General features: G+C 41.7%; 1 protein-coding gene across 1 annotated transcript; it reads right to left on the bottom strand.

The window, feature by feature from the left end:
• Positions 1-14,481: 14,481 nt before the first annotated feature.
• LOC148035131 (uncharacterized) lies at positions 14,482-59,841 on the bottom strand. Its single transcript, XM_087680622.1, has 10 exons — positions 59,517-59,841; positions 58,782-58,847; positions 26,116-26,196; positions 25,925-25,978; positions 25,761-25,829; positions 16,021-16,083; positions 15,658-15,740; positions 15,502-15,567; positions 15,337-15,411; positions 14,482-15,109 (listed from the first exon to the last, which is right to left on the bottom strand). Exons 1-9 carry the CDS (start codon positions 59,781-59,783, stop codon positions 15,381-15,383), a joined length of 780 nt encoding a protein of 259 aa, XP_087536748.1. The 5' UTR covers positions 59,784-59,841; the 3' UTR covers positions 14,482-15,109; positions 15,337-15,380.
• Between the last annotated feature and the right edge of the window lie 12,248 nt (positions 59,842-72,089).

Genomic DNA, 72,089 nt, shown 5'->3' with positions numbered 1-72,089 from the left:
TATCACCATGCAGGCAAAACAGAATAGAGATAGACCAAGGCAATCCTAGTCAAAAAGTGAATTAAGAAGCTCATTTGGAATAGTGCAAGAGAAGGCATCCGCGGAGGACCAAAAGATGGATCCGTCTAAAACCATCTTCAATTTAAAAAATGGATCTACTCATCAGTCTCTCTCCACATAGGGATTCGTCCAACACAATATTCAATTTCAAAGGACAAATCCCCTCAACACTAGCAACAAAAAAGAATTCACCCCAACTTCATCTTCAATTTCAAGGGCTGGTCCACCTAGCACCAACCCTCGCACGGGCTTGTATACCAACTCAAAAAAGCCACCCGGCTATACCCATCCCTTGTACCAACCACTCCACATCAATGCCATGGGACTGGCACTAAACTAGGAGGGGGTAATGTTAGCCCTAGCTCGAGACAAAAGAAAAGTAAGTAAAATACGAAGGCAATGGAAGAAGCAAGACGAAGAACAAGCAAAGGCACAAGGATGGCCTCTAAAATCAAGCTAAAGGCAAAAGCACATTTCTAAGTGAAAGGCATCCCAAAATTTTTGTAAAAGAGTGCCATGCTCCCTCCTATGCAAATTGTAAAAGGGTAGACGTGCGTAAACTAAAGAAATAGGCCAAGTATAAGGAAATGAGAAAAAGGACCTTGCCACAATGGCCAGTCATGTAAAAAAGGGGATGGATACCCATGGGATTTTAGGGCATGTATATAAAGTTCAAAAAGTGAATTAGAGCTCATTCTTTGGTGTGTGGCAACAAGAGACTCTTCTTCTTCTCTTCTCTTCTCTTATCTTGCTTACTTGTATGTGCTTGAGAGAGGGAGTGTGAGAATGTGAGGGTGAGGGATCAAGGAGGTGAAGCTCTCCATCATCTCCTCTCTTCTTCTTCTCTTCTCTTCTCTTGTCTCGCGTGCGACTATGGAGGATGGAGCTTGGAGATGGAGGCTTGAGGATGCTTGAGCTCGCATTAAGAATCATGGAGCTATCAGTGTGCTTGAGGAAGGAGGCAACTCGTTCGGGCATCGAGGTAAGCTCACTACACTCGTAGAGAGAGAGAGAGAGCGCGTTGGCTATGTAAGAGATAGCCATTAGTGCTTGCTTGAAATGCCTGAAAGAATAAGCGGTTCGTGGGTCTTGGCGGTTGAGCTTGAGCTCGCCTCTAGACACCCATATTGGTGCGCAGATCGGACGCAGATAGCTCACGTGGTGAATCCCGAAAGGTCCCCAAGAACAAAGTACTCTACTTTTTTGCACAAAAAACCATGTAAAAGCAAGCACGACAAGAGGCAAGAGAGACAAATTGGGTTCAATCTCCCCCATGCCTTGTGTGAGCGCTTCACAAAGCATGTATTTAATGTATATTTCCAATCTTCATGCTCAATAATAGCCCAATTACAAAAATATGACAAGCTTTTAGCTTTTGAGTTTGCTTTCTACCAAAAATAGGAAAATAAAGCTAATGGACGGTGCCCATAGAGTCTGGCATGCCCAATCTCAATGTCCAAATAGAAATAACATATCCAGGCGCATAAGCGCATACAAAATAATAATAAATAATCGATGTCTCTATAGACATAACAAAATATAGGCGTGGCGCCTATCAAAATATAGTCCAAAGTCGAAAACCCGCTAGACTCCAATGCTTTCCTCCGCCACTGCTGCTATCTCTACACATCAACTGAAGCATTCACAATCGTTAGTATAGTTAATCCAAATGGCATGACTAAGAATTCGTAATGGCCAAACTGTGTCCTGAATGCAGTCTTAAATATGTCGGATCTATCTAGCCTCACCTGATGATATCCAGACTTAAGGTCAATTTTACTAAATATAGAAGATCCTTGTAGTTTGTCCATAAGGTCGTCAACTCTAGGTATAGGATACCTATTCTTTACAGTGATCTTGTTTAATGCTCGGTAGTCAATACACATACGATAAGTATTATTTTTTTTCTTGACTAAGAGCACAGGTGCACCGAATGGAGAACTGCTAGGTCGAATTAAGCCTCTATTTAGTAATTCTTCTACTTGACTCTGGATTTCTTTTTGCTCTATTTGATTGTGCCTATATGGGGCTTTGCAAGGTGGTTGTGTGCCAGGTATTAGGTCAATCTTATGGTCTTCTGGACGTGATGGAGGTAAACCTGGTGGTAGGTCTTCTGCAAAACAGTCCTTAAAATATGCAAGAAATTCCTTATGCCTAGGGTGCATATGAGTTTCTTTTGCATGCAATTCATTCACCCAAATGAGATATGATTTAGTATTCTTGCGTAGTGCACGTTTTGCTTGAGTATGCGAAAGCAGTGGAAACATATGAGATGCATGCATACCAAACAATGTAATAGATTTTCCTTGAAAATTAATATTCATTGTGTGCGTGGAATAATCTATATTGGGATTATGTTGGTGTCTCCATGGCATTCCTAGAATAATGTCGCTAGACTGTAATGGGACAACTAAGAAATTTCTTCTTTCAATATATGGACCAATTTGAATTTCTAAATCTTGAACTTCTTGTGTGCCATTGTACCTAGTGCCTAAAAATGCAGCTTTTATGCGATAGTGCGTAGGTACAGTATGCAATTTCAATTCCTTTACCAATTTTGCTGAAATAAAGTCATGGGTACTACCGTCATCATGCAAGATAGTTCTTTCTTTTCCATGCACCATACATTTCATAGTCAACAATGAATGTGAAGTAGGCATACCTGGTAAAGTGTCGGAAGTAGTAGTAGGATCATCTTCTTCTTCAGTGAAATCCGGCATATCCTCATGCTCGTCTTCATCCATAGCTCCAAGGTAGTTGATATGTGCTGATGGTTTCTTTGAATGACAATTTGCTGCGAGATGCCCTGGCTGGTGACACTTGTAGCATACGATGGGCTTGGCTTTGGTCACATTATTTGCAATGGCTGGGAGTCTGGGTATATTTGGATTTGCTTGTGGAATAGGCTTAGGATTTGGATTGACAGTGGATGGTAATGCAGGTGGTTTAGGCCAATTCTTGCGGAAAGATGGTGATGAGAAACGACCTGGATTAAATCTTCTGAAATTGGAATTGAATTGTTTAGATCCATAATTACCGTTTGCTTGGAATGGCTGTGGTCGTCGATCTCTTCCACGTAACTTATCTTCAGTGTCGTGAGCTAAGGAGATGGCGTCTTCAAGGGTAGCAGGCTTGAACATATTCACCTCAGCGTAGTAAACAGCCTCGCTAGGTTGTGAGGGTACAACTACCTCTCCCCTTGGAGAGTCTAGCTCTTCAACTAATTATCTTTTCTTTTGCCCCTCATCTGATTGCATTGGCAGTTGCTTCTGGTCAGACATTTGCTCTAGACTCTTGTCCTTGCCCCTTGGAACATGCCTCCATTGCTTCTTATCAGTGCACGTGTTGTGTTTATAGCTGTTTTTCTCTTGCTCAGGAGGTTTGGGTGACTTATCTTGGATTCCTTGCGAATGGTTTGTGCTTCAAGAGTGGCATCGATGGTACGGCGAATCAAATCTTCAGCTTGAGGTTCTTCTTTGTCAGTGGACGCTCCTTGTAGCTTTGTCAATTGCGCTTGCAAGGCTTGCCTAGCTCTTCGCTCTTCGTCCAATTGCAGCATGATAAGATCCAGCTTTTGTTCCATGGTAGGCTCGGGTAGATCGTCTTCAGCCATAGGATCATCCATATGTGGAGTAGTCATCCTGTAAAACTCAACAAACCTTTCTCACTCAAAATCAGTTAGCGGGATGAGCGTAGCTCAAATTTGGGGTTACAAGGCTATGTATTTTTGGGTATTTTCTTCTTCAATTTTCAGAAATTCTGCAATATTTCTGTCTCCGTGTGCTGAAAGTACTTCAACGAACTTGTAGATAGGTAGAACAGCTTGCTACGAACAACTTTCCAGTTCAGAGTTTTTGCATACGAACAAGTCTTCTATGAGTTTTAAGCACTAGTCAGTTCTGATTTAGTCTGACTTGCAGAGTTGCAGATTTAGCAGACTTGCAGAGTTGTGGACTTGCTGGACTTAGGCCGACTTGCAAAACTTGCAGAACTTGATTAGAGTCGACTTGCGGAACTTGACTTCAGTAGTGCGAGACCCGGAGTATATCGACTTCTCTACCCTGTGTAACTTGCAAAGTATTGTGTGACTTAAGCTTAATGAATTAAGCTTAAGCTTAATAAGCTTAATAGCTTAAGCTTATTAGGGAGAGAGTAGCGACTGAAAACGGCGCAGATCGTAGAGGTCAAGAGGAGGTGTTTGATGACGTCGCGCGAATTTCGGACAGCCTCAGATACCTCGTGGAGAATTTTTGTGGAGCTTCTTTAATTTCCTAAGTCTTTTAAGCTTGAAGACTAAGCTTTTTGAAGAAATAGATATGGCTTCTTACTGTTTTATCCACGACTTGTTCATGGAGATGAGGGAGTGGTCCTCCGCCTGCAGAGATTGGTCCTTCGCGATCTGACAGTGGAAACAGGGGTTCTTGATCGCCAGAAGTCTGCCTGTATCGACGGTTCGCGATGAGATTGACTGTAGAGGCCGTTTGTTCCTGGAGCTCCGCCTTCGCCCGAGATTGGTAGCGATTGGAAGCTCTTGATCTCTGCTCCGCTCTGATACCACTGGTGCGCAGATCGGACGCAGATAGCTCACGTGGTGAATCCCGGAAGGTCCCCAAGAACAAAGTACTCTACTTTTTTGCACAAAAAACCATGTAAAAGCAAGCACGACAAGAGGCAAGAGAGACAAATTGGGTTCAATCTCCCCCATGCCTTGTGTGAGCGCTTCACAAAGCATGTATTTAATGTATATTTCCAATCTTCATGCTCAATAATAGCCCAATTACAAAAATATGACAAGCTTTTAGCTTTTGCGTTTGCTTTCTACCAAAAATAGGAAAATAAAGCTAATGGATGGTGCCCATAGAGTCTGGCACGCCCAATCTCAATGTCCAAATAGAAATAACATATCCAGGCGCATAAGCGCATACAAAATAATAATAAATAATCGATGTCTCTATAGACATAACAAAATATAGGCGTGGCGCCTATCAAAATATAGTCCAAAGTCGAAAACCCGCTAGACTCCAATGCTTTCCTCCGCCACTGCTGCTATCTCTACACATCAACTGAAGCATTCACAATCGTTAGTAAAATAACACAATTAAACCGACAAAAGTGAATACCTAGCAGTCTTCAGCTACATAAATAAATCAACTGGTTAGAAATAAATCCTAACCTTAATTTATTACGAGTGCGCACTCTAAACTCATAAACGTTTATTAATTTAATATGCATTTTGCGGAATCACCCGCTATGGAATCACCCATGTACACACTAAATTAATGAAACGCCCGAAAAGGACAGGCGTCCCCATCAACTTCTCGCACAAAGAATCCTCTTTGCGTATGAGCCCCGGTCATCTAAGTTTACGGAATCCACCGTAAAACCTCACGGAATCCACCGTGGAATATGCCTCCTGGCATCACATATGCATGGAGCCAAACTTTTTATGAGAGTTATATATCTGCTTGCCATAAAGACAATGATCACATGAATCAAAACATGAGTAATCAAGAGGTGGAAGATATTGCAAATGAGTTCATACTTTCATTCCTTTTAGGGACATATGCCCAAGATGATGATGCCATAGAGATACATGAGGAAGATCGATCATGGCCAAGACATGATCAATAGATCCTAATACAACCAAACGGTATATGTTTCCAACTTTAACACCTCTAGCAAAAACAAGAGTACCATTAGCGATCTTCTATGTTTTAGAATCACAAAAAGATACATGGTACCTATCATCATTTAATTGTCCAACTGAGATAAGACTTTTAGACAAAGCCAGGACATGACATACATTATGAAGCATAAAAGGAGCACCAATACCAAACTACAGTCTAACATCACCACTGCCAATGACATCCAATGCAGTGTCATCTCCTAATTTAATAAAACTCGTAACAGTATAGTAGCTATAAAACCAATGATGACACAATGTATGATGGAATGAAGCCCCTGAATCAAAAAGTCAATACTGAGAGCAAGAAGATGGAGTATCAACCAATTGAGTAGCATCAAGTGATGAAGTAGCAAGTATGCAATCATTAGAAAAATACTCCAAGGCATTTATCTCCTCTATCTTCATATTGAACTTAGACACAATGTTGCGATCCATTAAAAAAAATAGCATTATCTTGTGCTTTTCCGTTGCCTTTGTCATTGCGCTTATCATTGCACATTTTATAGCATTGCGGCCTAAGGTGACCATGATGTCCACAATAATATGATATGTCAAAGAGGACTTATGACCACAGGACTTCCTCCACATTATTGCCCACAAGACTGAGCCTTGCCCCTATTAGGATGTGAGTCTCTACTACCACAATTATGATTCCCATTTCCACCATTTCTTCCTCTCACTGTAAGTGCATGAGAAGTGCAAGCTACATCAATATTTTTGCCTATTCAATTCTTTTGTAAGTAAAGCACTCTCTACATCACTACACTTAAAACCATGTTCAGGAAAATTAGCACTCATAGTAGTACGAAATGTATCCCATGACTCAAGTAGTGTGACAAGCAAGAACAAAGACTTTATGTTATCCTCAAACTAAATGCCTTGTGAGATAAGTTGGCTGAAAAATAGAATGAAACTCATTCAAATGAGTAGACATAAGGGTGCCCTCCTTTAAGTGAAGGTCCACAAGCTTATTCAACCAATACAACTAAAATACAAGATTCTGCTTGTCATAAAGACAACATATCTTCTTCCATAAATCATACGCACCACCATCAGTCGAAATAACATTGAAGTACATATGATTAGATAAAGATAGTATGATAGTAGACTTGCATAACTTATCAAGTTCATCCCAATAATATATTTCCGAAATTTTTGGCTTTATGCCCTTGGCTTTCAATGGCCTAACTCACTTCTTTTTCACCAATACTTGCCATATTTGTGTCTTCTAGTATTAAAAGTTGTTATCATTCAACTTTTCGATGTTGAAAATAACACTATCATTGGATGCATTGAAGTACCTACCATTATGTCTACAAATGAGTACAAAGTACAAGAGTATGGGTTGCCATAATCACAACAAACTACCCCAAAACTAAGCTAGAAACGAGGCCAAGAAGTGGGAAACTAAAGAGTATATAGATATCCACAAACAATAGGCACATGAGCATGGCTCAAACAAGGCATCTGCTCTCAAAGAAACTGCTCATAAACAATTTTTAGCATGGCTATTTATGAAACTATAGTAAATGACCGTACAACTATAGGAAAATGAGCAAAAGAGTAAGCTCATGCTACTAGGAATATTGGAATAGCAATCGAGATATATAATATAACTAGCAGTGCAAGACAAATATAAACTACCAAGTATTGACGAGACTATCAAGACATCCAAGGTGTTAGATACATAAATGCATATAACAATGTGTATCAAGCATGCATCCACCACTGATAACCCATTGAAAATGATAGGTACAAGGCATCCAAGCTCAAAAGCAAATCAACCCATGATCATGAAGCTATGCAATGAGCAGTAATAAACCAAGAGCATATAAAGAGTCTTCCACTGACTCAAATAACTAAGCTATGCAATTTAAATACAAATGGCTCCTACTGGAAATGAACCTAGAATGTGCAAGAGCACAACAATCTCAATACATCAAGAACATAGCATCTGGGTGCCCAAAGACATGAATTAATGCATTAGAGGGCATAAACATCTAATGAGTCTTCAACACATAATTGGGAAACCACTTAAGCAACCTCTGCAACAAAAAGCCATTGTAAGGAGTATGTAATCGAGCTCAAGAATGATGCTCAAAGCGCTCTGTAAGCATATCCCATACATGTAATCAATGGCAAGCATCCATAGAAGCACGTACAATTTCTAAGTGTCTTGTAAACATTCACATCATAAGCTTGCAACATGTAAGCTTGTTGGTTGGTTACTAGTATGATAGCAAGAAATCTTTAAGTGACTAAGCAAGGGAAGCTCTATTCAATCCAAAATATCATCCACAATGATCTAACAAGATTTCAACATGAATACATAGGTGTATAAGCATCCATAAAGCTTTACACATCAAAGAGTATACTATCCACAAGTAGTATATAGCAAGATATTGTAAACAATGAGGCAATGGCTGAGATCTCCTTCCTCAAATAGTGCTTAAAATAAAGCCAATGAAGACGAGAACAATATCCAATAGGTAGAGCAGCCCCAAGAAGAACCAATGGCTAAGAGCAACAGTAGCTACTATAGATCAAGGACACATGTCTATCCAACATGTACAAACAACACATGTTGTGCTGAGGGGGCTATTGGTGGTTATGTGGTTATTGCCTGTGTTAGGGTATTCAAAAGTGCCCACTCAATGCCCTAGAGATTCTAGAGTTAGGCTAAACAAGCCAGATGATGGAGCGACTCAATACATACCTCGAATGAATGACTTAATGGCTCCCATGGAAAGCTATAGATCAAGCTCTTCTTTGAGGGGGGCTGAAGCAAGTGATGAAGAACCTCGAATGTCTGCTCTAATACTAGTTGAAAGGTGGAGTGGAAGTGGAAGCTCAAGCGAAAAGCAAGAGCTATAGAGGTTCAAGCAAAGAAGAGAGACTAGTGTGTGGAAACTCCAATAGTCACAATGTGTGACATGCCTTCACTTATTCTATTATCATAGTAAGAATAAAGAATAAAGTGACAAAGAATGAGTGGTTGCCACCTACAATGTACAAGGTGGCTAGACACAAGCAGCCTTTAACCCCCAACATGATCCTTTAGTAGATCTTTAGTATAATTCAAACTTTTATGATTGGTGGATGCAAAAGTCTAGGATCCATCCCTTGTTGTATAAGGGCACTTCTTCAAATGAACATAAATAAGATTTACCCACAAATTACCACACACCATAAAAGAGCTACCAACATCTATCAAGTACATGATACCCCTATAATGCTAGGAAGCATTACAACCTTTATTGTCTGAGGAGAGGTAGATACAGGGTAAAATATCATTTTAGCTTAATTTTTTACTTAATCTTTCTTTAGTTTATCTTTTTTTAAATTAAGAAATTTTCTTCTTGTACTAAATAGCACCTTAAAGATAAGATTTTTTATTTTCATGTAGATGGCAAGACATAGAGTTATTCCCCCCAAAGATATCAAGAATGAAGACAAGATCATCATCATTGTGGAGTAGCATAATTCAATTTGCAACCATAGCCATGGAGCTTCATAGAGTTTAAATATTTTTAGATGAGCAATCTTGACAAGGTAATTGCGAGCAATTATAAGAAAAGAATAACTTTTGAGCAATGTGGCTTAAAGGCATATACGAGAGTGCTTAGAGGATCAATCAGATAACTAGTGCATGTCACAAATTCAATAGAACCTATGAGTCAAAGGCAAAGATTTGATTCCTCTGACTATGCATTGACAATGGATTGGCAAGCTTTGGCATCATAGTCACTCCTAGACTAGTCAAGGATACACTAGGAATTTGATAAGCACTTGACTAGAAAGCCTAAGACTATCATGTGATTACCTCAACTAGACTGTCATTCAGAGTACCAATGTTGATTATTTTTTATTCTCTTGCTAGAGCTCCAAAAGTAGTATCGAGTTGGGTAAAGCATTCTATTATTGTTAAATCACTTTTCTCCATGATTTCATCAACCATTTTGCATATCATGCGTTTAATGTAACTTGGAGTCTTGCCACCTCAAGACTTGGTTTTAGATGTACTAACTTGATGGTGTGTTTGGTTCTTAATTTCAAAATGTTTATCTAAAATTTTCTTAGGCTTGACTAGTTTGTCTTCTTTCAATGATGCAACTTTGGCCATAGGATTAGCAACCCTTGACTATTATTTCATACTTGGGCCCATAGGAGGTCGTATGGTGTGATTCTTCTTCGTGGAAGTTTTTAACTTCTTATGATGGATGAGCACTAGCAATTAGAGAGGGAATGTTGCTATTGTGGATCCTAGGTGGCGGGTTTGTAATTGCTTTGATTGGGTTGTTTCGCTTAGATTGCAAGTCATAACAATAGGCGAGGGCTGCTATTGTCTTAGATGATACACGATCAATAACTCTTTGTATTTGTACACTATTGCAAGTTTTTTGGAAATGGCCTTTTTAGAATCTACAATGTTGTTCTTGCCTTAAGGTTTTGCTACCAACTTCTTAGGCTATTCCTTCGAAACAAATTTGGGCTTAGCCTTCTATGACATTTGATGGTACACAATTATTGTGCTAGTATCCGTATGCTTTGGGAAGGGACTTGACTATCCACTATCGTGAGCTACATCACCATCTATAGTTCCTATTAAGTCTATTATATGTTTTGCACTTTGATTTAACAATCTTCGAAGGTTGGGTTTTCTTCTCTTGTATTGCATTTGGGTCTCTTTTGATTTCCACTAATACCTAACAATCTTTTTGCTCTCCTTGGATGGTTGAGACTCGCTCATGGGTTGTGACTTGTTTTGTTGCACATTGAATAATTTTTGTAAGAAGTTTATATTCCCCTTCGAAAGGTAGAGTTGGGAGTTTGTTACTTCCTTTTTCCATTAGCAAATTCCCGAGAACTAAAAGTGGAACTTATTCATGTTTTGAAAAAGGCTAACTATACATTTTTCAATAAGTCAACATTGCATTTTGGAAGAATATGGAAGGGTACATGAATGCTTTTGGTCTCCACAATCACTATGAGTTTACATCTCCCTAGCAAGGTATAAGAAGTGCCTTCATATGGATCGAGCTTCATATATGTGGAAACTTTGGTTGTCCAACTTGTCTAAAAAATAGTAAGGTAGTGTATTGAAATGGAACCCTTCTAAGATCAACTTTCAAAAATACTATAATGTTGAAAATGACATAACTATGGGTGAGAGAATCATTATCTTAAAATGCAAGCTAAATCCAAGCCTAATGCATAAGAACTAAGAAACATACAAGTTTAGTATCTCATCGTGGAGCTTACATGATGCAAGTATTGCACGTAGTTACTCATATACATATGCAAATTTCTTGTCCATCATATATTTTCATGTAGATTCAACACTTGTGAAGAAACTTAAAAGAAACAAAAGTTTTTTTTTCGATATAGGAATGCAACATTCACCAAGCTTCTTATAGCAAAGAGGACCAAGGAAGTACGAGCTCATATGTTGTGAATCAATAAATAATCTTGATCAAGTTGCTCTAAATGCATATATGGTTGCATTTATGGAATGATAGGTCTTTTTGCATGTTCTCAATTGATTAAGAAGCCAAATATTTTTGAAAATGAAGGGGAATAGAGTTAAACAAAAACAAGAGTACTCTTCTTTATTTTGGGCTTGCATGTCAATACATTATTGGAAAGCTTGGGGATGGTATATTTGATACCTAACATTTATGATTAATTATAACTTAAACACTAGGACATATGATTGGAAATAGTGACATAACTTAATTTTGGGAATTAAGAGAGAGGTGCATGGCCAAAAGCAAAAACCATTGAATTTTCATGGTACTACTTCAAATGAAATCGGTTGGGAATCACTTTATTGACTTTTTTATGCTAAGGCCCCATTTACATACCAAACTTGTGTGATTTCTTAGAGTTGTATACTTAGTATGCATTTCATTTCAATGTTATGGAGATGATTCTTTCTTCCATAATTTCAAGAATTACAATATACATCAAAAGTGGCATGGATATATGCTTTTAAAGAGATAGGTGACCATAGCTTGTATTTCATGTTTCTCTTGCAAGAGCCCTTTGTGCATCACCCCTTCCATCAAGAATATCTTATGCCAGTATTATGTCTCCCCATTTTTTTAGAATATCAAGAAACTTAAGCAAACCCTTGGTTCCTTTTTTCTAATAGAATCCACATCACATGCATTGCATTAATGTCTCTATGGACATACTAATAAAACAAAACAAATAATGTCTATCAAAGCGATTCTACTCATGTAGGGTCATGCTTCTATATATCTTTTTCCTTGTATATTTACTAGCATGTGGTATGATATTATCAACTAGATACAAAGGAAAAAGCTTTAAAAACAATCACATTAGTAAAAACTCAAGGTACTTGGTCCAAATCTAGTCTATTATCTTCCATGAAAAGATAAAGAATCTTGAATGTGGCACATGGTTATAAATCCATCCAATCTCTACTTATTTGTTGAGTATATGCATATGATGTTTCATTGCCACAATCAATATCACCTAAAATTAAAACTTTACCTCCAAAAGTTTATATTTCATACTTTCTACCTACAGAGTTCCATCTTTGTCTCTCATTGATGCATGCTTATATCACATGAGTTTGCATCAAAGAATGCACTTGCTTCTATTAGCATATATCATGTCTAGCTCCCCCACATTTCTCTTTTTATTGATGACCTCAAGTTTAGACAAGTTTTTATTTGTGATTCCATCAATAAAATGTACAAAAGATACATCATGCATAACATCAATACACATGATATCACATTTGTCCTTTGCATGCTTTTGCAAATTTAAAGGGATGAAATGCAAAGGAAAATAAAAATATGTATGTGAATAAGTGGACACAAGGATGAAGCTCAAGTATCATGAACATTGAATTCTAAGATAAAGTATGAATACAAGGGTGCAACTTTTATTAACATTAAAAACCCTAAATTTTAACTCAACCCTAACAAGTGTTTAGTGCACACACCATAAAACTCAACCCAACCACACACTAACTCAACCAATAACTACTGTTAAGGGAAAAATATATGTAATTATAAAAAGTGCCCTCCAACCTTGCTAACTATCTATACATTAGCCGCTGCCTTTTACTAGATACTTAATTAAATTTGCCAATGTGTGATGTACAAAGATAATTGTAGATTGCAAAAGGAATCAAAGGTTAACACAAAGTTTCAACCATCTCATGAGTTAGTGTTTGGAAATTGCTATTCTTCTCCACATGAGTATGTGTTAATGTCTCATATAGGCATAAAACACAAGGTTTCATGCCATAGTGATGTTCCATATTGACATATAACACAAGGCTTCATGTCATAGTAACTCTTGTATATGGCAACAAAAGCTTTGCTACCATGACAATACACTTAAGTTCATTCTTATAGTTTTGCTTGCAACAAGAGCCCAGTTGGCTCTTGAAAAATGAGATAAATAAGATCCCCCCTCATGCACAAATTCAAGAATGAATAAAACCCAACTAGAAGTTTCGATGAGAGTTCAAAGCAATGATGATCATCTTAACATCATGAACTACTTCATCTACATAATTTATATAGCTATATATAAAATAATTGTATAAAAACCCATGTAAGATTTCAAAGGAGAGTTCAACGTAGTGATGATCATATCATTTTAGCGTATAATTGAATGCTTTAAATGCAATCCATTCGTATAAACTTGGAATAACCCTTTAAATCATTTCAACGCATCAATCTATCAAAACTTAAATGATAGTGCAGCTTACACTTTATCATAGTTTGTGTGCTTATGCCTCTCTCAAAATCAGTATTATGTGAGTATTACACAAGAACTATACAACAGTTCAATAAACTTAAAATAGAAGTCGCATAAATAGAGATAAGCTTCTTAATTGACAAACACTTTTTTATGCAAATTAAAGAAAAAAGACAATCCTGCTTGCTTAGATTGGGGTATACCAACTTCCAAAGCAAAGCATGAATATACTTTAATATCGTATCAATATACCATTCTCCTTAAGTGATAATGTGATTAATAAAGGGAAAATCAAATTAAAAAGTAAAAGAAGAATTCAAATATTATTTCAAGAAGATAAGTTCAATTTATGTTTTGCTTCTTATAAGGACAAGGCGAAAATTTTGACTTAATGAGCTACAAGTTTACTACATCAAACGCTGCACAAAATTCATTAGGTTTAGCACCTAATTTTAGCTTAGGAAATAAAGCCATATCATCTCTATGCTCTAATATTGCACAAACCCTAGCTATCCAATTGGTACACTAACCATGCACTAGTGCACCCATTAGTGCATAGTGCACATGCATGGCATACAAGTGCACATGTGCATATGTGCACAGTGCACATATCCATATTGCACTCACACTTGCATTGCTCCACTACACCTATTATATGCATTGTGCATGGAGATCCATTAACCATAATCTCAATAACTTCAATTCCCCAACTCACATTGCTCCACACAAGTTTACCAATTGTTGGTTGTGTTAGACATTGAGTGTAATATAACGAGCCACATAAGAATTGAATGTAAATGGGATTTTCAACAATTTGCTTTATTATGGATGCTATTTCCATTTGCTATTATCTTGGAACGTCACTTAGATCCAAAGCTTGTCATTCACGAGTTTCACTAGTCATAAAGCCTTGTAGATATAAGCCGTTCAACTATGATAGAAATAATACCCATTTGTTATGAGTAGGTATCATTGGGTTTTGTAACTAGACTACCAACTTACGTACCTCGAAACTCCTTTAGTATGGAACATGTAAGATGGTAAGTACATGCTATGGACCACAACAATGTATGCATTATTCCTTTTGTAGAGACTAGTAGTAGAGCATGCATGATAGTTTTAGTTGCATTAAGGAGTTTTTTCCTCTTTCCAATGCAATCTTTCCTCTAAAGTAAAGCAATTTGTAATTATCTGGGTAAGTCTAACTAGCCTTGCACTTGAACTTGAGCATCAACATTAAAGACCTTTCAACCTACACAAGATTTAGATGGTTGAGTAACTATAGAGCTATTAGTCAATACGGGAGGCTTTTGATATGAATATTTAATAGTAAAGAAGGCTTGCAAAGTTTTGTGGATTCAATTGATTAATTTGTGTTTATCACTTGCATTTTCTGAGTGGCATTCTAGGTTATTTGGCAGATATAACTACGAATATTCTTACTGACAGTACAGTGTATTGATTCTGCTCCGTCAATTCTTCGATCACGAGTCTTGCGTTACTTTAAATTAAAAGCCCACAGAGAAAGACTTGCAATGCTGGATCAATTTGCTTGCGACAGTTTTCATACAGACTTCATTGTCACATAAACACTCTATTACTACTCGTTGCACCGTTCCCCTGCAACAGTTTTGAAGGTTGGTGTCATTAGTATTGCTATAAACAGATCAACCCTTTCATACACTTGACAATGTACATGTGTTAATAAGAACTTGAACCATTATATCCTGAAGATGTGGGAATTTATGTGATAAGAGACGAGCACTAATTTTACATCCCTTGGCTGTCCTAGAATTTAGAAACCATACAATCAGCAAAACAACTAGCCGGATGGATTAGAAAAATACCTTTGAGACACACACCTCATTTATCAGCAGTTAGTAGCATCTCTCTAGGGGTGCCACTTGATGCTGCACCCAATGCTATAAGAAAGACAGAGCCACAAACATTACAGTCTAATTTTACCAATCTGCTTTGCTTGAAACCATTGCAGGATCCAGTGTCAAAAGTACCTTGGTTTTTGCAGGGTGCTTACTGGTCTCTTTGATAGAACGCAATCTAAGGCATTTCTGATGTCCCTGAAACATACCAAGGCATCCAAACATTGTAATGGCCTGCAATAACAGTAAGATCCTCAAGTCTCGAGATAAACAGACAGACCACCAAACCTGCCAGTAATTGGTCGGTTATTTCCTGGCCTGGAGTCGTCAAACTGTCCATGGTAAACAAGCTCAAATGGGTGTGTTCCATCCTTCAAGACAGGAACCCTATTAGATAGTCGTTAATTCCAAAGCACAATTCCCTTTCAAAATGAGCAGCAAAAAACAATATTAAAGATTGCTCAACTGTGTATCAAGCTTAGATTGTGCTGCGGGCTTGCTTATAAGTCATCAAGGAAGACATCGATTATCCACAACAATATTTCTGGATAAGAGACTAGTTTACCCTTAAAACCCTGTTGTTCTCATTACAGAGAATGTTCATAAATAGCAAATCTCCTGCATCTAAACTAGAAATCGACAAACAACTACCTTCTTGAAAAGGAAAAAATCTGGTGTGCACGCTGCACCATATGCCTTGGCGATTTCCTGTGTCTGCAGTATGAATGTATAAAGCATGTGTTAAAACGAGAAGCCATTACTCCCATTTGACCAAAATGAGATAATTGGTAGAAAATAAGTGTGGCAAAAAGAATCAATTTACTAACCACAGACAACTGCATCAATATTCCTTTTTTGCAACATAAAGTGGTCAGGTAAAATATTCCAAAACATTCCATTGGAATTAAATGACTCAGCAGCAGGGGTGGGACTAAATCGGAAAGCTCGCAACAAGGCTATCAAACTATATGGGGAAGGAGAAACCATAGCTTGTAGAAACGGTGTTTCAGAAGTCCCAAAATAGAACAACCATACTGGACCGTTTCTTGAAAATGCGTTCCAGGCAGTCGAGTTTTGGAGGCAGAAAATTAACTCGTTTGGGTCTCTGGCTTGTTTTCGCCTTCATATTTGGTCTTTCACCTCTGCTTCATCTGCTGCATACATGCTTCTTGTGCTTGTTCTTAGTGACACTAATTGTGCTCTTTCTTCATCAAGCCTTAACACTACAAACTTTCACTATGAAACATAAGCTTCAGCCCTGAACCATCATATGTTTGAGACACCATCACGTATGTGTGTGAAGCCAGCCTTCCTCTTCGGATAGGGTGGTAAAGCCTGATCAAGCACTTAATTACAGCAAATAACAACTAAGCATAAACTAAAATGCACACATTAGCTTAACAATCTTGGACAATAGACATCCAATTGGCCCCAAAACTGGCACCCCTTTCGGTATTTCTTTAACTTTGATTGCTAATGGACAATGTACAAGTTGAGATTCCACAATCTCCTTTGCTGATCCAAAAACCCCTTCTTGTACAAACAATTAGCAAGCAATTTAGGCCAACTGCCCCTTGATTTTTACCCAAGACTTGCATCAATGGAACCATCAACTGGCCAAATGCTGCCCCTTGATTTTTACCCAAGACTTGCATCAATGGAACCATCAACTGGCCAAATGCTGCCCCAATTTACAATGGATGGGATGGCATCTAAAATCCCTAACAATTCCACAAATTTCAGGTGATGATTTCAATACACAATGCCTTCTCCTATTGGCATGGATCCCAAGGTAGTTGTCAAACCCTAATTTTTGCAAAAATTTAGGGTTTACAGCAAAAATCCTATTGCTGTCCACCAAATCTGGCTGAGAGCTGCTAAGAATGGCTGAGAAGTGCTAAGATCTTTTGAGAAATTATTCAAGAAGGTAAGAGAAAGCCAAGATGAGAGAGAGATCTAATTTTCTTTGTAAGAAAGCCCTAAAATCTGTATGCTTCTTACTCTAGCTTGCATTTAATGCAATCATCTACTGATAGGCACCTCCAAAATGTTGTCACTTGATTAACAATGCTATTGCCAACCCCTGGAAGGTGTCTCCTTGTTGTCTCCTGCTTGTTGAGGTCCCCCCAGATGGCTATCTTCTGTAGCAAATTGCTATTCTCTAATAAAAAAATGGACCAACAACTCCATCTCTCTCTCCCCTAGATTGTAAACTAACTCGATGACTGAGAACCAACCCTCAAAAACGTTTTCTCAATTTGCATGGGTATTTTCGCCAACAAGTGGTAGCCTTCTAAACCCATTTTTTAGCATTATCCATCCATTTAATTAATTTTCAAAATTAAATAAACTTTAATATTAATTTCAACCCTTCTGACCTTACTCAAAATTAAATGTGCTCATCCATAATTAAATTGGCTAGGCCATTTGCAACCTGGAGTGGTCCTCAACCTTTGTTGATCCTTAGACTGGTATTATTTAATTAATTAATACTAGTCCCTAATATCATCACTCATACTTAAGAGTGGTGTGAAAAACTCTTCGTTATCCACATATCCCTATATATATAACTGAAGCTTTTCAATGAGTGGTGTGATAGGCTCTACAAGGCCTTTACATGCCATTCCAACTTTCCCAATGGTCCCATTTCATCCTCTCTAATGCCTAGACAAGCTACCATATCAACAAAGATGAAGTTGACTCATGCACCATTATCAAAGAAAATCAATGCACGTTGATTCCTAATTTTGCCCCATGCTCTGCACAACTCAGTAGCATCATCATTGGGCTAATTACTAACAACATCGAGCACCAATCCCACTAATGTTTTGGGCTTCTTTCCCTCAGGATCTCCCTAATTTTCCAACTTGTTGCCTATTGGGACAGTTTCTTGCAATGTGACCCTCTTGTTCACAAATAAAATATGTATTTGCAACCATCAATTCCCTACCTTGTGCCAATGTTTTCAAGCCCTTTCTTTGCTGTTTTGGCCTCTTTTCAAGCTGATTTTCAGATCTGCCCCTTTTCTCAGCCTTAAACAATTTTTTATTCAGCTTCTCTCCACTCTCTAGAAAGCCCAATTCCTTCCCACGCAACAAAATATATGTTGTAGCAATAGTCGCTATGAGCTGAGACATACTAGACACAATGGATTTAATACAAAAATCCTTGATTCCTTTGGGCAATCCACAAACATATTATTTTCCACTTGCTCATAAAGAAGTGTGGGACGATAAGAAGTAACACGCAACAATGCATCCCAAAACTTCTTATTATATTGCTCCAAATTCTTACATTCCTTAGCATCTAGCTTATTCTAAGCTATCATGCTCTCCACCTCACAAGTACTTGTTAACCAATTCGATACAAATATTTGTTTAAATTGTACCCATGTTGACGGTGCTCTACCTTGCATCAAAAGAGTGGACCACCAGTACAATGCATTCCCCTTCAAAAAAGTGGCTGTCTTTTGAATCTTTGAAAACTTGGTGAAGTTTCTCCCTAAATAGGCTGCATCAAACTGTTGAATGAAAGTCAAAAGCTTTAGCCTATCTTGTGTACCACTGAAGGACTTAAACTTCACTGCTTTTCCACCCTCATCATAGCCTTTTGCTATCCCTTTAGGTGTCAAGTTGTCATATACTAGCTACGGCAAAAAGGATGCATTCATTGAATTTACATCAAAACCAACACCAAACGGAGCATTTGCATGACCAGCACTTATTCCTTGAGCCCCATAAGTATTCGGGGTACAGATACATTACCAAACATGCAACTTTGTACCCTAGGCATCAAGCCAATTCTGCCATACATAGAGTTTTGTATATTTCTAGCCACACTCGAATACATTGGGCCTTACACACCATACATTGATTGCTACATACCATAGGGATTCATGCCATACATTTCCATATGCAATCCTTATCCAACTATAGCATGAAAAATTGTGCTACCACCAAAGTATCCTCGCTACTCCATCATAGCATGCATACCCAGCTGTCCAAAATCCATTGGATTGGCACTTCCATGATGGCCTTGCATTTGCATTCCTTGCCCTGTAGATACTAACCATTTTTCTTCCATAGCATCTTTGGGAGCTTCAAATGAAGGCTTTGGCATTTCCTTTGATGCACCTTACTGTCCCGAAGGTATAGAAGATGACTTATTCTTCTTGCCCTTGTTGTCCTTCTTTAGAGCATTTAAAAATCAAGTGAATTGAAGATCCTTTTCCAATTCAGCAAAGAAATTTACTGCTATCCTCATCCGATTCTTAAATTGATCATCAAATTCCTCTTCACTTTGCTCGTCATCAGCTCATTATACCTTGAAGGCCCTACATCTTGCCCGGCAACAATATTTTCACCTTGCTATCCATGGTCTGAGCCTTGTCCGAGATTAGACATTGCATTTCCTTCATTGCCATGTGAATGTTCATACTGAGAGGCATCATCATTGCTTGATTTCATTTCACTGTATGAAGACGTATTGTTGTAATTTCTCAACTGAGAGCAAAAATCAGCACTAGCATAAAGCATTGGCTTGCAATCAGGTGCCTCAGGCCCACCAAATCAAGGGATTGAGTGGTATCCTAGCAATGGAACCATGAAACCAACCTTCCTCTTTGGATAGGGTGGTAAAACCTGATCAAGCACTTAATTACAACAATTAATGATTAAGCATAAACTGAAATGCACACATTACCTTAACAATCTTGGACAATAGACACTCGGTTGGCGTCCCTTTCAGATTTTAACTTTGATTGTTAATGGACAATGTAAAGTTGAGATTCCACAATCTCCTTCGCTGATCTAAAAGCCCCTTGCTGTACATACAATAGGCAAGTAATTTGGGCCAATTGTCCCTTGATTTTCACCTAGGACATGCACAAATGGATTCACCAACTGCCAAATGCTACCCCAATTTACAATAGTGTGGTCATAGAGGAGCTTTCAAATACAGAGGCTGATGTATTATGTGCAGTTGATTATGATGCCCTTGTATTTCACATGTAGGATATGCAGATTACCAAGGCTGATGTGATTAATGCACTCTTGTCAGTTGATAATGGTGTCACTCAAACTTGGATTGTAAACTCTGGTGCCTCTTTCCATGTAGCTTCTTGCTTGGAGTGTTTTGCTATGTTCAATGCAGGCAATTATGGAAATGTGTATCTTGGAAATAACCATGCTTGCAGCATTGATGGGATTGGCATTGTACACTTGTCTTTAGACAATGGTCAAGAGCTTCTGTTGAAAGAGTTTACTATCTGCTGGTCAGCTTGACTTACATGGCTACACCACAATGTTTGGTAGTGGTTTGTGAAAAGTGAAAAAGGGTTCCATGCTGATAGCAAAAGGAACCAAGAAGGGCACTTTGTATTGTTTGCACTGTAAAGCCTTGAATGGCAAGTTTCTTGCAATTGCTGAAATTTGCAGCCACTTGGAGTTATGGCATAAGAGATTAGGCCATATGAGCCAAAAAGGACTTGATGTCCTTACCTCTCTGAAGAGGATTGATGGAAAAGGTCTAAACTTGACTTTTGTAAGAAGTGTTAGTTTGGAAAGCAAATAAAAAATTCATTTTACTCTAGTGTCTCTCGTAAGTCCAATGTCTTGGACTTAGTGCATTCTGATGTATGTAGTATGCCTGTGAAATCGTTGGGTGATACTGCATATTTTGTCTCCTTTATTGATGACTGTTCCAAGAAGATTTGGGTATACTTGCTGGAAAAAAAAGTAAAGTATTTGTTGTTTTTAAAACTTTTCATGCATTTGTGACCACTCAAATAGGTAGAAAGCTGAAATGTCTGAGAACTGATAATGGGGGTGAGTTCACATCAACTGAATTTAAGTCCTTTTGTGACTTGCATGGTGTTAAGAGGGAGCTTACAGTCCTTCAAATGGGATGGCTGAAAGATATAATAGGACTTTATGTGAAAGAGTACAGTGCATGTTGTCCACTACTAATCTCCCTCATGAATTTTGGGGAGAGGCACTCAAAACAGTGGTTTACATTTGCAACCGCTCTCCAAACAAGTCCTTAAATAATAGCATCCCTAAGGAGGTTTGGTCTGGCAAATTGGTCTCACATGACCATTTACGCATATTAAGCTATGATGCTTTTGTGTATGTTAGGGATGAGCTGAGGAACAAACTTGACCCAAAATCCACCAAAGGCATTTTCATGGGCTATGGTGATGAGGGTGAATTTGGCTGTAGAGTGTGGTTACCTCAGTCTAAGAAAATTATTCGTAGTCATAATGTTGTGTTTAATGAGGCAAAATTGCTGAAAAATGTACTTTAGCCTCTAATGAAGATATGAAAAATGTGAAATTTTAGAGTTTGTAGCCACCTATTACTTCAGAAAATGAGCCTCATGGTGCTGTATCACAGGCTAAGACTAATGATCAACCGGTTATTTTTTAGCCAGACGATGATGGACAGGAAATAAGAGCACAAGGAGATCACGGACAGCAAGATAGGCTTGTTGATTATGAAACTGCAGGTGCTGGTAATGAAAATGAAGGTGCTATACAGCATGATGAGCATGCTGAAAATAGCTTACAACAGCCAATAAATGCTGAAAATAATATACCTTTCGATGTAGACCCAATTCCTCAAAATGTTGATCATTGGTTACACAGGTCTACATGCGTAAGAAGGCAACCACATAGGTTTGACCCCTTGCATTATGTGATGCTTACAAATGAGGGTGAGCCTCTTACATTATATGCAAATGATACTTGGGATCTTGTGTCTCTTCCCAAGGGAAGGAAGCCACTTCCAAACAAATGGGTGTACAAAGTAAAGACAGTTGATGGGAAACCCAAGTACAAGGCAAGGCTAGTTGCTAAAGGGTATGCACAAAAGGAAGAGATTGACTTCCAAGAGGTCTTTTCACCTGTTGTGAAGATGACCACTCTACGTGTGCTTTTTGCTCTCACTCTTGTATTGGACTCAGAGTTGTATCAAATGGATGTAAAAACAGCTTTCTTGCATGGTGATATTGATGAGGAAAACTACATGAAACAGCCCAAAAGCTTTGTAGTTCCTGGAAAAGAGCAAATGGTGTGTAAGCTAAAACGCAGCTTGTATGGGATGAAGCAAGCACCATGGCAGTGGTACAAAAAGTTTGACACTTTTATGCTATCTCATGAGTTTACATGCAGCCATGCAGATCATTGCTTGTACATGAAAAAGGATACAGATGGTAGCCCCATCATACTTGTTTTGTATATGGATGATATATTGCTAGCTAGGAAAAGAAAGACTAGCTTGGATGCTCTCAAAAATCAACTGAAATTAGCCTTCTCCATGAAAGATTTGGGGAATGCAGAGCATATTTTGGGCATGAGGATTCGTAGAGATAAAATGCAAAAATTGATGTTTTTATCTCAAGAAAAGTACATTGAAAAGGTACTAGACAAATTTAACATGGCTGAAGCTAAGCCTTTTGGGATACCCTTACCTCCTTACCTTAAGCTTAGCAAAGCCAACAGCCCAAAAGATGACGTGGAAGCAAATGCTATGAAAGGAGTCCCTTATGCATCAGCTTATGGCTCTCTTATGTATGCTATGGTTGCTACTCACCCAGACATTGCTCATACAGTGGAAGTTGTTAGCAGGTTTATGTCAAATCCTGGCAAAACACATTGGGAGGCTGTCAAGTGTATTCTTCGATACCTAAAGGGTACATAAAGAAAGTGTATTTGCTATGGGAAGGGTGCACTTAGTTTGCAGGGTTATTGTGATGCAGACATTGCAAGTGACTTGGGCATATTCTTTTTAGCCATGCCCTAAGGACCAATCTTGGCTGCCTGGAGCTGAATTGTAGTCAATTCCTTGAGTTTCACATGCATCAATTTTGTCTCCTAAGCCAATTTGACCTTTTGTAGAGTTAATAAGACTTTTTTCCTCATCATAGAAACTTGGATCAAGAGATGTTAGTTGAAGATCTGTTGGCACTACCTGAAACTAGCCTTCCTCTTTACAAAAGGGTGGTAAACTCTAAAATTAAAAATTAACACTTTACCCTAAAGTAAATTGAGACAAGGCCACACCCAATTGGCCCCAAAACATTGGTGCACCTTGCAGTATTTCTTATGACATTCATTCCAAACACCACTCATGCACTAAGATCACTAACTCAAATCCCCAAGAAGAGTTGGGCCTTGCCTAGAATCCAAGAGGGATCCTCTCCAATGATCCATTCTTCCTCTATAGACAGAGCCAATTCTCCAACACATTTGAATAGCAAGCCATCCTCTGTGACCAACAGCAATTTAAAAAAATCCCCTTCAGTCCTTGATCCGATTCACATTCAGGCACAAACTGGATCTTCTCTCTTACATGCAAGTCATTTTGACTTTGCATGAGAAATCTTCTTTACAAATGCTGTTATCTCTCATATTTCTAGTAAATCCCTATACTGCATGGCTGAGATTCTGAAGGCACGTTTCTCAAGACAGCTGAGAGACCCTAATTTCTACCACAATTGCCCCCCCACAAACACACACAAACAGAAGCAGAAGCAGTAGATAAGAAAGGATTCTAACATTCTCACATAGAAAATGCCCAAACAGCAGTTGCATGCATTAAACTATGAATGCTGTCCCCTGCTATGATTTAGGATTTTGTTGTTTTCTAATCCTCCAAAATCAGGTTTAGCACCTGTCAATTGCTCCAAAATGTGCATCAGCTGCTGTGTAGCCTCCCAAATCTGATCTCCACCAGCTTCTCCAACCTTCCATGGCCTAGAAACCACCCAAGAATGGGAGGGAAAGAGCTATTATCGTATATACACTAGCATGCGACCCAAAACTGACACAAACTTGACATTTGGCAAATTTCCATTTTCACTAGGGCCTTCCACATGCAAATTCGAGCTGCATAGCCATTTGGCACTGCCATCATTAAAATAACATTAAATTCTACACAACCTCAATTTTAGATTCCAAATCTCTTTGAGCCTAAAAGTGTTAAAACTTTCCACAAACCTTAGTCTAGAACATTAAACCATTTAAATCTCCAACCCCCATGACATCAAAAGTCATTTCCAAGGGGAAATTCAATGTCCCTAACCAAGATCTAACTTAGGCACCCCACTGGCACCTATCCACAACTTCTGCCAATTTCCCCCACTACCCAAACTAGGATAGCGTGTCACCGTGACACACATTCAACTTAATCTCATATGCACAACTTAAGTGTCACACCTTAAGTATCCAAGGAGCATTAAATAAAAATTTCATGTCCCGGTGACACTAACTACTGGACTCGCATTCTTGTTATGATCCCATGCATATTTGAAGGCCTTACATTGTCACTCAAAAATTGAACATAATACAACCATGGCATCTCCAAGAATCATATCCACATGTGAAAGAGTAGCTAAATGGAGAGACCATCTCTTTTGATAGTTTGTAATTCTCAAGTATGCCCTCATGATAATGCAATTCCTTCACTGTTAGTGCTGACAAGAAAGATCCCTCAAATATCATCTCCTCCTGCAAAGGACCAGAAGGCCATCCATGTCAACGCACACATTTTGAGCTTGTAAGGTCACACTTGGATCATGGATCATTGAGGATTTGAATGGTCTCACCATTTCATTTTCCTTACGATGAGAACGGTGCATTGAAGAACACCAGCTGACCTGTACACACGACAATACTCTTTGAAACTAGAGCTAATGGTATAAACTCTGAAGCAGGTGAGGAAGTGTACACACTACCCATGTGCCAAAGGCTTGAACCTGCAGAAGGAAGACAGGAGCACTAGACAATGGTAATAAGGCAGAAGTCTGATGATCTAAAAAGCATGGCTTGCTGCTGTGGCACCCTGGCTGGAGACGGCAAAAATGCAGCATTTCCAAGAAGATTTCTTGCCAGAGACATCTGCTAGAGAGTAGCTGGCTACATTGTGAACTGGCTGAAAGAGCTCCAGCTGAGAAGGGCAGAAGAACTCCGCTGATCTGCTGGCTCTGATTCAAATGTGGCCCGTGACCTGGCAGAGGCTATGAACTGGCCTTCTTACAAACCAAATGAAAAGAAGTACTGGAAAGTACTCTGAATGGAATTATCTCACATACCCAGAATATCCACATTAAAATAATATAGCCATATTTGATGCAGTAAAATACCCAATTCTAAGAGCATCCTCCAAGCATTGCAAGCACATAAATATTCACCTAAATCAGAACATCTTGCTTGCCACTGTGCAAGGCAGCAAAGAAAAACCACGATTTGATGCATCCCCATAGAAGAAATCAAAACAAGAGTGGTAGTTATGACCTCATCATACAAGTAAGGAAATGGATACAAAAGATTTAGCTTAAACCATCAGTTGCAGCATTCACATAAAAGAAATTGAAACAAGAGTGGTAGTTGTGACCTCATCATATAAGTAAGGAAATGGATACGCCAAAGATTTAGCTTCTTGAGCCATGAACTGTGGCCCATCCTGCCCATGCACCAGGAAAAAAAGAACAAAATTTGCCTCAAAACAGAATTCAACTTATCAAGTGGCCTTAAGATTGACAAATAAAAGAGAAGAACCTGAGGATGTGTCTTCACTGAGTTTGATGATATTGCGACCACAGCAAGACCTTTCTGGGACATGACATTTTAGACAGCATGCACATCTAAGGAACATGTATAAATTGGACAAAATACATGAACATAAATCTCAATGGCCAGTCTGAAGAATTAAAACACATCCAGGTCTTTGCAGGAAAATGTTCTCATACAGGATTGTATTCATTGGCTAGCCGCACAAGGTCTGCCTTCAGATGCACTACAAAGGGACAATGATTACATATAAACATGACCTGCATAGAAAAAGGAAACATTAGGGTATTTGACTTACAGCCAAACAGCACTCCTAACATGACTTGCACAGTTAACAAAATAATAGAAACCCAAAATCATGAATATTACAAATAGAATGTAACCTGAGCAATCTTCTGCCAGGGCTAATGCTTAAAGATCCTTTCTATTTCTTACATACCACCAAAAAAACTAATTAGCAGTACGACAAACCAACGAAGTACAAACTTAAGGGAAAGATGCAAATAGCCATTGTGGGCTGGTACTTCGAAGAATTCCATTATCATGCAATGCTATTTTGGAGTGTGGGCAATCACTTTTCTCTTTGGCATGTTATGAGGTCATATTATTTCAATACAGCAAGTATGAAAATTAAGTACACAGGGAATAGACTTCTATCATTATGGCACTATGTCTCTTATAGAATAACTATCTTGATGGTTGCATAAGAAGTCTGTCCTTCTCCGTCTAACGTAGAGAGGTTCAACTTTGTTGCTCCATCTTGTTCATATTCAATGAAAACCAAATATGCAAAAATATAATCTTTCATTACTAAAGAAATGGCCAAAGGTGATGCAATAGGGATAGATTCCCCTATAGGCTCTACATCAAGAATATGCTCCTTTCTCCTATTGAGTCAAAGTATCATTCTAGTGTAAGCATTCACCATGGCCCGTACTCTATGACACCATGGCATCCCCAATAAAGCATCACCCCCTCTAGAGGAATGATAAAGAGCCCCTCTAGTGCAAAAATAACTATTGAAGCTTGAGCTTCCAACTGATAGCACTTACTAGCTCTATAGGCTCTGAACAAACCATTACTAGCTTTGTAAATAGGCCCCATCTCCCCCACACAAATCCCCAATGTGGCAAACAAATTGAGAGAGATGAATTTGCCTACCAACGTAGTCGAAGAAGAACAAAGATGTTTGATCTCTAGCTTTGCCCCAAGCTTTGCACAATTCTAACTCTACTCCTTGTTGCTCACTCACAAGATTTGGTATGGGTGGCAGGTTTCTACATTCCTTCTAGTTTGTACAAATAACAATCATTCTTTGTTTCTCCATTTAATGTGCAAGAACAGGATGTAAGTCACCAAGGAGACCCAAAACCATACAAATATGAAAACTTGAAAACAGGTTCTAGACGCAAAAGATCTCAATCAAGTAGAATATAAAGTTTACATTTTGCATCTATTGAGTATAATTTTGGTGCATCCTTATCTTTAAAACCAACCCTCCCATCCCATTCTCACTAAATTGTAGCACCAACCTCTTTTCCCAATTCCTCTTCTCCACAGCCTCAAGTCTATGGATGGCACTTACCCAACTTATGAGTCAAGTGCTTCTACTTAGCTTGTTAGTGCCCCATTGCAAAACATTTTGCCCCAAGCACAATGCACTTTATAGTTAGGCAAGTGCTTTTGGTGTGTTGTGGCTGGAAACCTCCAAGCATACCATATATCGAGCTTGCAACACTATTGCCATTAAGGTTTGCTTCTTGAGTTTTATTCTCAGCTTCAGCATGTCTTGCTTGCATCCTCCAAGGTTCCTGCTAGGCTCATCTCACTAACCATACAAACCAAGATTGTACATATTATTATCGATCATGAGCTCCAAGAGATCTCCATGAAAGGAGGATGTAATGGCAATTACTCATTGAGTTTGCCACTACTAGCTCTCCAAAGTCAAATGACAAGTAGGTCACTCTTTTGTTAAACAAGCTGCCCTCTCAATACTATCATTTCATGCAGCAAGCTATTTCCTGATCCACGTTGCCAACCCTTTTATGAGTTAAGAGTGTCAAGTCCTACTATACACAATTTCAAGTCCACTCAAAAAATCCTCCTCTTCTATACAAGAGGGGGCCCTATCTTTTAACTTCAAAAGAGAAGTCAACGAGTGGCAAAAAATGTACATCCACAACTCATGATTCACAAAATAACCACAACATCCTCCATGCTTGAAGAAGAAAAAAAAATTGGGAGAAATTTGGACACCAAGAGGGAGATCACACAGCTATAGATCTTTCTTATGTTGTCTTAGCTGTGTAATGCTTTTTCATTAGGAGCCTTCTTTTTCATTCTCCTTGCATCGTTCTTCTCTATTTCTACTACTCTTGTAGTCTATAGACCCCTTTAAAAAACTCAATTTTATATAGCAAGCCTCCTTTTTTTCTATATCTTCCAAAAACCCTAAGAAGGATATGGAGAGGCTAGACAAATCCCTTATTTACAAATGCATAAGCCAACCAAAAGTCCTGTGTTGCGCTGAACACTCGAGTTGCACTAGGACAATTTAGATGCATTTAATATTTGAGTTTTGGGAATGTTTAATGGGTCGGAAGGGTGATTAGTGTTAATCTAGCCTTTATTTCTTAACACCCTCTCTCAACCCAAAAACTCGAGCTAAGAGGGACCACAAAGCATAACTCACCCAAGAGGTCTCACCCAAAGTAGGCAAGGCATAGGGCAAAGGGTGCCCATCAACTACCCAATGACTTAGCAAGACTACAAAGGCGATGGCTATCTTCCTTTGAAAGCCCAAGTTTTGGTTTTTTTTTTTTGTGGCCTTGTCTATTCCTATTCTTTTGACCTTTAATCCCTAGATTTTGTCTAGGAAAGTGAGTGTCCAATGGGGAAAGGAATAGTTACTGCACATGCTTGTCAACATGGAGAAGTACCTATCCACTTGCTGTCAGAATGCAGCGATGCGGAAGCGTAGGACAAAGACTGAGAGAGAGTGAACGCAGAGAGAAGAGAGAAAGAGAAAAGGAGACAATGTAAACGCAGAAAATCTGTAGTGTAGTATGCTGTATAAGAGTGCAGAAATATACACGGGGGCAGAGGAAATATCTGCATATATCTCCGACTTGATGACCTCGATCTCCATCAGCCCGAGCACACTCTGTCTCAGCCAACAGATCTCAAGACCAGAATCTGAAGTGAATAGATGCTAGAATGTGCCACAAACTGGCTATAAATAGCCGTGCAGTCCGACTGGACAGAACTACTGTCCGATTGCTCAGTGCTACGTGGCATCCTGCCGTACTGCTGACGTGGAGCCTACTGTACTCTGCTGTCCACCGACTGTCCAGGAAATGATTGTCTAACATCCCCTCTCAGATCCTGGACAAGTCAAAAGACTGAGGAATCTAGAATGTTGCCGAAGAAGAGCCAGGGCAGCGCCTTCGTAAACACAACCTGCAAGAACCAAATATGAAGCATTTGTACCTGTGGGATAAGAAATCCCTAAGTCAGAGGTCCCCCTCAAATACCGAAGAATCCTCGTGGCAGCCTGCCAATGCACCTGTTTGGGTTCAATCATGAACCCTGCCAAAAGACCCACAGCAAAACAAAGATCAACACGAGTGTTGAGAAGCCAAATCAAAGATCCAATCAACTGACGGTAGCGGGAAGCATCCATCACGGGAGAATCTGAGTGTGAAGTGGCCTTCCATTTCGGATCCATAGGAGTAGCAATGGGCCGACAAGTCTCCATCTCAAAAGTCACCAAGAGCTCTTGAATGTACCTCTGCTGAGAGATGAAAATCCCCCTCTGAGACTGATAAATCTCGTGACCCAAGAAAAAATGAAGAAGCCCCAAATCCGTCATCTCGAATGCCTGATGTAAAGCTGTCTTGGTCTCTCGGACCTTCTGTGCATGATCCCCTGTCAGAATCAAATCATCAATATACAACACAAACAATACACAACCAACCTCGGAAGTGTGCACATAAAGTTGCAGATCAACCTTGGAGCACCGATATCCCAACTTCGACTAAAGAAATGAGTCAATCTTCTCATTCCATGCACGTGGAGCCTGCTTGAGGCCATACAAGGCCTTCTTCAACCTGTAAACTTTCCCATCCAAGGATCCAAAGTCAAGAGGCTGCTCAACATAGATCTCCTCCTACAAGTCACCATTCAAAAAGGCTGACTTCACATCCAACTAATAGACAGGCCATCTCCTATGGCCAACCAAGGCAAGAACAGCTCGAATAGTCGGCATACGAGCAGTGGGGGCAAAAGTATCATGGAAATCAATGCCTAGGCGCTGAGCAAAACCTTTAGCAACAAGGCGAGCCTTGTGCTTGTCCAAAGAACCATCGCTAAGGTACTTGGACTTGAAGACCCACTTGACACCAATCACCCTCTTGTGAGAGGGACGAGGCACAAGAGACCAAGTGCCATTCCTCTCAATAGCCTCCAACTCGGCTTCCATGGCCTTCCGCCAATGATCAGACTGCAAAGCCTCCTTTACGGAAGTGGGCTCACGATCCTACATAACACCGGTCAGCAAACAATAGTTGGAGCAAACAAGCTCCGAAGAATGTGTCCGGTTTCTCCATGGCCTCCATGGTTCATCCTGTGGTTCCCACTCCTCAGGGACCCCCTCAATCCTTGAATCTCGGAGTGTGTCACAGGTCCAACGAGGAGGAGGCCGAACCTCTCCTCGTTGCTCTCCATCTGCTAAAGACTCAGGAACATCCACCGGCAAAAGCTCCTCGGAGGTGGCCGGTGGAAGTGAAGACTCGGAATCAGAAGAAGAATCTCCATCAAAAGGCTGTAGCTCCAAAGGAACTGTCTCGGGAGTCCAACTCTCCCCTGGATCTCCAAGAACGGGGTGCTCCTCATCCCCCTCTGTGGCCGGAACTTCCATGAACCACACATCTCGGCTCGTGTAGACATCCCGCTTGGCGGGATCAAACAGACAATAACCTTGGGACTGGGAGCTGTAACCAACAAAAACCTATCGTCTTGAAGCCGCCTCGAACTTGTCACGCTGCATCTTCGGAATGTGCACATAAGCGTCACACCCAAAGATCCTGAAATAAGAGACATCAGGCTTAGTCCCGAAGTAAGCCTCAAAAGGAGTCATCCTGTCAATGGCAAAAGTGGGAGATCAATTGAGGATGTGAACTGGGGTAGCCACAGCCTTGGCCCACAGAAACTAAGGTGTCTGTCGGTGTTCCATCATGGTGCGCGCCATCTTGATCACACTTCGGTTCTTCCGCTCCAAAATGTCATTCTCTTGGGGAGTGTTGGTGTTAGCAAACTCCTGGTAAATGCCCCTATCTGCACAAAAACGAGCAAACTCATTAGACATAAATTCACCTCCTTTGTCTGAACGCAAGGTCTTCATTCACCGGCCAGAACGATTCTCCTCAAAGAGAAGCCAATCCTTGAAGTGAGAGAAAGCCTCCAACTTCAAAGTCAAGAAATAGGCCCAAGTCATCCTGCTGTAGTCATCTACGATCAACATGACAGGGACTCGATCCTCATCGGTCCACAAAGATCCGTAGATACAAGCTCCATGGGTGAAGTAGACCGCCTAGAAGCTTTGTTGGGAATCGCATCCCGATGCAGTTTTCCACGAATGTAAGAGACACATGGCTAATGGCTCACCACTATATACGGCAATCCTCGGACAAACGACCCTCACAACGCCTTCTGAAGATACTCGTAGTTCAGGTGGCCAAACCGAGCATGCCAAAGCTCGGACTGTGTCTGAGAGGTAAGAAGAAGAGAGGTAAGAGTTGGGAAAGACTTCAACTTGTAGATGCCATCCTCCTCATACCCTGCAGAGAGAACCTTCCTCAATCCACGATCAAGGATGCGAACAGTATCACTGTCAAACTCCACCAAGAGACAAAGAGCACAAATCTTATGGACTGAAAGCAAATGATACTCCAAGCCTGGCACATGCAACACTTCGGAAGTGTGGGTACCACCATATCCATCTAGAATAAGCTGCATCTCACCCCGCGCAGCAATAGACACAGAAGAGCTGTCTCCAATGAGAATCTGCCTACACGAAGGTCGCAAATGGGCAACACCATCGGAAGAAGGAGTCATGTGCCATGAGGCACCACTATCCACAATCCACTCTGGAGCCTAGAGAGCTGTCACCGCAGCATCAGAAGTCTTCGATGTAGAGTCCTCAATGACTGCTAAGTGTAGAAAAGCAACTAATAAGGGTGCAGCCACCGCTCCAAAATCCTTCGTGTCCTTCTTCTTGGTGTCCTTCTTGTCTTTGTCGGTGCAATCCTTCTTCCAATGACCAGTCTTACCACAAGTATGGCAAGTCGATTCCTTCTCCTTGTCCTTCTTGGATTTGTTGTCCTCCTTCTTCTTCTTTTGGTCCTTCCCCTTCTTCTGAGAGGCTTGACCAACCAATGCCTCCGATTTGGAAGCATTCTGTCCCTTCAACTATTCCTCTTGGTCCAAGACCATAGAAACCAACTCTTCCCACCGAAGAGTCGACTCCCGCTCTGATGCAATAAGGGCGGAATAAAAAGTGCCAAATCGTGGCGGCAACTGGGACAGTAATGTGATTGCCATGTCTTTGGAGAAAATAGGCTTCCCCGCATTTTAAACCTGCACCTGAAGCTGCCGAAGCTTGTTGATGTGCTCCCGAAGCGAAGAAGACTTGTTCACGGACAAGGTCCGCATCTGCACCACCAAAGAAACCCTCTTCATCAGGGTCATCCGGTTGTACATCCGGTCAAGCTCCAGCCATATCTCTCGACCACCGTCATGTGCTCAATGTGAGCTATCACGACTGTAGTACAAGACAGAAACAAAAAAGATCGAATCCTGGCATTCAGTTTGTCCCAATGAGACTGGGCCTTGGTCAACTCCGTACGAGCATTGGAAGAGAGTTTGGACTCATCCCTCATCGAGGGCTTGTTAATCTCCTCCATCACCAGTTCCGCCAAATCATAAGACTCCAAAATGGCCAGCATCATCACCGCCAGATGCGGTAATTATCACCATTAAGCTTTTGATCCGATGAAAGAGCTGGTAGGACAGGCACCTTCCTGTCCATTATCGCCTGGAACTCCAAATCAGTCTCTGTAGACATGTTAACCTGCAATACCAGCACAAATGCAAAATGAGCCCCCTCTGACTGTGTAAACGCAGCCTTCTAGGGCTGGTTTCTCCACTGCCCAAACCTTCTTCACCTGCCGAAGGCGATGAAAAGTAAAATATGCAATGAAAGGCCTCAAACGCAACCTTCCTCCCCTTCGAACAGCAATAACCTGCAGCAAATTCACCGATTAGACTCCTTTCCTGCACGCCCACGCTTGCTTCAGCCTTATCCGATGCGCAGCCCTCTTGCTCGCCCTTGAATCCTAGAAACATAGCCTTGTGTCGCGCTGAAATCTCCTCTTCAGATAGGTTCAGCCCTCAGTCAGTCCATCTTCACCGCTCTGATACCATGTTAGAGTGCAGCCATGCGGAAGCGTAAAACAAAGATGAGAGAGAGTGAACACAAAGAGAAGAGAGAAAGAGAAAAGGAGACAGTGTAAACGCAGAAAATCTGCAGTGTAGTATGCTGTATAAGAGTGCAGAAATATACACGAGGGCAGAGGAAATATTTGCATATGTCTCCGACTTGATGACCTCGATCTCCGTCAGCCCGAGCACAGTCTGTCTCAGCCAACAGATCTCAAAACCAGAATCTGAAGTGAATAGATGCTGGAGTGTGCCACAAACTGGCTATAAATAGCTAGAAAAATAGAAAATAACTGCACCAGGTCGGCTGCATTAAATGCAACCGACTGCAGTAAACTGGCCGACTGTGCAGTCCGATTGGACAGAACTGTTGTCCGACTGCCCGGTGCCACGTGGCATCTTGCCGTACTGCTGACGTGTCCTCTGTGTTGACGTGGAGCCTACTGTACCTTGTTGTCCACCGACTGTCCAGGAAATGACTGCCTAACACTTGCAATGACTCAAAGATGAGGAATGAAACGGTGGGGGCAGTCGCAATCCAATGGTGACAATCTGAGATCAATGGATGTTGCTTGGGATCTCCACTCGATGGTATAAAAGGGTAAAGCATGCTGCACAATGCATGATCTTCCAATTGAGAAGGTCATAAATATGTGTCCAATTTCCAAGTGCACAACAAATATAAACACACTACATATACAAAGGAAGTATGCAAGTGCGCACATGATCATGCAACAGGGCCCACTCGAGCGATGCCTACACAAAGATCTCAAGCAACAAGTACCCTTTTACAATAACAAAGATCATGATCATGCAACAAGGTCCACTTGATTAATGCATACACAAAGATCTCATGCAACAAGTACACTTTTATAATAAATATGAGTTATCGATGCACAAATAGTACGGAAATTTAGTGAAGAGGTATACACAAATAAAAAACCAGACTCCAAGAGGACAATGGAGAAGCGGCAATCCTCCTACCAAGTTGATGCAGATAGTGGAAGAAGAGCCAAGACCCACTACCCTAATTCAATGTCGAGCGAGGAGGACCTAACACCTCTAACCTCAGAAAGGATTGAACTCCAACCAAGAGAAAACCTATAAGGAAGAATGGTAGACAAAGTGATAGCAAAGGGTACTCGAAACTCGACCTTGAGAGAGAAGCCACCAACTCCATATCCATATTGGTAAGTGTTGAGGTAGAAAATGCATTACAAACTTATTAGCACTTTAAAACAGCCCCAAAACATGTTTATTACCAACATTCCTACAAAATGCATGTGCCCCATAAGCCAAACCCTGATTTGGGAGAATCCACATCTATAAATAGGAGACTACCCTTCCACTCAGCCCTAATCTTGTCTTCCAGATTATCGGCACCTCATTCTCTACTATCTACACCCCTTCCAAGCAAATATCTCAGTTCCAATTTTCGTCCTATAGTGATGCGCCAATTTCCAATTCTCCATTAGCCTATGCTTGCTACTATCTAGTCATTGCCAACCTCTACGTTGTTGTGTTTTGCTGACGGTCATCACCAAACAGCTGCCACATCATCAGCCAGTTGTCACCTGCTCTCCAAGTTGCTATGTTTTCAGTCAGCACCCCTACCGCCCCAAATTCAATAAGGAGAGGCTAGCCTCTTGAAATCTCTAAAAATCCTTGAATTTCAATTGTTGATTTCAATCACCAGGCCTTCAATTTCCTGGCATGAGACCCAAGCTGACTAATCAGCCCTAACTTCTATTGTAAATTAGGATTTACAACAACCATAGTCACCAGAACTGTTTCCTCCAATTTCGTGTTTCAAGATTTCAAGGTTTCACTTCATATTTTGTTTCCTTAGTTACCTTGAGGTTTCAAGATTTTGAGAAATATTATTTTTAATAATTAAATTTACTATATATTATTAATATTAGAGGAAGAAAAATAGATTTCATATATAGTATTATTAGAGGAAGAAAATAAATCCATAAAACGAAAATGTTCATTCCACCTAGATCCCAAAGTCAAAAGTTAAAAGCCTAAAACCAAAACATCCATTTCACCTACTCATTTAGAAATAAGCATTCATGACTCACAAGTCAAAACATATAGGATGCATATATATAGTACATAAGGTAAAGTAAAAGTAGAGACTAATGTTCATGAGTGAAAACCTTATGGGGAGGCATTTTCACTTGAGGTGGAGACCCAAGGTGGAGGAGAAGGTGAAGTGTGTGGAAGAGGTAGAGGAAGAGACAAAGATGGAGAAAGAGGTGGAGCAAGAAGAGATGGAGGAGGAGGAGGAGGAGGAGATGCACAAGGAGAAGGAGGTGATGGGGCGAGCAAGGAAGAGGACATAGAAAAAATGCGGGTTGTAATACAAAAACAGACCATGTTTTTTTAATAAAAGAAACCTTCTAAAAACTTTTTCGTTTCACAACCCCATTTCACAAAACAAAACAAAGTCGGAAGAGATGGAGGAGCAAGTCATTAGGCATGCAATGAGGGTGGAAATAACACGAGTTGTAAAAGAAAAACAGCATGCATATTGTTTTTAATAAAAGAAACCCTTTTTAAAAAGTTTCGTTTCGCAGAATTTTTTTCATTTTGCAATGGAACAAAACGAAACATTTTGAATGTTTCAAGGTTTTGCCTTTTGCCAAGATGAAACATGTTTTTTGGTTACTATGTATTTGCAGCAAACGCACAGCTCCTCTTCACCAAGGCTTCAAAATGGAAGGGAATTTTTTAGAATGGCTGAGAATTGGCTGGAGAATGAAGGAGAATGCTGAAGAAATAGAAAGCTCAAAGATTTGTCGAGAAAACTGGCTGAAATTTATTGCTAACCTGCTGTAAATGGTTGATTAACTGCTGCCCAACCTCCACAGATGTTCAACATGCTGTCCCCTACCCTTGGGAGTACCAAATCTGTTATTGCCTGCCCCTAGGAACACTAGATCAGCTGTCACCTGCACTGAATGCCCTCCCTGAAGGCTAGAAACAGCCCCCAAACAACCATCTACAGCAAGAAACACTCTCTTCTTCCTCTCTTACCCTTCAGTCACATTGGAACGACCCTCGGCCAAACTGCAACAGCCTTTCCTCACTTATATGGGAAGGTTTTGTGAAGTGGCAGCCTTCTAATTGGTTTTTTCAGCCATTTGTCCCTGTCCAAAAAATCCAAAGTACCCATCCACAAATAAATTGGCTAGGCCATTTTGATGCCCAAGTGGTCCTATGCATTAAAAGGTCCTTGAACTTGCGTTAATTAATTATTTAAAGCCTAGTTCCTAATGTTACCACAGACATTTATTGACCAATTAAATGCCCTAATACAAATCCAACACCAAGCACAAAGTACTTGACCACTATGTTATAAGTTTTACCTTTGACTCCCACTACAAACTTAGGGTGCTTGACCCATCATTGTGACCTAATTGACTTGCACATCACATGTGCACATCATGATTAATGCCAAAGCCAAGTGCTAAGCAAAGCATTAACAATACACGTCCTTGTGACACACCTCCCCCTTGAAATCCTTGCAATCATTCCCAATTGCACAATAATGTGCCAAAAGGAAAAGATATTGCACTATAATTTCCATAAAGGCATCATAATAAAAGAACATCGGCCACTTTTTCTTAACCATGCTACTACCAAACACTTATTGAAAATTTCCAACCAACCTAACCAAAACATAATACAGAAAAAGAAGCCAAAGCTATTGCCAAAACCTAATAGGATGAATCCATTACTAACATAACAAAAATATTCTAGCTAATGGATCATAGTAAAACATAGACTCCCCATAAATCATGGTTGAATTATCAATGGCATCCAAAAAACACACTATTGTTCAACAAAGACCAACTAAATATCATTGATAAATGATGCAAATGTAGTCTCACAGCTGTGCTGAAAACTATATCCATTTGCATTAGAACTACAATGACTAGTATACTCAATAGTGATCCCATAGCAAACATACTATCAACAACAATACCTTTGATGCATGTTGAATACATCCGAGATCCACTATACACTAGAGCTTCCCATCACTAGAGGAGTGGAAGTGCTACCTCTCCCTTGAGCATTACGCAATGCTCTAAACCCCTACTATGTTGACCTTGACTGAACTTGATCTAAAGTCAGCCCTAACTAAAGTACCACAAGTGAGGATGGTCTGCCAAGTCATGGTTTGCCAAGCATCCATTTAGCATCCATTGGTGAATTGTTTTGAAACATCACCAAAGACCTTCAGGAAACTTCATCTCTGATCTTTCTTTCCTTACGAGCTAAAATCTGCTCATGTATCAAAATCTCATACATCTCCTTAACCTCAAGCTGAACTTTAGCAAACATATCCCGTGGCACATCACTATGAAAAGGCCTCAATAAGCTCACATGAAAGGCATTATGTATCCCCCAGTGTGGAGGCAATTTCAGCCTATATGCAATATCACTTATCTTTTCCAACACCTGAAAGGTCCCATAGTAACGCATGTTCAACTTTAGTTACAATCTCTCTCTAGCTTTCATCTTTTTCAACCTTACCTTTTCAAAACACAATAGTACATAATTGCCCTTTGCAAACTACAAAGCACATCTATAGCAATCAACTACCTTCTTCTGCTTCTCTTGCGATCTTTAAAGTGCCTACTTTACCTTCTAATAAAGTCACATCCATGTTCTCAACATAGCAATTAGCCTCAAAGATCTTATCCTTAGTGTGCAACATAGGAGGTTCTTTCTTGCCACCTTCCACAACCTCAAATGCAACCTTACCAATGGAAGTATCCACTATATTATTATATGCAAACTCAACCAAAGGCAAGTACTACTCCCACTATGTCTTATACTTTGATACATAGCACATCAAGAGCTCCAAGTCTTTGGAATTTTTCTCTTTGAGCTGACCAATTGTCTATGCATGGAAGGATGAAGAAAAATTCAGTGTGGTATCCATATTTTCCAATGGCCCCTTCCAAAATAAGCTGGCCATCCATGGACCTTGATCGCTTACAATTGACTCAAGCATGCCATGATACTTAAATATGTGTTGCATAGACAATTGTGCCATATGAACAGCCTTATTCTTCTTCCTAACAGCAAAGTGGGCCTGCTCACTGAACTTGCATACGATAATCCAAATTGCATTATTTCTTGTAGGAGTCCTCAAAATATAGAAGATAAAATCCATAGAAATGCTCTGCCAAAGCCTATTAAGTAGGGCTGCAACATGCCCGATACCTTTTGCCTATCATACTTCACCCTACTAACACATAATACATGTAAGAACATACAGCTCTAAATCGTGTCTCAAAACAGCTCTAAATCGTGTCTCAAAGTTGGCCAATAGAGAAGGTGCTCCATTGCCTTAACTATAACATGAATACCTTTGTGCCTTGCATAAGGAGGGGCATGACTCTCTATCATGACCTTTGGCCTCAGCTGCTTTGTGACATACAGTCGCCCATGCATCATCAAAAAGTCATCTCTAAGTACATAATGCTCATGCATCTCATGGCTGGCCATAGGAAATCATAAACATTACAAAAATCATAATCAGCAGCATACTAAGCCTTCATGGCATCCAACTTGGTGTGATAAACCATAGTGACAGCCGAAATTCGAGACTTACAAGACAGTACATCAACCACTACATTCTTTCTACCATCTATAGGCACAATCTAAAAATGAAACATAGAGAGGAAAGTTTCCCATCACATATCTTTCCCAAACAACTTAGTCTAAGTTGGAAAATAGCGCAATGTCTGATAATTTGTCTGTACAATGAAATCAGCCCCCAAGAGATAGTGGTTCCATCCTGAAAGTGCATGAATTACAACCAACAATTTGAAACCAATATTCCTTCCATAGAGAGGTAGTACTAACCTAATTTAACACTAATTATGGCAAGTATAAAATTCACATAAAAGCTGAAACATGAGCATTTACCAATCAATCTTGGACATTGGACACCATGTTGGCCTCAAAATTGGCGCCCCTTTCGGTATTTCTTTATCTTTAATTGCAATTGAATTCGATACAATGGGATTCCTTCAATCCCCTTCGCAATCCAAAAGCCCCTTGCTATCAACAATGACTAGCAAGTCTTCAAATTGATTTGCTCACGCAATTGACCTTCACGGACTCCTTGGGAAATAAAATTTGCCCCAAATTTGAATGTTGACTGGTCCCTCACATCAAACCCTAATTTCTGCTATAAATTAGAATTTACAGCAAAGAAAAGCACAGTTTCTCAACCTCCAAGGATTAGAATGCTGAGATCTTCGAAGCAAGGCTGGAAAATGGCTAGAGAATGAGAGAGAATGTTGAATAGAGAGAAAATTCAGACTTCCATTACGAGAAAATCAAAAAAATCAGCTGCTGCCCTATCTAGACAGCCATGAAAGTTGTCTCCATTGATGAAACACACTGAATATGATGCTTGTTTGGTGAAACAATCCTCAACCATACTACTTCCAAGATTGAAAGCATAACCACTAGTTGATCGTCTGTCATATGCACAACCAGCCCAATCAGCATTTTTCTGAAGGGTATGCCTAAGCAAGGCAAGGCTGATGAAAAGTGGTACATTGACTCAGGTGCCTCAAATCATATGACCCCCTACTCTCACCTATTGCTAAAGTCCTTTAGGGCATGTCACCAGCTCCCTAAGTATCTCTTACTGGCTGGAAATGGCATGTCAACTATTGTAGCAGCTTGCGCAAGGCTGAAATGACTCTCTCTCTCTCTCTCCCCCCAACCTCATATTCCCATGGATTGGCATCACCAAGTTGACCATGCATTTGCACTTGTCCCCCCACGCATACCAACTATTTTTTCTCATCGACAACTTTGGGCTCTCCCAATGGCAGCTTAGGCATTTCCTTCTGTTCTTCTAGCTATCTTGAAGCTCTAAAAGGTGTTTTCTTCTCTTTGCCTTTGCTATGCTTCTTTGGGGCATTCAAGAATCGAGAAAACTGAGGATCCTTTGTCAATTCAACAAAGAGATTTGCCGTTGTTCTCATCCGATCTCTGAACCTATCATCAAATTCTTTACCCTCTTGTTGGTCATCAACATCTTGAGGCATCGATGTCCTTGCATTTAGGTCATTTCTCACATTTTCAGCCTAATGTCCATGCTGAGAACCTTGTCCAAGATTATGCATTGCATTTTCCCCTTCACCACGCGAATGACCATGGTGAGATGCATCATCACCACTTGATCCCATATCACTGTGTGAAGACATACTTGCCATAATCAGCAACGAAGCACAATTTCAGCAATAATGCAAAGCTTCTGACTTGCAATCAAGTGCCTCAAGCTCACCAATTCGAAGGATTTGATGGTATCCTAGCAATGGAACCATGCAACCAACCTTCCTTCTATGGAGGGGTGGTACTAACCTGATTTAACACTAATTACAACAAGTATAAAATTCGCATAAAATGCTGAAATAGAAACATTTACCCATCAATCTTGGACATTGGGCACCTTGTTGGCCCCAAAACTAATGCACCTTTCAGTATTTCTTTATCTTTAATTACAATTGAATTTGAATACAATGGGATTCCTTCAATCCCCTTCGCAATCCAAAAGGCCCTTGCTGTCAATAATGACCAACAAGTCTTCAAATTGATTTGCTCCTTAATTTACTCGGGCAATTGGCCTTCATCGACTCCTTGGAAAATAAATTTGCCCCAAATTCGAATGTTGCATGGTTCCTCACTTGAATCTTGCTAAAAATTAATTCTCAGCCCTGAAAATTCAAGTCTTGAGGCATCAATCTTCTAGCACGCTTCCCAAGGTTACTATCAAACCCCAATTTCTATTGTAAAATAGGGTTTACTATAGAGAAAGGAAATTCTCGAGCTCCTAGGATTAAAATGCTGGGATCTTCAGAGCAAGGCTAGAAAACGGCTTGAGAATGAGAGAGAATGCTGAATAGAGAGAAAATTTAGACTTCCATCGTGAGAAAATCGAAGAAATCAAATGCTCCCTTGTCTAGACAACCATGAAAGTTGTCTCCATTGATGGAACACACCGAATATGATGTTTATTTGGTTGAAACAACCCTCAAACTGCTGTCACCTCTTGTTATAGTCTCTTCAAGGCATGTCACCAACTCCCAGAGGATCTCTTGCTAGCTGGAAATGGCATATCAACTGTTGTAGCAGCTATGGTAGCCTTCTTTGTGTCTCTCTCAACTTGCTCAAGGCTGAAATGACTTTCTCTCTCTCTCTCCCCCAGCCTCAAAAACGTTTTTCCCACTTGCATAGGCAAGTTTTGCTATGTGGCAACCTTCTAATCCCATTTTTCAATATTGAAGTAATTTTCAGCTTTAAATTTTTGAAAATTAATTTAATATTTTTTTTGTTGCCCAAAAAATTACATAGCTAAACATTTGATTTAAAATTAATCCAAATGTTAAGTAAAGCAAGTAAAATTCCACATCCTCATGACAAGTTCCTTCTCATAGACCTACAAATTCTTCTCTGCACCATGGCGAACACGGCTCTCATAGACCGCAACACAGCCATCCTACATCAAAATAGCCCCAATGTTGTTTCCACAAGCACCACACTACGAATGACTTTGTAAGATCGGACAATACAAGCATTGGATCAAAAGTCGTCTTTTTTTTTTAATTCTCAAAAGCTGAAATTTTCACTATTGTCCACCTAAATGGCCCCCTTTTAGCATGCAATGGAGATACTACCCAAAAAGTTGTGAATCTCATGTACATTTCTCAAATGTGGCCATGAACGCATATGGCCCAAAAAGCGGATTTTATGCAAAAATTACTCGCTTTTCTTGTAATTAATCACCAAACAATGCTTTCCCAACTCATTGAACACAATGTCCAAGTGTCTTCCATGCTCCTCCTTTCTTTGAATACCCAATCATGTCATCAAAGAATGTTTCCACTAATGCTTTATATGGTCTAAAGATCATATCCATCATACGATTGAATGTAGCTAGAGCATTCATAAGCCCAAAGGGTATGACAAGAAACTCATAAAGCCAAAAAGATAACTTAAAGGCTATCTTTGGTACATCCTCTAGCCTTATGCATGTCTAATGTTATCCACTTTTAAATCAATATAGTTGAATATGATCCCTGCAATCTTTTCATGATATCATCAATCCTAAGAATTAGAAACTAATTCTTGATCATGATCTTATTCAAGGCACAACAATCGATGCACATACACCATGAACCATCCTTCTATACCAAAAGCACAAGTGAATAAAAGGAAGATAAGCTAGGTAGAATAATCCCTTTTTCTAACAACGCATTCACCTAATTCATAATCTCTTCCTAGTGGGCAATTAGCATACATTTTCAAAAATGACACATGATTATTATCCAAACTAGGCATGTTTCCATCAATCTCGCTATCATCTATATCCTTAACAAAAGCTAAGTATACTGGAATATGATTTTTCGTCACTTTGAAGCAAATACAACTCGGATTGATTTCCCTTTTAACTTTACATCCAATACATGTGCTTTGCCCTTATACTGCAAATTGGCAACTTTGCTATGGGTATCCATCACTGCATGTATGCGATGACACCATGGAATCCCCAATAAGACATCACAACGCTCAAGTGGTGCAATGAAGAAATCTTCACTGTCCATATAACTTTGTATATGCAAGCCAAGCTTTCCAATGATGTATGTGACTAGCTCTACATGCCCCTTACATACCATGGCAATCTCTCCTATAGGCCCTATCACAAGGACATGAAAATTTAGTGTTTTGCTTGGCATTTGATTAAATGTTAATCAAATGTACTAATGTGACTAGCATATATGAGATGTAAGTTAATTATTTCACAGTCTGGATGAAACCAGCCTTCCTTCCGTGGATGGATGGTAAATCCCTAATTACAACTTAATTACAACAACAAACAATTAATGTAAATCTGAAAAATACAAATTTACCTACTGATCTTGGACAATGCACACCCGATTGGCCCCAAAATTGGCACCCCTTTCGGTTTTTCTTTAGTTTTTTGAAGAATAAACTGATTCACAATGGGATTTTCCCAATCCCTTTCGGTATTCCAACTCCCCTTGCTATGATGAATCACCAACAAGTCCTTAAACCGATTTGCCCCTTGATTCGGACAATCAATTGGCTAAAAACAGCTTCAACCCTGTTCAATCCAAGTCTTGGAGTTTTCAATTTCTGGCATGATTCTCGAGGCTGCTGCTAAACCCTAATTTCTCTGGCATATTAGGGTCTACAGCAGAGAAATCTGAAATTTCTCAATCTCCAAGGGTCCAAATGCTGAGATCTTCAGAGCAAGGCTGTGAAATGGCTGGGAGATAAAAGAGGAAGCTGTAGAGAGAGAAAATTCAAAGTTTTGTCGCGAAGAATGACTAAAAATTAGTCAAATGCAGCTGTTGCCTACCACAACAGCTTGTAGATGTAAAAAACTAAAAAAAATCAGTCATTTACAGCTACTGCCCTGTCTCAACAGCCTATAGATACTGTCTCTTACTCTTGATTGGTCTTCTCCTGCCCTTGGCAGCCTCAAAAGATCCTCCAATGGCTGCAAATCAGACCAGCAACCTCCCTTCCCTCTCCCTTGTAGGCTAAATTTATAGAAATGCTTCTCTCCAACTTCTAAGGACGTTTTTCAGTCTTGCATGGGCATCTTTGACAAGTGGCAGCCTTCCCAAATGGTTTTTTCAGCATTTTTCATAATTAAATATTAATTTTCAGTCTTTAAATACTGAAAATTAATCTAATAATTATTTCGATGCCCTAAAAAATAATCTAACTAGCCAATAATTAAATTGGCTAGGCAACTTCCATTCCCGAGTGTCTCTGCGCCATCTTTGACCATCAAATTGGCATTAGGTTCCATTAAATGCCACTTCTCTAGTATCACCAACTGACACTTATGGCCAAATGGATGACCTAGGCCAACAACTGGTACCAGATACCACCAAGTACTTGTGCAGCAATTTTGTCCTAATGTGACCTTGGAGAAGCAAAGGAAGCTTTGTGACCGTGTAGCAAGTCAATAAGCTTATCTTGCATCTAGACCACGACGTGTTGCAGTTAACCCTACAACTTTTGTGACACCATCCCCATCAAATGTATATAGACTCTAGAGCAAGGTCAATATCAAGAAGTACTACCTCCACACCTACTGCAAGCATTGCATAGGCCATGGCATCAACCACCCCACATGTTGCACATAGACAGGGCACACTTGATGCTAGTTGGAATCCCAAGAAGGAAGAGGCGGATACATTAGTGGCACGTTTTTTTTATCATGACTACATTCAATTTTGTGCAGCTAGGTTAGCGTATTTTAAATTGATGTGTATGAAGATTGGTGAGTATGGCCCTTCGTATGTACCTCCATCATCAAAAACCTTACGCACTACTTTGCTCAACAAGGAAAAGTGCCTTGTTGAGCAAGCAACAATGACTAGAAAGAGCTTGTGGGCTAAAAATGGAGTTTCCTTGATTATGCTGATGGTTGGAGTAATACATGCAAGCGATCCATTCATGGTATGGTTGCTTATTCTAGTGGGAAAATGTATTTCATCTCTTCACATGATGCATCGAGGATAGGAAAGTCAACAGATGTACTTACAGCAGAGTGGGTTATAGATATTGAGCTTATTGGCCTAAAGCATATTGTGGGATTTGTTGCAGATGGAGAGCCTGCAAATAGGGGTAAAGGATATTGATAACCTGTCATGGATTGCACCTGTCATAGAGCAAGGAGCTCAAATGGTTAGCTTTGTTTTGAATCACTAGTTTCTTCGCCATTATTTCTCTTTGCAGTCGAAGAAGACACTTTTAAAATACTCTGATACAAAATTTGCCTTTAACTTCTTGATGCTAGGCAGATTAAGAGAATGCAATGGTGCCTTGAGACTGATATTTCTTAGTGATGAGTTTACCTCATCAACATTGGTAGATACTCCTACATGTATCTTATGCTTGGAGAAAGCAAATAACTCCACTTTTTGGGATGATATAAAGCAGATAGATGCTATGATATCACCTATTGTGCATTTATTGAGGGTTAAGGATGCTATGCAACCTTGCATTGGCAAGGTATATGAGGCTATGGATAGGCTGAATGAAAAGCTGCAAGAGTTGGCACCAAATGATAAGGCATGTGAGAAGATACGCCATTTATTTGTAAATTGTGACAAGGTGGAACTTCTATAACTCACCCATGCATGCAGCTGCATTTGGTGTGGATCCTGAGTTCCAGGGCAAGGGTCAAGAGAATGACACTGAGGTTATGGATGCATGGAGACTTATATTAATCAGCAACTCTAGTCCCTTGAATGAGAGGCCAATAACCTCTCTCCATCATTTTGTAGAAAGTGGAAAGAACAGATGTGGGCATTCAATTTGTCCCAATGTACCTATATCTTCATCAACGAGGCTTTCTCATTTGCAAAAAGCTTGGAGGCAACATGGGTTGTAGGATGGTCTGTAGCCTTAGTCACAAGCTCCACCAAATCATAGGACTCCAATATGGCAAGCTTCATTACACGCCAAATGCCGTAATTCTCCCCTTTGAGCTTCCAGTTTGAAGGACGAGCCAGTAACACAGGGACCTTACGGTTTGTAATAGCATAAAACTCCACGTCGAGTTCTATAGACATTGTAAATAAAATAACCTGCACAAAAACAATGGCAGCCCCCTTTGACTCCACACATGGTACTGATGCCTCCTAGGACTTCCTCCGCTTATTCTCAAAGAGTTTCACCCGCAAGAGGAGATGTAAAATAAAAATCTATTCCAAAAGGCTGAAAATGTGGCTTTTTCTCCTTCACCAACAGCAAAAACATACAAAAAATAGCAAGTTTGCTCCTTCCCCATGGTTGGCCTATTCACCTCAACCTCCGAATGCTGAGAATGCAAACTTCTGTGGCAAAAAACCCTCCAAATCAAGCCTGTCCATGATCAATCAGCCCTTCTACCTGATCTGATACCATCTCACAGTGCAACAAATGCAAAAGCATATGGACAAGACTGAAAGACAATGAACACAAGAGAAGAGGGAGAGAGAAAAGAGATAGAAGAACGCAGAAATCTGCAGTCAATGAATGCTGAAATAAAGAAGGCAGATATACAAATAGGCTGTCAAAATATCTCCTCGAGCAAATCTCTCTCCACCACCTAGAATGAGAAATGAGATGGGCAGGCAGGCAGCCAGCTATAAAAAGCTGAGAATATGCCAATAAAATAAGTAGGGCAGCCAACAAACCAGCTGAAAAAGCTGCCGACCAACAATAAATGCAACCAACTGCACATAAAATAATGACGACCAGCTTCCGTACTACCACATGGCTCTACACTTGCTTGGTTAAAGATACTCGTACATTGTGACTGCTGAAAATGCTTGAAAACTGACAAGAAAATGCATAATTGTGCCTAAGAGAACTGACTATACTAACTATAGCTTGAGAATGTGTCACGAGGACGTGAAAATTTGATGCTTTGCTTAAGTTTAATTGACTTTTGATTAAAGGATTAATCAAATGTGCAATTAAAAGATGCACATGTATTGCACATGTGAGGTGCAAGCTACTTTTTTACAGTTGAAGGTCCAAGAACCCTGTGAAAAAGATGGGTGTCAAAGGCAAAAGTTGTAACAAGTTACACTTGTTAGATTCTAGGTGAATTTTGGTGTCAGTTTGTCCCTAGGACCATTAATTGGCCATTAAGTGTCAGTGGTGACACTAGGGACTAGGCATTAATTAATGGATTAATGCTTGTCCAAGGGTCAATTAATGCATGGGACCACTTTGAGTTGCAAATGGCCTAGCCAATTAATTTTTGGATGGGCAAGGTCAATTTTCTGGGCAAGGATTAAAGGCTGAATTAATTTTCAGAATTAATTAATTTTGAAAATTAATTAAATGGCTGAAAATTGCTGAAAATGGATTAAGAAAGCTGCCACTTGGCAAAACTTTCCGGTGCAAGTGGAGGAAAGGCTAAATAGGGCTGAAGGGAGAGGGAAATCTCGTTTTTCATTTTTGGAGCTGTTGGAAAGAGGTGTTGGACTATTGCTGCCAGCTTTTGGGGCCAATTCCCAGCCATTGGAGACCATTGTGATCGAGATTGCATATTCTTGACCTTGGGAAGTTGGCAATTGTTGCTGATGCACTTTCTCCTGAAGATCACAGTCTCTCCTATTGTTGTTGGTGCATCCGTTTGGGGCTGGTACAGCAAGGCAGCAACAACTGATTTTGATCACTTCTTCGCGACAAATCTCAAAATTTTCTCTCTCTACAACATTCTCTCTTCTCCTTCAACCTATGCTCAGCCATTCTCAGCCATTCGGAGGAGATCTCAGCCATTTTTGGTGGGCTGATCTGTAATTTCTGCAGTAAACCCTAATTTACAGCAGAAATTAGGGTTTAGCAGCCACCTTGGGATCCGTGCCAGAGATTGAAGGCTCAAGGGACTGAAATCAGCAGCTGATAATTGAAGATTATCAAGGGATTTCAGGAGCCAGCCCATCCCAAATTGATTTGGGGCAGCATTTAGCCAGCCAAGGGTCAAATTGGAGATGAAGTCCTAAGTGAATCAAGGGGCAAATGACCCAAAAGGCTTGCTGGTCATTTATGACAGCAAGAGCAATTGGTTAGCAAGAGGAGATTGAAGAATCTCAAGTTGTACTCCTTCCAATTGAATGAAAGCCAAAGAAATACCGCAAGGGGCGCCGGTTTTGGGGCCAACAAGGAGTCTGCTGTCCAAGAATATTATGGTAAAGTGTGTATTTCATTTTATGTGCATTTATTTATTGCTGTAATTAACTCTTAAATCAGGTTATCACCACCCATTCCAAGAAGGAAGGTTGGTTTCAGAATGCCAGTCTAGGGGATGACTAAATCTCAAACACAGCAATGTTGCTTATGGACTGAAATTGCCTCCACACTAGTGAATACACAATGCCTTTCATATGAGCTTGTTGAGGCCTTTTCATATGATGTGCCTAAGGATGTATATGCTGAAATTCAGCCACAAGTTGAGGAGCTGGATGAGATTTTGGTATATAAGTAGATTTTGGCACAAAGAGAGAGAAAGATCATTGATAAAGTTTCTATAAGGTATTTGGTGGAGTTTCACAACTATTCACCAATGGATGCTACATAGATGGAAGAGGATGACTTTGCAAACCATCCTTGGTTGTTGCAACTTTACTTCAAGGCTTTTCAATTAGAGCCGACTTTAGATCAACATCAATAAGATTCAGCAGAGCAAGGGCCCAGAGCATTGCTTGATGCTCAAGGGGGAGGTAGCACTTCCACTCCTCCGGTGATGGACAACTCTTGTGTATAGTGGATCTTAAATGTATTCAACGTGCATCCAAGGTCTTGTGCTGACAGTATGTCTACCATGAGGTCACTATTCAATGTACTAGTCACTGTAGGTGGTATTTAGGTAGGTATGGTTTTCACTGTAGCTTTGAAATTATACATTTGTGTCAGTATGCATACTATGCATCATTTTGCATTAGTCTATGATCATCCGAGATTGATTATCATTTAATATTTTCAGAGATAGATGATCATCAGTTTTCACTAGTATTCAGCTAGTTTTGTGCACAACATCATGTTTTATGAATACAATTGATAGTTCGGCCATGGTTCATGCTAAATTTGTGCTTTGCTAGGGTTGTTTGGCCAAAACAATTCAAACATGCTTATAAGAAATGCATTCTATGGAAGCAATATTGGATTCTTTATGAGTCTTATGTTTTATGTATGCTGGCTGGAAATTTTCAGCAAGTGTTTGTTTGACATTAGCATGGTTCGATGGCACTAGCTAACACTGTTTTTATTATGATGCCTTTTGGAAAATTCCACTGAATTGTGTTTTACTTTGACACATTGCAGTGCAATTGAGGACAATTGCAAGGATTTCAAGGGAGGTGGTCTGTCACAAGGACATAAAATTTTATTGCTTTATTTAGCATTTGATTAAAAGTTAATTAAATGTGCAAATGTGACTTGCACATGTGAGGTGCACGTCAATTATTTCACAACCTGGGACCAAGGACCCCGAGATATCAGTTGGTGGCAGAGGCAAAAGTTGTAATAAGTTATCCCTAACACGTACTAGGTGGTACCTGGTGTCAAATTTAGACCTCGACCAATTTATTGGCCAGTAATATCAATGGTACATTAGAGAACAGACATTAATTAATACCATTCTAAGGATCAATAGCTGCTTGAGCACACTTGGGAGACAAATTGGCCTTACCAATTTAATTATTGACTAGTGAAATTAATTTTCTAAGCACTAGAGTAATTACTAAATTACTATTCTAAAGATTAATTTAATAAGCTGGATAATACTAAAAAATGGAATTAAAAGGTTGTCAATTGGCAAAACTTACCCATGTAAGTGAAAAAAACGTTTTTGGGGATTAATGGAAGTCTATTCCAGTCATTGTGAGGGAGAAGGAGACTGTCGAAGAGAGAGGAGAGACTATTGAACTATTATACTGCATTGAAGACTTGCCCAAAAGCTAGAGACAATTGTTTAAACGCCTATAATAGCGAGGTGATAGCCCAGAAGGGCCAAAACAGGCAGGCGATAGCAATTGGAGGCTAATGACAGCCATTTTGGGCTCCCAGACTGAAGGTGGCTACAGGTTGGACTCTCCTGATCAAGGTAGTAGTCAATTGGAGCCGGTTTCGCAAAGAAAATTAGAAATTACTCTCTCTACAGCATTCTCTCTTATTCTCCAACCATTTCTCAACTCCCCTCAATATTTTCCAGCAATTTGAGTCATTGCAGGAAGAGATTTCAATCAATCTCTGCTATACGCCCTAATTTATAGTAAAAATTAGGGTTTTGACAACTATCTTAATACACATGCTCAAAATTGAAGGCCTAAGACTTGAATTCCAGCAACTGAAATTGAAGAATTTAAGGGAGATTTAAGAGGCCAGCCAACCAATTTCAATTTGGGGCTAAATTTATCTCCCTAGGAGCAAGGTGAAGGCCAAGTAAACAAAGAGGCAACTTGGCTTGAAGGCTTGCTGGTCATTAATGATAACAAGTAGCACTTGGATTAGCAAAAGAGATTGGTAAATCTCAATTGTACTACATCCATTTGCAATAAAAGATAAAGAAATACCGAAGGGAGCACCAATTTTGGGGCCAAAAAGTTGTCCATTGTCCAAGAATGAAGCCGTAAAGTGCGCATTTCAATTTATGTGAATTTTTTGTTTGCTATAACTATTGTTAAATCTCGTTATTACCACCCTATCTAAGGAGAAAGGCTGATTTTACGACGCTCATAAGAGAGTAGAGAAGAAGCAAAGCACTTTTTGTGTGTCAACGTGAGCATCCACAATGTCTTCTTCATCACAATTTGGAAGATTGCTACGACTATGTTAAACATATTCACCCAGCAAAGAGCTATCAAATTCCAACAAATGGTCCCAATCCAAGTCTGGGGAGTCATCAAAGTGATTAGCAGCCTGCGCATACAAGCGCAGTAGAGACTCCTAAGGGATATAACTCTCGGTGATCATCATGGAAGCATCTGCATCATGTTTGTTGCGTTTCACAGCAGGCTGTGTATTAGAGCATGGAGCCATCTCCTCAGTACATGGGACCATCTTGTCTCCTCCCTCTGGACCCTGCCCCAAGGCTTCAACCACCTGATTTATCAAAACTCTATTGAGCTCAGACATTGTGACAAAAGGGTGGACTGAAGATGTCTTCAAGGTTGCTGCCCTCTTCCCCCTGATGACTCTGCCCTGGACTGTGCCTGTTGCAAAAACGAAACCCTAAAAAACATCTGCAACAAAAAGCAGCCTGTGAATTATGGTGGACTGCTGCAACTCACTGCCTGCAGGCCCTGCAGGTCGTCCTGCACCTGTTCATGCAGACTGCTGGAATCACAGCAGGCACTTGTCTCTCTCTCTCTACAGAGTTTGCATGACTGCAGGTCCACATCACAGAAGGGCTGCAGGAACACAGCTGCCTGCAGAGTCACACAGGTTGCACAGGGCACGCTGGTGTATGTGCATGGTCAGAATCAATTGTGCTGAGCTGCCTGCAGGGTCATGCAGGTTGACATAGGGTGCAGAATGTGTGACATCTCTTTCTTTTTTCGTAAATGTGTGACATCTCTCTCTTTTTTTTTTCGTAAAAGGTAATTGTATTAATTACGAAAAAAAGGTACAAGATTACATGATTACATGATTACAAGAGACATGAGGGCCCTAGGCCAACGTGTGGGAAATCCCCCGTACTAATGCACTAAAAAGGTTACACCAATCATGGCAACGACCCAGCGGCAATTGCCATATGCCAGGGATGCAAATCCTCCCGAGGGAGCAAGTCGGAGTGCCGAATGAGATCTAACTGCCAATGCAAGAGCCCTTTAAGCCTGGCAATATGTCTCGGTACATTAGAGGCCGAATCAAAGAGAAAAGCATTGCGCGTGGTCCAAATGTGCCAGCATCCCCAGTATCTGAAAAAGTGAAATAAGATCTTCATGTGTAACTGTGGCAGTGTGGTGTACTTTGGGCGCACAAAAACCCAATCGAAAGGAGTTAGTGAGGACCCCACCACTGCGCGCCAGATTTGCGACAAGAGTGACCAGATATTCTTGGCGAGCGGGCAAGAAAGAAAACGATGTGCCGATTCCGCAGTAGTGGTACAGAAGAAACAATTGCCATTCGAGATTCGACGCTTGGAAAGGGCCGAGGCAAGAGGAAGACCACCAATCATTACCCGCCAAAGAAAGACCTTGCATTTGAAAGGTGCCTTATTCAGCCAGCCCTCCATCAGCGTTGCCTGCCACCATGACAGCGATTTCTGCAGTCCCCAAACAGTATTAGCTTTCACACCCAGCCATTGGTGATCTTGAATGAGAAGATGATACACCTGATTAGTAGAGGCCTTTTCCAGACTCAACCGGCCTCCAAGGTCCCAGTCCTGCCAAGGACGATCCACAGCCAGGGCAGGAAAGGGTTGCCTATCCTGAAGCTCCAACAAATGCTTTCCCCATAAACCACGGTATCCGCGCGGGATCCTGAAAAGTCTCCTAGCAGTCCGAAACGATGCGAGGACATTGCGAGTGGCAAGGGTAGCATCCGCAATCAAAGTCACACCTAAACGGGCCATGCGGTTAAATCTCGGTCTGAGCTGATGTTTGTCTTCCCAGGAAAGTAATCTCGATACTGCCAACAATTCCAGCTGAAAGGAGTTAGTTTGTAAGCGGTCACTAGATGCCAACGGGCCTTTTGGAGCACCACTTTCCAAGAGCCGACCAAGTGCAGTAACAAAGAGGAAGAGGGACTGGAAAATCGCGAGTCAGCATTAAGGACATGCCACCAGGAGGCCCGAAGCCGTGTGTTACCATGGCGTAGCCCGCTGTCCTCAAGAAAATAACGGGCTATGATGGTCCACGGGTGATGATCCACACACATGGCACGAAAAAGAGACCAACGAAGAGCCAGCATATGAGTTTCTGCATCCAAAATAGCACCACCACCCATGCGTTTACGGGTACATGTATGTGACCATGAAATCCACGAAATGCCTGCCTGCAGCGAATCCTTCTTCCATAGCATGAAACGAATGGGATGAGTGAGAGCCTTCAAAGTAGTAGGCGTCCACGGCAGCAATGGCAGGAAATACGTTAGCATTGGTAGCATGATTGTCTGAGCCACTTTGAGGCGGACATGGAATGGCCACGCTTGCGACTTCCAATACATAAACTTCGCCGCCAGTTTTTGTGAAATCCACTCCAGTAGGTCCTTTGGCCGTACATCCACCCCCAACGGGTATCCAAGATGCCTGACAATGGAGCCACGGGAAACCACCTGGCCCTGCCAGCCTAATGACTGTAAATCAGGCTCCGTGCAACTGAGAATGGTTGACTTAAAGGCATTGATGCGAAGACCAGAGGCCTGACCAAAGAGCGTCCAAACATCTAATGCCTTTCGAATGTTGTCCCTGTCCGCCCGCAAAATCATAAAGGTGTCATCAGCCAAAGATTGGCTAATGAAGTGCTGCCCCAAAGGAAGAGACAATCCTGCCAGCTGAGCAAAAGCCGCCATTGAGGATAACATTGAAAGGACCGGGTGAGTCGCCAGGGCAAAGAAGAGAGGACTCAAAGGGCAACCCTGTCTGACCGAGCGTGCAAGGACAAATGGCTCTGTAACCCCACCATTGAGCATAACTCTTGAAGAAGCCGCAGCACTAATGGTGTAGATCAATCGGGACATCCGGGTACCAAAGCCCATAGCAGACATGAGATCTGCAATGAAAGACCAGTCCACATATTCAAACGCCTTTTCCAAGTCCAATTGAATCAATACCACTTCCTGACTGGAGTGCCGCGCATAGTCAATAGCCATTTGCACATTTAAGATATTATGCAGAATGTTGCGGCCCTTAATGAAACCATATTGGAGAGGATGCACAATAGCTGGAAGGTGCTTGTGAAGCCGATTCGCCAGCACTTTGGAGAAAATTTTATACATCGAGCCCATCAAAGAAATTGGTCTCCAGTGTTGCAGCTTTGACGGCGAAGGGACCTTGGGAATCAGTTTGATAAGGCCTTCTTTCCATGAGGAAGGCATGACCCCTGTTTCCCAAGCCTGCTGAAACATGACCGCCAATGGCTTTACCAACTGCGTGGCCGAGTTCTCAAAGAATTCATTAGTGAGACCATCCCAACCAGGATTTTTATCCTTGGGCAGGTGCAACAAAACATCCATAACCTCCTCCTCGCAAATATCCGCCTCCAAAGTGGCTTGCATATCAAGTGGAACCTGCTGGCGGACCAGATGATAGAAGACCGAGCGGGCATGCGTAACCTGGCTAGAAGGCAAGGGAGAAGAACCAAGAAGTTCCATAAAATAATTTCTGCACATATTGACAATGGTCTGCGGATCAGTGACCATGCGACCTTCCGAATCCTGGAGTCTAGTCATATTTTCGCGAGCCGGAGAAGCATGCAAGGCGCGAAAGAACTTATGAGACTGTCAGGCACTATCTTGCAATGTGTCAGTCAAGTTATGCAGCTTGGCCTGCTGATAAGATTTCAACTGAAATACTTGAATAAGATGGGCCAAACGCCTCTCCAGTGACAACAGAAAATCATCATCTGGGGAATCCACGAGCAAGGAACGGACCAAAGCCAGTAAGTCCTCTGTTGCATGTCGACATCGGCGACAAAGAGAGGCATGATGAATCCCATACTGCCGAGCAACCCGCTGCACATTAGAGAGCAGCCGTGCAAATGCAGCCAAGCCGTCCGAGGCGAAGTCCAATAAGAACCTCTCAATCAATTGCTGCATATAGGCCTGCTTCAAATAAGAGGAGTTGAAACGTAAAGGGAGCCTATCTAACAACTGCATAAAAGGTGCAATAGATTGTGCCCGCATCTCAAGCTGGAGGGGGAAATGGTCCGACAACGCATATTGCTGCAAGACCTTCATTTCCAGCATCTCGGGAAGAAAATCATCCCCCTGCATGATATACATTCGGTCCAACCGCGACCAAGTAGTTGCATATTGTGCGGAATGAAAAGTAAACCCTGAAAAAGAAGGGTGAAGCCACGACCAAAGATCTTGCTTAAGTACGCGCAAAGCAAAGGAATTCCACACCCGGCTTTCCGGCGTATCCATTACCGAATGCCCTGAAGTGGACTGAGAAGAGTCAACACACATATTGAAATCTCCCATCAAAAACCCCCTTCGGCCAAGTGACATGGAGCCCTGCAAAGTCGACCAAAGATCCCGTCGGGATGCGGGATCATTCGGAGCATAGAGGCCCAGCAACCATAAAATCTCTCCTTCAAATAAGACTTCGATTACCAGAAAGCGGCCCTGCACATCATTTTTAACAAGAACAGGCTGGTATTTCTCATGGACAATCATCAGCACGCTCGAATAGTGCGTAGCATGTGTCCCTGCATAAAACAGACGGAATACATGACAATCCACAACTTTTCCTGCTTCACCGTGACTTTTGTGCTCAACTGCACACAATACATCCCACTGGTTCTCATGCAAGACAGTCCACATGGCATGTTGCTTATGGCGAGAGCAAATGCCTCGCACATTCCACGTGGCTATCTTCATATATTTTCAAAAAAGGAAGTCAGGAACGAGGCGCCTGTTGCCTCGATTTCACCTTTTCCGCGAGAGCATCTAGGACACCCTCATCCAGAAAATCAGCCAATACTGCAAACGAATTCTGGCGACCTGCTTTAGAGGTAGAAGGAAAATCCACTGCCTTGGGAGCGGGGCGGGGATAACGCCGATCCCAGGGTGTAATCACATTACCTTTTGTATCAAACGCCAGCTTAGCAGGTGGGCCCTTGGGGCCGTCTGTATAGACTTTCCTTGTAGATTGATTACGCGGGGCAGACGGGGCCATAGTACGCGCAGCCGGGTGTGAAGTGAACATTTCTTTCCTGCGCATATACGTGCGCACGGAGTCCCGTGAAGCATCAAGCCCAGGATCCGCCAGGCCTGCATCCAACTTTTTACCTTTTTTTTTTACATGCCTCAATCCAATCAGTGCTATGAGAATCCAAACCCAGGACCTGTTGTTTGCCTTTATCCACGACATTAGGTGGCTGAAGGGCCTCCTGTGTCGGGGCATCAAGCACCATGTCATCCTTAGGCAGCACAACCTGCGCATCCTCGGAAGACGGTTGCCTTTCAGGGCATTCGGCCATAAAATGCCCCAATTTACCATATGAAAAGCAGTGGCCTGCAAAGTTGGCCCATTTCAGGCGAAAATGCAAAGGATGCATGCCAGAACAATTGAGGCGAAGCCACGCAGGCCTTTTCCTGGCCGTGTCCCATAACATGCATAAACGGTTTCGATTCATAGCCCTGAGGCTTGGGGGAACCAGCACTGTTCCCACAACTGCCATCGCGTCCTTCAACAATGGCCAATAGACCGCCGGACAATTTTCCACTTCCACCCATACCGGGCATTCTCGTTGAAGCAGACGCTGGAAGTCGCCCATAGGGCGCCATGGTACCACATGGACCAAGCGGCGATCAAAGAATAATGGCAATTTGGACAGGAGCTCAGCTCGATGTGTTTCCGATTTCAACAGCACCTCATAAAAGCCGCGAGGTCCAAGGAAGATCTCCTCAACACACTCCCCTTGCAATAAATGGTGCATCCACTGGCGAATATGTGAAAGCACTGGGATCCTGCCAGTGAAGAAAAGTATAACTGCACGGTCATAAAACACCGAGAAGGACCGCAAGACTGATTTCGGGTCCACCGTGGCTTCCAGCACATCATCAGTTCCCGCGTCAGAAAAAGTTTCATTATTATGCTGGACATAATCGCCAAGCAGAGTATTGGCAAAGTCTAGCAAATGCTCCCAGTCAATCTCCTGCGAATCCACAGGATCAGAGGCAACCTGCGCATAGGAACGTTCCTGAGGACCCATTGGCTCGTCAGAAGTATGCTTGGAGCGTTTGCCCGCAGGCGGCAGTTCAGAACCCGGAGGCATCTCCTCCGTGCATGGCACCATATCCTCCGGCTCCTCTGTATCGGAATCAGGGCCAAGGGCTGCCATCGTCCGGTCTAGAAAATCCATATCCAGGCCAGCCATACTGCTGTCTCTCTCTCTCTCTCTCTCTCTCTCTCTCTCTCTCTCTCTCTCTCTGTGTGTGTCTGTGGAAAGGCAAGGCTGCACTGTCTCCGTGTGCAAGTCGCAGAACCCAAAGGCGCAGGCTCAGGCACGAACAGAGGATACTACCTCTCGCTGAGAGGAAGAAAGGATCAGTGCGCCCTGCGAGACGCTGCCACAAATGATGTATTACCTGGGGCGACCACCACGGCGGCTGACTGGCGAGGGCAGCGTCCGACAGGCGAGGGTGGCGTCCGACAGGCGAGGGCGGACATCAGGCGTGGGCAGAAATCAGGCGTGGGCAGAAGCCCTGACGCACAAGGCGGACGGGCATGAACCAGGCGCACGGGCGTGAACCAGGCGCAGAGCCCGCAGTTGAAGCGGGCGACAGCAGGGCTGGAGGCGCAGCTGACGGGCCGCCAGGTGCAGGCGACGAGCCTGCGGGTGACGACAAGAGGGCGGTTGCAGGCGACGACAAGGAGACAGGGCGGCTGCAGACGTGGTGGCACGACGGGCAGTCGACAGGGCGGGACGGAAGGCGGGACCCATCTCTCTCTCTCTCTCTCTCTCTCTCTCTCTCTCTCTCTCTCTCTCTCTCTCTCTCTCTCTCTCATATTAGGAGCAGCAAGAGGGCAGTGTTTTGTGGAGGAAACTTGTGCAACGGAGGTGGAAAGCTTGAAAGCACATGGTGGCAACACTGCAAATGACAGAATGCAAGATTCCATTCAGGTGACAGATTAAAATAGACCTGGGCAAGGCTGGTAGCTGTCTGAATGTAGGAATTTTATGGCATGAGCCAGATAAAACAGCAGCAATCAACTTACAACTTCTGAACAGAAAATTTGTGATTGAAGTCAGCAAACGAACTTTCAGAAGGAGGAAATTGAGGGCAGCCAGAAAACACACGTCACAGTGGCAACAGTGGTCTAAAAAGCAGTTGCACATCCTTTAAGATTCAAGTTGAACTTAACAGTCACCAGTGAGGATTGTAGTCTGATAGCAATTGCACAACAAGCAATACACTACCATTGTCACCATTCTCGTCCTTTTAAATTCAAAAGCCGCATAGGAGAAGAGAGTCTAGATTAAAGTGTGTGCATGGATCCCTGATCAGTTGCTCTACACTGCCCTCCAAACAAAAAACTGGCCCTTCTACAGGAGAAAGTGAAGTTTATGATTGGAATCAGCCCTGGCCAGGCTGCAATAATGGGGTACTTGTATGTGATTGCATGGTGCTTTGACTTGGGCAGCAGATGCTCATGGAGTCATGTGCAGTAGAACTGCTGCTGATAAGTATATGATGACATAAAAGAGTGTGTTTTATGCTTTGTACATGTCATGTAAAGTTTAAGAGTGTAACAATGATGACATCAATTTGTGACCTCTGTGCTAAAAATTTAAAAAACACTTGAGATTCCTTTAGCATAGATATTGTGCATGGTTACAATCCTCTATGAATTATTGGTATTTAACCTACCAATTTTGAGATATATAGCAAGTAAATAACCATAAACAGATACAACAGTGAAGTTTCTATCCTTTCATTTTTGACTATCTAATGGCACCGGCTGCTCTCTTTTCGTTCTGCCGTCTAGAAAGTGAAAGTATGCCTGATTTTCCTTACTGCAGAACTCCCTCGCACATAGGCCCCATAATACTATACAGAAAGAAAATATCAATATAGACTTTGAGCTTTTCCTTACCAAAAGAGCTGGGTGAGATTCAAAATCTTCCAGCTTCCACGTTTTACCAGTCAAGGGTTCTGGCAACTGCACAAGCATTCAAAAGGTATCAACATAATTGTGATGCCTTTTGGGGTCCTGATGAGGTCCTTGCACCAGCTCATTAAGGCCAACCATCATGTCACAACCTCTGCACATAACAGGTATGAATAAACTGTAATCTCTTGCTTTTGGCCAGTGCAATACTGACCCTCATGATTCCACATCACACAATTGTCCCTTCGGCTGGGGAAATGTGCATTATCATGATTCCAGATCACACAAAAGATGCAACATGGCCTGAGGTCCATATTGTGAATGGACATCCTCACGCAGGCCTTTGGCCTGACAAAGTCGAGCCGGTAACATGATGGACGGTGGCTTACATATGCAAAGTGCTGACCATCATGATTCCACATTGCACAATCTTCCCTTCGACCATGGCAATGCACAGCATCACGATCCATATAAGCGCAATGCTGACCATCATGATTCCACATCGCACAAACTTCCCAGCGGCTAGGGCAATGCGCAACATAGTGATTCCAGATATCACGCAACAATTCGAGCATGGCCTTACGGGTTTGTATTGGTGATGAGGCTACCTGAATGGAGCCTGCGACATGATGGATGTGGCTTTATATATGAGACGAACGCTGACCTCACGAGAAGGCACGAAAAACTTATTGCTTGAAGGATGGCGTTAATGGTAGACACCTCGAAAGAGGGAGCCCGGGTGGACAGAGGAATTGCGGTGGATTCGGTCCTGGCAGCTCGAACGACGAGGCGCTGATGAGGATGATACGAGAGGCCAAGGCCAATGTCTCTTCTCCTGACATTGCTGATGCTGCTTCTGTTATAGACGTTCTTGTTGTTGAAAGAAGAGGAAGCGAAGAAGGCCGACGAGAAGATCCGTGGCGACGGCAGGAGAGGTGCGCAGAGAAGGGGGCAAACCGACCTGGGAGCTGCTCGCAAGCTCGACATGCCTCCTTCACCACCCTTTCCACGATGTGAGGTGAGGACACCCAGCTCATATGCCGCGCACATGACCAAATGTGGGCATGTCATGACCAACTGTGGTGATGTCATCTCCTACGTGGCTCGGATATTCCTGGGCATCTCCATTCACCATGCCCAGGTCCGATTATCACGGGAGACCCCATGTTATATCACGCAAGTGGAAATTACATCATACTTCATCGCCACGTGTCGAATTCCCATGCGTTGCTATGAAAAGCGGTTTCACAGATTCCTCTGCTTTTCTTTCCGCCGCTCTATCTCCGCCAAGAGGAGCGAGGCCGCTGCGTGCTTCCCTTCCACCTTCAATGCTAAGAGGCAGACCGTCTGCAAGCATCGCCCTTGCCTGCTTGGCCACGATCATCACCAACAGGTACCAACTCCCTCCCTCTTTATCTCTCTCGATCTGATATGACGTGCACGACATGCACCCAATCGTTGGGTGCAATCTCTCTGTCTCTCGCTCTTGTGCAGGACTTTTGCACGTTTGTGAGGATATTGCATTTGCTATGCGCGTCATCGTTTGAATCAAAAGGTATGCGCTCTCTCTCTCTCTCTCTCTCTCTCTCTCTCTCTCTCTCTCTCTCTCTCTCTCTCTCTCTCTCTCTCTCTCTCTCTCTCTCTCTCTCTCAAACCTCTCTCTGAATAATAATCATTATTCATAAAAACGAGCACGATCATTGTTATTAGATGACGTGCCTGATCATGCACCCAATCGTTGGGTGCGATCTCTCTGTCTCTCCCTCTCGTGCAGGACTCTTGTGTTTGTTGTGCGTGTCATCGTATTGATCAAAAGGTATGCTGTGTGTGTGTGTGTGTGTGTGTGTGTGTGTGTGTGTGTGTGTGTGTGTGTGTGTGTGTGTGTGTGTAAGACCTCTCACACCTCTCTCTAAGATAATAGTCATTATTCACAAAATTAAGCTATGCATTGATGAGAAGCAAAAGCACGATCATTGTTATCAATCAGCTTTTGACCATTGTTATTAGATGAATCAACTTTTGACTGTTATTATCAATCGAAACAATAGTTTCATGGCTTTCCACCATTGTTTTTAGATGAATCAACAATTGACATGCGTGACTAATGTTGATAGGTTCAAGATTTTCTGATGAATCAACATAGAAAATATGTATGCATGCAACATTATTTCAGGTCTGAGAAATACGTATATGTACGCATCATGACATCTTTAGAGCTCTTCAATTGATTGACGTAAATTTTGAGTACTGATATTTCATTTAGGTAGTTAATTACTACTTACTTGAAATCTTGCAAATCATATACCTAAAGATTAGAAAAATTAAAAAGAGAAGATACATATATATTGTGTGACATATAAATGTCAAATATATGAATAAGGTCTTCTCGGAAGAGACTTTGTTCTATATATAAAACAATTCAATTTTGTTTTTGAATTAATTTTATCCCTGATTTTCTAGGCTTTAACATAAAGGATGTAAGTATGGTAATTCATATGGATGTCAAGTGTACAAATAAGCTCTTCTTGGTAGACAATTGATTCTGGATATAACATTATTTAATTTAGCTTTCAATTAATTTTACAACTGATTTTTGACAAAATTTTTGAGAGTATCCACTTCTTATTGATGTTTTTTAATGTGGGAGTGCCCTTTGTGAAAATTGCAAAGAACAACTACTATGTCATGGATATTGGTTAAGGATTTTTGTTTAGTTTTTGAAATGTCATTATTGATTGATGTGAAAGTTTCTTCATTTATGGACATTGAAATGTTGTTCTCAAAACCCAATATCACTCATAAGAAGGTAATGAGTGATATTTATTTAAACTAGATCCCCTCCTTTTTCCTTACTTTGGTTTGCTACTTGATGATAACAAAAATGGTCTGTTGAAGGCATTTCAATCCTTGATGAGAAAATTTAAAACGGAGGGGATATATCACATTGTCTTTGCTAGTTCCATCAACATTGTATTAATAGTGATCGAGTTTTATATAGTAATTTATTTTAATCTTAACTGACTTGGGTTTAGATATGATTTGAAACTTGATGCTTTTTGGTAGAGAGATTTTAACTAATGATAAAGGTTTAACTAATATATAGGTACTTGAATTATATTTTCTTGGAAAACACATCAAGTATTTGTATATTTTCACATCAATTAACACAATCATAAGTACTTGTAGGATTGCTCGAAAATAGAAGGACAAAACCCTGTATTTCGTCCCCCTGCCTTTGCTCCGTTTTGCCCCCCACTTCCTATGATGTCTAGGCCTCTCCCTACTGCAAGCATGTCAAATGGTATGACAGGCAATGGGACCTAATTGTCTAGCTCATGCTTTGGCAATGATATTGTGGAGAGCACCCAGGCATCCTCTAACGAAGTGTTGCCATTTGGCTCGACCTTCCAAACCTTGATGCATGAGGCACTATTAGAGCCACCTCCTCCTTCCCCTTCTTTGGTGCATCCCATGAGTGGTGCAAGCCTCTCCATCGCCCAAAGAGCACTCTCACCCTTACCATCAAGCCCCATGCAACCCATGGCATCACAAGCTCCCACTGCTAGGGCTGTGGAAGTGACCCCTCCTGCTCCCATAACAATTGGTGTAGTCCAAGTGGCAACATTTGAGGAAGCTTCAACTCGAAGGAGAAAAAGCACAAAAATTTAGACAACAGCCCTTGTCATCTTCAGATCCTGTCATAAGCCATGGTTTGCCATTAGTGCTTTTCCAAATAGTCACTTGCTAAAAGAAAAGACTTCGTGCTTGGCATGTTAAATTGTGTTTAGTACAGAATTAGACTTTTTCCTCTAAGAAGTTCATTGATTTCAAATTTTATTGTCAATTCCTCAATCACAAGCTGCTTCATCCTACCATTGAGGTTCCCCATGTGTGCTTTTCCTTTATTGTTCTCCTTATATGTTTGGTTTGATTCACCGTACCCCATTGAGGTCCCTCTATTTTGAATTGAGAAGAATCCTTCCTAGGATTAAATGTTTAGCAGATGAAGGACCTGCAGCACATAATCTTAATCTTTTACTGTTAAATGAGCCAAGCATAGAAATTAGGGTTGTATTCTAAAGTAGCATAGCTATCCATGTCTAAAGGGTGTATATCGGCATGCGTAATATAAGTGAGGACATCAAGCAAGAAGTTACCAGAGTCCACGCGGCTAGCAATGTGCAGCTCTTCCTCGGTGAGGCTGTGATCTAAATAAGGATGTCCCTTAATGTGTTCTTCCAGGGGTCGGTTACGAATGGTAGTCAACACCCTATAGGAAGTTGGAGCTACATAGGTTGGGTCATATTCCGATGCCTTAATTGCGTGTCGATGTTCAGCGTTGGTCATTATTTGGCATCCCTCTAGCTCCCATTACAATCGTAGAGTGTACCATTTCTGCAAAAAGGAGGAGTTGTTGTCAACAAGCTATTTCAACTTCTCGATTTCATGGTTTGTGGCCATGATCGTATTCTTGCTATATGACATAATGAGACACTATTTGATTTCTTGTTCCTTGGATATCTCGATTGTAATTAACTTCTCAGCTGCTTTTTGGAAGCCTTAACGAATACAAATTCCGACTCCTCCCAAGAGCAAGGGAGTGTTCGTACTTCAGTTGCTATAGGTTCTTCCAAGAGGTCTAAGTCTAGTCGATCGTAACTTTTAGCCAATGTCATGAAAGTAGCGTCCCAGCATCAGAGGCAAGCAATCAAGTCATCCCCAATATTTTTAGCTAAGTCCATGGCCAAGGTTAGAATTGATCGTCACTCATGAGAGGTCTAAGCACGGCAGGTGGTTGAGGTTTGACAATGCTAGAGAGTTTGGCAGCTAATATTTGCTGCTTGGTTTGCTCCTGAGGTTGTAGCTTGGCCTTATGTTTGATGGGCTTGATTGTAGCTGTGGTTGACATGCCATTAGGTGCTTTTGGGATTTGATGGGCATCATCAAGTCTAGATGTGGTCAGTTTGTTAGTAGCAGGTTGCAGTGTTGGGCGATAGATTGGTTTATGCCCTGTTGAGCTAGGCTTTGGAGGTTCTATGGACTTAGCGGCCTAATTCTCTTGTGGTTTGAGTGTCTCTCACGAGATGTTTCATGTGGTCAACTTGAGGGTGTTGTTTGAGTAGGGCCTTTGGTTTTTTGGGATTTAGGTAGCCAAATCCAGGTGTTACCTGCATAGTAGCCTTGTGCTTGCAATAAGGTCTTGGGGACCCATCGCAGCTTGACCATACATTGATGTTTATGGTTTTTTCTTAGCTTCCTAGGTTTTGAGTGTGGGTCATTAGCCTTGTGAGGTTGTGGGTTTATGTTCCTAGGTGGCGCTCCCTGTTTAGGTACCCATTTGAATTGGGGTTCATGTGCTTCAGCATTGGTTTTAGAGGGTTGCTAGCATTGAGGCTTGGCAGGTTGTGACGAGTCATGACCCCCCTCCTTAGACTTGACGATATGTTTCTCTACTGATGGCTTTGCGGACTTGGAAGGAGTCATGCCACCCTTATTGAAAGCTGTAACTACGTGGACGTTGTTCACGACTAGGTGGATACGCTGCAACTCATAGTCGACATTGCAACAAGCTTGCTTCTTAAAGGTTGGTCCTAACAGCAACTTCGTGCCTGCATCTTTAGTGTTGTGCAACACATAGAAGATTATCGGCATGCATTCAGATTCGTTAGAAATAGCAACCTTGCACTTTCCCAAAAGTGTGTAGGATTAGCCTCTATAAGGACTGAGCTTAGCATTGGTGGGCTGCAATTGCGGTTTGCCAATCTAGGTCCAATGGTCATGGGTTAAGATATTAAAATCAGCTCTCTCATCGATCAAAGCGTTGATGATGCATGCGTGCTTAGCAATGACCATCATGCTTAGGTACGCTAGTTTTATTGGTTCATCATCCTCATCGTCCATCTCAATGATAGTGGCTACTCGTATGTGGACCGAAGGTGTGAGCATTGGGGGCTCATGCAATGGGTATGTGTGGGAGGGAAATACTTCTTTATGCTGCTACCATTGAAAAAGCCTATGCCCTCACCTTCCAAGGTTTCGAGTTTTGCGTTGCCAGTTTCGGCTGATGGTTCAAACCCTAAAGGGGCCTAGCCCTTGAAACTTCAGTTTTTGCTTATGTCCTTTGACCAAGTATAGCAGCACCAAGTCTCCCTGTTCAAAGTTGTGTTGCTTGACATGCTTGTCAAACCAGCGTTTGTGTCTTTCCTTTTCGTATATTAGTGTATGGGTGGCTAGAAGCCGAGTTTCAATAAGTGTTCGAGTTCAATCAAGCATTTTGTGCATGCTTTCTTCCCATCCCATCTCTCTTGAAGGGCTATCCTGAGGCTTGGTATGAAGAATTCCAAGGGAAGGATCTCCTTTATACCATATGCCAATCTAAAGGGGGTCTAGTCTTGTAAGTTGTGTGGTAGGCCCACAAGGCTGCCATCAACTTGTTATCCCAATCACTGTGTGAAGCAGAGATGAATTTGGTAAGGACTTTTATTAAGATTTTATTCGTGGATTCGGCTTAACCATTTGCTTGAGGGTAATAAGGCGAGGATTTCCAATGGTTGATTAGAAAGGAGGACAGGAGGTAAGCTATCACTGCGTTGATGAACTGTGTGCCTTGGTCGCTAACTAGTTCGATGGAGCAGTCGAATCGTGAGATCACTTGCTCCCAGAGGAACTTATCGATGGTCCTAGAGTCATTTTTTTCTCATAGCTCATGGTTCTGCCCATTTTGTTAGATAATCGGTGGCCACAATGATGTATTTGTCTTGTGAATATTGTGCCACAGGACTAATGGGTCCGATGAAGTCAATCCCCCATTTCTCGAAGGGTTGTCGTGTGATAATTGGGGTTAGCTCCATGTGATCCTTACGAATCGAAACTTTAGTCCATTAGCATTCATCACAATGCTTCACAAATCATGCCGCATCTTGGAAGAGGGTAGACCACCACAACTGGGACTGCAGTACCTTGCGGGCTGTCGCATCTCCGCTGAAATGTTCTCTTGTGATTCCACCGTATGCCTCTGTCAGTATGTCATGCATCTCATGCTCACACATGCATATGCGCAGTAACCCATCTTGCCCTAGCTTGTAAAGTTGGCCTATTATCAACTGTTAGGGTTGGATCTTCAGGATGAGCTGCCTAAGTCGAGCCATTTCTATTGTTGTTTCGGTAGTCTGTGCTCAAGCACTTGAACTTTGTCATCTGTCCAATACGGTGTCATGTCAGCTCTAAACAAATATTTTTTGTTAGATAAGCAGAATAGATGCACGTCTGGCAGTTCATCTACAATGCCTTATCCAGCCGCTTCTCCCGTGGGGATGCGAGACAGATGGTCAGCCATGTAATGCTACTTCCCTTTACGCATCACCATGGAGAAGTCAAACTTCAAAAATAGAAGAAGCCATCTAGAGATGTGTCCTATAGCGCATGGTTTGTTAACAAGATATAACAAGGCTTGATGGTCAACAAAGAAAGTAAAAGGCATAGCCAAAAGATAATGTCAAAATTTCTTTACGACAAACACCATGGCCAAGCCCTCTCTCTCCGTTGTCGAGTAATTCATTTCGGTCTCAGTGAGTTATTTACTAGCAAAGCTCACTGGGTAATTCAAGTTGTGTTCACTAGGTTGGCACAAAACAGCTCCTACAGTGAATTTTGAAACATCGATGTGCACATGAAAGGTGAGTGTCCAATCCAGGGCTTGTAGAATTGGTGCTATTGTCAGAGCCTTTTTCAGATCCTCATACACACATTGGCATTCCTTGGTCCATTTGAATATGATCAATATCTTGTATAGAGGTCTAGCAATCAATGCATAATTCAATACGAATCGTCGATAATACCTTGTGTGTTCTAAGAAGTAGTAAACACCCTTAAAATTAGTTGGGGGTGGAAGATTGACAATGAGCTTGATCTTTGAGAAATCTATGGCAATGCCATTCTTTGACATCGTGTATCCTAGGATACATCCATACTTCACCCAAAATTGGCACTTCAAGGGGTTCAAGGAGAGACGGTATAGTCGACATCGTTCAAAGACCGCTCGGAGTTTGTCTAAGTGTTCTTGCAGATTGAACATACAAGTCGTCTACGAAGACCTCTAACTCCTTCCTCTAGCATTTCTTTGAATATTGTACACATTAGTCGTTGGAAGGTGGCTGGCACATTAGTCAACCTAAAAGGCATGACTATGTAGGCAAAGATGCCCCATTCTGTGTGGCGAATGCGGTTTTATGCCTATCGTTTGGATGTACTTGCAGCTGGTTGTATATCCAGAGAAGCTGTCTAGGAAATTGTAGGCCTCTTTGCCAACCACTCTCTCAAGCATGTGCTTGTTGTATGGCAATGGGTAGTTATCTCTCTTTGTAGTTGTGTTTACCTTCTTGTAATTGACACACATTCTAATCTTTCCATTCTTCTTTAATATGATGACTATGGGGGAAACACAGTTCGTGTGTTCAATTTTGTAAATGAATCATGCTCTCATCAACTTGTCGATTTCTTCCTTGACAACATGGGTGTGCTTTTGATTCATGGGATATGATCGTTGCTTGACCGATGTTGCGTCAAGTGTCGTGGGTATGTTGTGAGTCACCACACTTGGGTCTACCCCTTTGAGCTTTTCTAGGGACCAAGCAAAGACGTCTATATACTCCCACAAGAGAGCAATGAGACATGTTTCCTCTTTCTTGGTCAAGTCCATTGCCTATAGAGACAGGTCGTGGGGTCTCCCCTTCCCTGGCTAAATTGACCTCCTTGACCTTGGTGGGTCCCTCAATTGGTTTGCTTGCTTGCCCTTGTTGTTTGGCTCCCAACAAGATCACCACTCTATCTCCCTTTTTGAACTTTGTGAATTGTTCTGGCAAGTCTTGCAGTTTTCATTATTCTTCAGTCTGCATTTCTTTAGGTAGCTTCCATCGTTTCTCCCTTAACCATCGGCGTCTTAGGTGAATGGGTAGTCCCCCCTTGGTGCATCTAGTCTTGGGGGGTTGAGCTATTTCGGGATAACTATCTGAGGGCTGACTTCCGATTCAAAATTGAACTCTCCATCTTTGCTAGAAGAGGGGCTCTCTCCTGGTGGTCATAGCTCATAAGGTGAAACTATTCGCAGCAGTGGTGCATCACTTGGTGGGGCTAGGCTTACCTGCTCGTAGTCGATTGCACCTATGTGCTCAACCAAGTTCACTCACAGTCCTTGTGTCGAACTCCTTTCGCTACTCTAAGGGAACTCTGCTTGCATGGTCTGGGGTCTACTCGTATCTGTTCAATCATACGTCCCCCAATGTTGTATTCTAGGGTATCTATTTCCCTTTCGCTCTCATCTCTGAAGGAACATCAGTCCTCATATTTGTCGTCAGAGCTGTCTTCGTCCGGTTGCTCATCATTCTCCAAGTTCTGACATATCTCTTCTTGCTAGTCAAGGATTAAGGCCCAATTGTATCTCAAGTTTAAATCATGCACTTTGGACCATCGCCATTCAGGCTCGTCTAAGAGAACTCGGAGTGGCTTAAGATTAGTTGCTGGATTGCAACTTGTCGGTCAAGTACCCAGGACCTCCAAGAGCTCTCGTCTATTGTTCGGGACTTGGAACACAACAGGGTTGGTTCTTCCATGTAGGCTTTCAGTCATCGTGCAGACGGGTACTAAGGGTGTGTCCTTGGGTTTGTCGGTTGCCTTGATGGCTTTTTCATACTCCTCAGTGTTTGAGAATGGTAGGTCAATGGTATCAAGAGCATGCATCCACTCTCACTCATCCTCAAGGCACAGGATATACTTGGTAAGGGCCTCGTAAGATCCCCTAGTCCATTCGTTGCCCTTCAGCATGGTGGAGATGGCATCCAGGTCGATAGGTGTAGTCTTCCATGTGTCCATCTCCACTCTTATGGCCTCCGTTCGATTGCCCAAGAAGATAAGACCGTTGCCCCAGTCCTCTACGACTCTCGCATTATGCATCCAAGTTCGACCTAGCAAGATGTCATAATCCACTCCCTTCATGACTATGAAGTCAACAAAGAATTGGATTCTCACGATCTTCACTGGCCAATTTTTCAACACTCCAAATGATTTCACCTTCATTCCATTAGCCAGTGTGACGTTGAACCTAGCAGTCTCGACTGATGGATTACCCCAAGTTTGGAGTACTGCATGGCTCAGCACACTCACTCCTGCCTCCATGTTCACGATCCCCTTTCTAGTGATGTCCCCCAGTGCCAAGACTGGCAAGACTGCATGCATTTTTGTGCCTTCTCAAAAGGCATTAACATGCAAGGATCTAGGTATGGAGTGCAACGTCAAACTTGGTATTTGAGTTTTTGCATTGTGCTCAGGCAAGTCTATGGTAATTGGCTCATTTGGTTCTTCAACCCACCATTTCAGCTCTAGCCATAGTGTTGGATGCTACCTAAGCAGGTCACCTAAGCTTAGAGTTATAGGGGTGGTCACTAGTGTATTGAGGAGGTTGCTAGTGACTTGCCTTTCTCCTTACGGTTCTTGACCAATGGCCTTGATTGGTTTGCTGGCCTGGAGAATTTAGACTTTGTCTACGCGTCCCAGCTTGTGGTACCATTGCCTCCCTTGATCTTGGTCGTGGAAGAGAGATTGGCATGCTTATGCTTGAGGGATCATTGATCTCGTCTTCTAGTATGGGCTCAGCATCCTTTAGGTGCTCCTAGGCCTCCTTCACCCACTCTTTCACCTTCTTGATGGCTTCAAGTTGGCACTTTGATTTGGGGTACTCCTCGACCTTAGCACTTTCCTTTTCAACTGTCCCTGTGGGGCTGACATTTCTTCCTCTGTGTCAATGACTTTCCTTCCAACTGGCAGTGTTGTGGCACTTTCGGTTTTGAGGGTGACCTTGGCATCTGGTCTTTTCTTCGTCTCTTTGGCTCTTCTTTCCAAGTGAGGTTGTGTCAAGGTTGCTAGGTCCTGGCAATGATATGCTGGCATGCTTCGTCTGCGCGCGGGTCATGACATGCAACAGGATAGGCGTGGCCTTCCCATTGAGTGTCTCAACACTGAACAACATCAATGGAACCAATGGCTCATTTTCCAAACTAGAGGATGGTCTCCACTTAGGGCAATCGGCAAAGAGATGAGTGATTCCACACTTATCGCATCTCAAGTCAGCCTTATCTCTATTTACTTGCTCCCTCTCAAGGTAGCGAGAAGAAATGTATCTTGGGTGACCGCAAGTCCGAGCTCTTGGGTTTGTACTCCTAGGCCTTTGCCTCTCCCCCTACCTAATGCCATCACGGGTACTAGTTGGTAGTCCATAAGGACTGTGTTGCCTTTCTCATCGTACAACACGTATGGGTTTACATAAAGCTCATCGCTGCTAGGCTCGTCCACATAGTGGACTGGAGTATCACTTGATGGGTGGGTCACGTAGGGCCCAGGTGGTCTAGGAATACTTGTAGGATTTATTTCCATCCTAGGGATGGGTGGCTTAGCATCATTAGGTGTTAGGAGAGCCAATGGGGCTCCCCTTTCAAGGAAGTTTGGTGGCCTCTTTGCAAGGTAGGGTTGATCGTAAGGCTGCGAGTATGGGAGTCTCCGAGATAGTCTACAATGCATAGCATCATGATCGAACCTACCACAATTAGTGCAAGGTCGTGACCTAGGGTCTTGGCACTCCGTTGGCAAGTGGTTTCCGCCACAATGCATGCATTGGACATGTGGGTGCATTGGTCATCTCATCATCTCCTGTAGTTTGGTTATGTCCATCCTAATCTCTACTAGCTCTTGTCCCGAATCAGTGTCCTTCCCTTTATCCTGTGCACTTGGTCCTAATCTCTCACTCAGGGCATTTAGGCCCTCTCAGAACTCCTGGTACTGGACTCTTCTTGATTCAAGCCTCTAGAGCTTCTTTCCTTGAGCTGGTCATCCACTCTAATAACTTCCTCAAAGACCCTTGCCAGTGCATCTCGCTGCAAGCTCGAGTTGTCGACCAAGGCTTTGTAGAGCTCTTCACTTTGTATTCCACTGTTGAATACTGTGGATACCGCTCTTTCGGTTGGTCTCTCGCCCATTGGGATTCTCTTGAAGAGGATCCTCACATGGGTCACAAAATCTCGAATATCCTCTTTATCTCTCTGCTTGACACTCATGAGTCACATTAGCAAGTTATCAAAGTACCTAGGTTCAAAAAATCTCTTTATGAAGAGATTTTTCAGGCTATTGAAATTGGCATGCTTTGCAACATCCAAACTCGTGTACGAAGTTCGCGGCCCTTGTCACCTAAGCACAGTCCGAAAGCTTGGGAGCATTGAGTAGGATCGGTAAGGCCGTTGGACTCACAGACCTGCTCAAATTGTTCCACAAAGTTGTACGGGTCATCATTTGCTTGGTATTTTTCTAGCTACTTTGCCACCACATGAATTTTCGATTGGCTCTTACAGCCTTGGTTAACCCCTAACCTTGCTAGCAGTTATGTTGCTAATGCTGCAGCGCTTTGCTCTACTGCCGTATTATCTAATAGTCACTTCGTCAAAACTCAATGTGAGGTCTCCCTCTAGCGCTCTCTTGCTCTTCGATTGATTTTTGCTTGCTAGGGCTATCACTCTCTAGATCTCTCGCATTTCCATGCTCTGACGCAAGCCCCTAGTTTCTTGATCCTGGTTATATGCAGCTAGGCCTTGGAGAGTCTTGCGTGCCAACTTCCTCCCCTCCTCAAGATCTGCTACGATGTCCTCTACAGGTCTACCTCGGTGTTCTAGCCGAGTTTGAGTATCGTATTTGTTCACTAACTATTGGACGGCCTCAGGAAAATTGCCTGGGTCTAGTTCTTATTGCTTCTACGGCCTGAGCTACCCTCTTCCATGCCCCAAGCTTCCTGTTCTGCCAACTTGTCAATCAAGTTGGTAAGGCCGGGTAGATCCACTTCCACAATAGCGTCCTCATTGTGTCTGGCTTTTTAGCTATGTTTTTCACTTGGCCCTACCTTTGGGATTCGATCACCCTTCTATGTCCTTGAGTCTTCTCTTACTAGTGGGTTCTTTCAAATTCTTAAGTCGGGGTGAATCCCTTGTTAATTACAACCAGTCCTCAACTTATCCTCACTCTATGCGTGTATACATGTGTGTGTTCTTTTCTATGCATTGTGCGAAATTAAGCTTTTAGCTCTTCCCGAGTGTGTTTCGAGGGTTGGAAATCAGAGTGAGTGAGAAAACAAGTGTCTAGATGACTCTAGCACTCTCGTCGTAGGTTTAGCTTGATAGGCTTGTATGCTCGGTTTTCGGCCTCATCCCCACTAGTTTATAGGGTTCTTTGCTATTCCCTCCGCTCAATCGTGATTCGTTA

Source organism: Lygodium microphyllum, chromosome 6 (genome assembly GCF_053477565.2).
Source record: "Lygodium microphyllum isolate KBCC chromosome 6, Lygodium_microphyllum_v1.1.10, whole genome shotgun sequence".
In the NCBI taxonomy this organism is placed as follows: Eukaryota; Viridiplantae; Streptophyta; class Polypodiopsida; order Schizaeales; family Lygodiaceae; genus Lygodium; species Lygodium microphyllum.
Note: the sequence above shows the minus strand (reverse complement) of the source record. Positions and strands in the feature narration are given on the sequence as shown.

What these genes read in the sequence shown, in the direction of transcription:
- LOC148035131 (XM_087680622.1), bottom strand. Translation starts at nt 59,783, where the DNA reads ATGTCGAGCTTGCGAGCAGCTCCCAGGTCGGTTTGCCCCCTTCTCTGC. An exon ending in TAGCCAATGAATACAATCCT is followed by an intron (nt 25,979 to 26,115) that starts GTATGAGAACAT and finishes GTCATGTCCCAG; the next exon opens with AAAGGTCTTGCTGTGGTCGC. An exon ending in ATTTTTTCCTTTTCAAGAAG is followed by an intron (nt 15,741 to 16,020) that starts GTAGTTGTTTGT and finishes CCTGTCTTGAAG; the next exon opens with GATGGAACACACCCATTTGA.